Genomic DNA, 72,089 nt, shown 5'->3' with positions numbered 1-72,089 from the left:
AAGGCCCTTCCTCGGCTCGATGTGGGTTTTGCTCTCCTTTTGAGGGATCAGTTGTATAAAGTTTTCACTGGTTTTTTTTTTTTGTTAGCATATCCAATTTAACAAGGAGAGGGACTGGGTTGTCACACCCTACCCCTCTGTAAGGCATGACATGATCCCGTAGTATAATTAATGAATTATCAACTCCGTCTACTGATAACCCATTAAATACACTATAAGGGATTTTAAAAATTTTTCTTACTTCTTTCACAGTGGTGAGCACTATTTACAAGTGTTAAAAACTTTTGTGAACTGAAGTGATAGAACTAACACATTTGACTTATTTAGAATTTCTATAAAAATTTTGGCAGAGTGCCATCTGTATTTTGGATAAAACAGTTCTTCAGAAAACTTGTAAAAAGCACTTCAATATTTTTTCTAATCTCAACTCCAACAAAATTCAACACAATATTTTTCTCAACTCAATCCATAACAATTTTTCAGTAATTTCAAAGGATGAGATAAAAGAAATATAATACAAATTTTACAAGTCAAAATAAGTCATAATTCACTTTACAACTTCAATGTACAATTTTAATTTACAACTGCTCAAATAGTTTACATGCATATTATTACATGCATACATCAGACCTACGTACATGGGTATACCTATAATATACCTGGAGCTGGTCTGAAAGTGTCTTCAAAGAAACTTACTTACTGCTCTATGCTCTTCTTACCTGCGACAGCATACAAAGCTATCGCTGAGTAGGTATAAGTGTTAGCCTCCACCATCAACTACCCCTTATGGTTAGAAAGCTTAGACTCTGCCCTTTCCTTGTATATTTTCTCCTCAAGTCTCAAAGTTTATTAGTATTTATGGCCTTGCGTGTTTCTACTGTGTTGATAGAGTTGTTGTGCTTTAGATAAGGCTTCACCCCCCTAAGTTTGATCTTAGGTATGCTTTGTAACGCCCCCACTTTAGATAATTCATGCATTTTACTGTTTTAGCGACTAATATCTGTCTAGACAGCCAGAATGTCTGGAACTATATTTAGACTAGAGTGAAGAGTCATAAATAAACTAAATAATGATAAGAAAAATTAAGAAAAAATTTAAGTAATGAAATACACTAAGGTTAAATGAGTCGGTGCTCCGGCGAAGGGTAATCCTAACGGGAAGCGATTTTGAAGACAATTGTCGAACCTATACCCATGGGGAAACCTGTGAAATAATTTTTGGAACTCCAGTGAAGAGTTATTGAGACTTAGATGGCAATAGAATGGCAAAAAAATGCTAAAAAAAATTTTCTAATTTGGTACAGACGATTTTAGCTCGTTAAGTTAGACGAAGGACATTTTGGTTATTTCACATTCAGAGATGATTTTTGACCAACTTATCCATTTAAGTGAGTGAGGTTTATTTCCTAAAAATATGAACAAAATTTATAAAAATTTAATTAAAAATGAGTAAAAGAAAGATAAAATAAAATGAAATTTAATTTGAATTATTACCTAAGCCTTATGCAATAATGAGGTAATTAAAATTTCTGCCCAATCAAAAGTTGACAAACCCTTATAAAAGAAGTCAAAATTTAATTAAGAAAATAAAAACCCATCTTCTTCTTTCTTTAGCCATACCAGCCGAACCACATCCATTGAAATTTTCTTCCTTTTTCTCTTCATCTACCTCAATTCTTTCACTCTTCTCAGCATATTTCCCCTAAATTCTAATATTAAAAATTGCTCTAGACTCTAGCTAAGGTGTTTGGTTGCCAAGAAAAGCAAAGAAAGTGAAGGTTTAACAAAAATATAATTGGCTCAAGTTGAGGTTAGTGCCATTTCTCACTCATCTCCCTTTCTATTCATGATTAGGCATCTAATTGAGCTAGAAGTGGGTGAAATTGAAATAAAAATATATGTGTATGTGCACCCATGAATTTTGGCAGCCATGATAGAGGTTAAGGTTTGATGATTTTGATGGAAATTGAGTGGTTTATTAGCATTGATAAAGAGGGTATGTGATAGTTAAGTGATTTGGTGTGTGTTAATTGCAATTAAGGATTGTGAGGGTTAGGGTTTGTGATGAATTGGGAATTTTATGCTTTGATGCTTAATTGGAGTTATAATGGTCAATTAATGACCATTTGATATGGTATGAGCTTAAAATGAAGTTATTGTGGCATTGGATTGTGAATTAGTGTGCTGCCCCTCTTGTGCCAGAAATTTTGGACTTGAGTCCAACGTGTTTGAGCAGCTGTAACTTGACTTTGTAACTCCAATTGATGCAAGGCCAATTGAAGATGAAATTATGTATATAATATCACATTTTTTATGAAGAAACTCTACTCAGAAAACTAGCTTAGGTTGACCTAAAAATTGTCTAAATCCGGGTAACCAAAATTCTGGACTTGGAAAATGACTAAATGAACAGTGTTTGTTCAATTGGCCATAACTTTGTGTAGAAAGGTCCAAAAGACCTGATTTTTAAATCCATGAAAAACTTAGACAATATAGAACAACTTTCATGAAGAAGAGAAATCCAAAATTCTAACTATAACCAATTCAAATTGCTAGCCAAAATTATGACACCAAAACTGCTAAAACCAATTTTGTCCATAAATTCTAGGCAATGAGCCAATCCAGCTAGTTATGGTAAAAATATCATAACTTGAGTTACAAAACTCCAAATAGAGTTATTCAAAAAGGGAATTAAACTAGACACAATAAGGAACAACTTTGATGAAGGAAGTTTAGCCCAATTCCTACTATAGATTGGTCTAATAGAATAGAAAATATTGACCATGAAATCTGAAATTTTGAAATAACTTCCAATAAACTTTGAATTGAGATTGGCAATTAATGCCAACAAGTGTAAAATTTAAAATGTGAGATTTTGATGTAATTAGAACTAACATATCTATTATGTATGAAAAAGTCAATATTTATGCATGAATAGTAGAGTGAATAGTAACCATCAAAACTTAAATGCAAAGAATTAAACAATTAACCTTGTAACATGTCCTAGTATGCCTAGAATGATTGGTTTGGATAGGTTGGCATGCCAATAGGGTTCCGATAGCAGTACTGCATATGGCTTTATGCCATTTTATGATTTATTGCATTTTGTACCATTTTGTGATATTATGGCCTATGGCCATTTTGCTATGTTTGACACACTTGGCTTTATGCCCGTTGAGTAATATGGCTTATTAGCCATTCTATTGCACACCTGGTAGACACTTTGTGACTGATGGTGTGACGGTCCGAGGTACTTGGTACCCAATGCCAGTTTACCTATTTATCCAATCTAGTCACTAGTAGAGGTTACTTGGGTAACCAGAACAAGTCTTAATAAATTATAACCAAATAATGAATACATAAAGTATTAAAATTCATAATATTATGAATAATTACCATAAATTCATTCTGCATGAAATAACAACGAAATTTTTGTACATTTATTTATTTTAGTTTATTTTCATTTTATATTGGCACCACTAAGCTGTATTATTTAGCGCATCGTTTTTTTACCACGCGTAGATATCGGTGAGACAGATAGAGAGCCCAGCAAACCCCAAACTAGGTGAGCGTCCAGATTTGCATAGTGCACAGTGCCACCACATCTGTAATGTTTTGGGTAGGACTGCTAGCTTTCATGAGATATTTTGTATTTTGTACTTGGACTTTTATTTTGCCATGTAAATTGTAAACTCCTCTAATTAATTGTAAATTATGTAATTAATGAGATTTTCATATTTTATTTACAAAAATTAAGCATGAAATTATTTATATATGAAATTATGAGTTTGAGATGAAATATTGAGATTTGATGAGATTGTGTTGAGTTTTATTGGAGAAATGGATAATGCATATATTGTAAGTGTTTTTAACAGGTTCTGAAGAACTGTTTTCCCAATTTTTAGTCGGTACTCTGTCAGATTTTCTGTAAAATTTTCAGAATCCCAAATTAATTCAAAATTTCAATAAATGGCATAAACTTCACTTAGAGGCTTTTAATTAATAAATTAAGAACTAGAAATTGAAATAAGATAAAATAAGGTGCTCCAAGACACCTTTGGGTGACATGCCTTGCTCGGCTATACTATAGACGGGTGAGGAGTGTTACATTTAGTAGTATCAGAGCACGATTTAGGCGTTTCTGGGTCTAGATAGAGTCCATACCATGCATTGCATTTGTAAGAGTTGAGGTGAAACTAATGCAGATCTGTTTGTTTTTTATTATTTTGGTTAAGATATGGACCCGACTTTGCATAGAGCAGTAGAGGAAGAGGTGGAGAGTCATGCTCCACCCATGGTTGAAGCTGAAGGCAGGGGAGAACCTGCTCCACCAGTACCAGAGGCACCTGCATAGCCTCAATTTGCTTTATTTCAACAAATGACTGAATTCTACAGGCAGATAATGAAGGCAATCCCACCACCACAACCACAGCCACAACCTCTGCTGTCACCACTAAAGTCCCATTTGAAGAAGTTAAGAAAATATGGGGCTATGGATTTCCTGGGTAAGAATGAACATGATCCCATGGCAGCCGAAAATTGGTTAGATAAAATGGGAAGGGTGTTGAGACAACTTCACTGCACTCCAGAACAAAGCCTAGATGGTGCTGTGTCCTTACTTCAGGATGATGCATATCAGTGGTGGGACATAGTATCCAGGGAGGTACAGCCAGACTATATCACATGGGAGTTCTTTCTTACAGAGTTTAGAAAGAAGTATATCAGTAATGTGTACCTGGAAGAGAGGAAAAGAGAATTTATTAGTCTGAGACAAAGACAACTATCAGTGGCAAAGTATGAGAGAGAGTTTGTCAAACTGAGTCGGTATGGAAGGGAGATAGTCCCTACAGAGGCTGAGAGGTACAGAAGATTTGAAGAAGGGTTGAATGATAACATCAAGATTATGATAACAGCTTTAGGGATTGTCAGACTAAGCTGTATTGTTTAGCGTGTTATTTTTTTGCCACGCATAGGTACCGATGAGACAAATAAAGAGCCCAACAGACCCCAAACTGAGTGAGCGTCCAGATCTGCATAGTACACAATGTCACCACATCTGCAGTGTTTTTGGTAGGACTGCTAGGTTTCATGAGATATTTTGTATTTTGTACGTAGATTTTTATTTTGCCATGTAAATTGTAAACTCCTCTAATTAATTGTAAATTATGTAGTTAATGAGATTTTTATATTTTATTTACAAAAATTGAGCATGAAATTATTTATATATGAAATTATGAGTTTGAGATGAAATATTGAGATTTGATGAGATTGTGTTGAGTTTTATTGGAGGAATGGATAATGCATATATTAGGAGTATTTTTAACAGGTTCTAAATAACTTTTTTCTCAATTTTTAGTCGGCACTCTGCCGGATTTTCTGTAAAATTTTCAGAATCCTAAATTAATAGAAAATTTCAATAAATGGCATAAATGACTTAAACTTCACTTAGAGGCTTTTAATTAATAAATTAAGAACTATAAATTGAAATAAGATAAGATAAGGTGCTCCGGCACACTGTGTGACATGTCTTGCTCTGCTACACTGTAGACGGTTGAGGAGTGTCACATGCTTGATATCCCTCAATTGGAAGTCCTGGTATGGAATGCTTCTTATCCTTTTGGATACATGATTTTGGGCACAAATTCAGTTATGCTAGGGTTTATTTGAAGGGCTTAGGATGTTAAGTAGTTTAGTTCCTTTTTAGGTCATGGACCACTTTATAATATTTTCTATAGTTTGGCTTCAAGCCCCTATTTCTTAATGAATCAACCTGCTATTCGGCAAAAAAAAATAATAATAATAAAATTTCTTTTTCTCCTTTAATAATAAGAAAAAATTATTATTTAATACATATATTTTAATAAAACTAACTATTTGATCCTTATATTTTAAAAAATATATTATTTAATCTCTGTATTTTGCTTTTGTTAAATTATTTAGTCTCTTATAAAATTTTTCATTATTTATGCTATTCGAACTACTATTTAATCCCTCTATTTTTAGAAAACTAATTAGTTAATCCATATATTTTCAAAAACTCTACTACTTAATCTATTTATTTTAATGAATCTAATTAGTTAATCAATGTATTTTGAAAAATATATTATTAGATAAAAATAAAAATTTTACTATATAGAGACTAAATCTAAATTTATATATATTTTTTTAATTTTCAATTCCTTGGATATGATATTTATATGTTCACTACTGATAAATAATTTTCCTTTGTTACTTAAAAATTTAAGTAAACCGATTAATTTTTTTATATAGATAATTTACATTATTTTTAAAAATAGATGAAAACAAAGAGAGAATGAGGGGGAGAAGGATGCGAGCGTATAGGAGAAGCAATATGGAGGGATAGAAATGAGAAAAGATAAGAGAGAAATAAGAGGGAAATGATTAGAGTAATTTTGGTATAAAAAATAATTATAAGACTAAATAGCTAACGTAGTCAAATTACAAGGACTAACTAATGTGATTTTTCAAAATATAGGGACTAACTAATTAATTTCACTAAAATAAAGGGATTAAATAGTAATTTGATCAGTATTGACTAACGAAAAAATTGACAGATACACTAAATAATTTAACAGAGGTAAAATATAGAAATTAAATAATATATTTTTTAAAATATAGAGATTAAATAATTAATTTTATTAAAATATAAAAATTAAATAATAAATTTTCTTAATAATTCATAAAAAAAAAATTAATAAAAAAGTTTTTAGTGTTGGGGCAGGCCATATAGGAAAATGAAAAAGAAATCGAGTGTGTTGGACGTTGCAATCAGCTGCCTTTTACTGAGAGTTCGGCCCGGCCAAGTCTTGTCAGCTTTCCATGAAGCCTAACCTGATCCACCTTCTTTAATAGCCCAACTCTGAGGTCCTATTCCCAGCTGCCCAGCTTTGAATTTCTTAAAAAATACAAAATAAAAAGCTAATCAATAATTGATTGGTTGAGATCTTTTATTTTTTAGTTAAAATTGGATTCTTTATTTTTTAAGAGGAGATTTAAAAAAAAAATTACATAATTAAACTGCTTTTATTATAAGTTTATCCTTATATAATCAAATTTAACATTTAAGAATTTGTTTGGTTTAATTACACGATATAAAATTTTATGAAATTTAATTAAATTTTCTATTTTGCGTGTTTGATTTAAAAGAATTAATTTTAAAAATTAATTATAACTAAAACAAATTTTTATCAAAATTAATGAAATTTAAAATGAATTCTATAAAACTTATATAATAAAATTTTTTGAACTAAGATGCTTTTATCAGAAAACTTCTTCCCAATTAAACTCTGTTAGCTAAGAAAAATATATAAACAACAAACTAACTTTTTATCTAATTATTATTGAAATGTTTGGACAAGTATATAACCTGTTTTATATATTTTTTTTAATTTTTTAATATTTAAACTTATTATACACTGAGTGATAACACTATTTATATTATTATATAAATCTCGTATATTATAAGTTATTGAAATTTAGTTTATATTTATTACTACATCATTAATCATTTTATATATTTGTTAATTATTATAAATTTATTAGATATAAGACTTTTTTAATTTCGTATAAAATTTTATTTTTTAATTATATGAAGATAGCTTAGAAAATGAAGGCAAATGAATTTTAATTTTAAAATTATATTAAATATGAATTATATAGAATTCAATTGAATTTTACATTTTAAATTATTTAATGCAAAATGATAGAATTCATTTGAAATGGATTACAGTGAATTATATAGGTAAAGTTCATTTCAAATAAAATCTAAAACTTGTTGTAAACACAAATGGTTCAGCATGCATGAATGAAAGGTGTATTACATTTAAATTTAAAGAGTTAACATAACGGACATAATATTTAAATTTATGAGACTTTCAATATATTTCACTTATAATTTAATTTTTTAAAATTTATTTTATTATTTAAAAGGAGTTAAAAAAAATAAGTTATTAATTTTTATTTTAATTGAATAAAAAAACTTTTTAACATTTTTAAATATGAATTTATTAATTTTTTTTTTGTAAATAAATATCAATGTTTTAAATTTTGTTAAAAAATTATTATGAATAGAAATATCAAATATGAGAATCTATTAAAAGCATACTCTCAATTAAAATTTGAAATTTTAAAGGAACCGATGAACCTACCAATCTTTTAAAATGGGTGATTATATAAAACACTAAAGTTAATTAACATATAAATATAATAATATTTTTTTTTTCATTAAGTTGTAGTATTCTTATTTTCAATAATTATCAGCATATCACTTTAATTAATAAAGAAAAGAGGGGGTGGGGGATGGATGAAGATGATGTTTTACAGCCTTTGACTTCGTCGCTTAGAGTCTTAAATGACATTAAATGCCTCATCTAATACTTTTATAGTCCTCCATTAAATGATTACACCATCCTATGCCCAAATATATCGCCACTAGGCAAGTCTTATTATTATTATTTATAAAAACTTAATGTAAAATGCATAAATTTTAAAATTTAATGCCCTGCAATAATAATCAAGGAAACCACTTAATGTGAATAATAATCTCTAAAAATATCATTAATAAAAATATAATAAATGTGTTTATAGAGAGCTTAAATATGAAAATAAATTTATTAATCATTAAATTAAATTTTTATATTTAATTTTATATATCTCTTATATATATTTTAATTAATTATATATATATATATTTTAATATAAATATATAATTTAAACGACTGTTCGATTAATTTTCATATAAATTTGAGTTAAATAAACTTATATTAGATATATTATTTTTTTTATTACCTATATTAAAATATAAATATTCTAGGGTTTGTAAGCTCATGTGTTCGTCATCGACCCATCATCATAATCTTAATGGTTTCTCCCTATTTATTGTTGCATAAAAAACTTCGTGGTATCTCTTTAATGCCTGCTCGATCCTTTACCTAAAATCTTGATATTCAGCAGTATAAAGATAACAATAAAATAATATAAAATTATGTTTTCCTCCACCAATTTACATTTTTTTTTTTTACATTTTTTTTTTCTGTTCTCTGTTGTAAGCCTAAATAGGTTGATTTTATCTTTCTATGTAAAAATTTATAATTATTTTTCTGAAAGTGAAAAAAAAAAGTCAGTGCATTCTGATCTTTAACGGTACGTGGCGACCACTACCTATAGTGAATATTCATTCTGAGTGGACGTATGTAATCTATTGACATTATTGCTGCTTAAATTGCCTAAAAAATATAATTACTAATAATTAAACAATATTTAAAGATGCATGTATGTATTTATTACGTTTTTGACCTTAAATACAAAAAAAGAAAAAATAATTTTTATATTAAATATAAATATTTAACTTAATTACCATTAAACTTATTTCTATATAAAATTTAATTTATTTAGATGTAATTATTATAAATTTAATTTTATATAAAAATATTCTAATAATTTTTAACTCAAATATTTATATTAAAATTTATATACTATTATTTAAATTATATATATATATATATACTCTAACTAATTTTATTAAATTCATTTTTATAATTATTGAAGCATATATTCATAAAACTACTCTTAAATTTTTTGCATATAAATATAAGTTTTAAGATTGATTGGTTCTTAATATGAAACTTGCTTACCCTGCTTTAATATTGAATAATCTCTAAATATATTTACTTATAAACTTTATATGAAATTTCATATAAATTTAAGATAGAAATTACTTTTGGATAGAATTATACCCAATTCATTTTCTAAACAATATTAACTAATTTAATTAATTAAAGAGTAGCGTAAAGTTTATTAAAAATGAATGGGCAGTGACATGTAGGGGTGAGCAATCGGTTCAAACTGAATCAAACCGAATCGAATCGAATTAAATTATAAAAATTAAAACGTCAATTTTAGAAATCAAACCGAATTGAAATTGATGAAAAATCAAATCGAACCGAACCGAACCGTTTTATTTTAGTTCGATTCGGTTTAAATCGATTGGTTTGATTTTTAATTGATTTTTTAATTTAGACTTGATTTTCAAGTTACTTGGTCTAATTTTAACTTTGGTTTAAACCTAATAACCATTAATCAATGAAATTAAATAATTAATATATATAAAATTAAATATAATTCATAAATTTTCTATAAAAATAAATTAATTCAAAAATCGATTCGGTTCGATTTGATTATATAAATTACTATTTGGTTCAGTTCGGTTTAATCAATTTTTTTCTCTTCAAAATCGAACCGAACAGAAATAATCAAAATTTTTATAAATTAAAATTAAACTGAACCGATTAAATTTTAAAATCAAATTGATTAAACTAAATTAACTCGATTCAATTTAATTTTTTAATTTGAATTGAATTCTGCTCAGCCCTATTGACATGTTTAAATGTGGAAAATGAGCAGCCAAAAATGTCCACTGGCATTTGAAAGCATTAAATGCTGCCATTTACTTGGGTGCCTTCCTTGAATTCTCCTCCCCAACTTCATCCGCATACAATAAATGTCTTTAGTTAATGAAATCAATACCTACGTGAAATTTAAATTTTCTTTTTAACCACTAATAATTATTATTAATTACATACATGTAAATTTATTTGTTATTTCTGTAACGTACCATCGGCCTCTCTTCTATATATATAGATCACCATTTACTACAAATTCTATCTTGTTTTCTCTCTCGGAAGAATTAGGAAGATAATAAGCATCAAGACCTCTCCTCTGTTGTATATGGCGGCTGATGTGAGCTCTCTCTTGAGGGTTTTGACTGGATACAAGGATGATCGGACGGTTCCTAACGAGCTTGTTGCTGGAAAATCGACGGCTCTGATTACCAGGGATTTGCTTGGTGGTGGTGGTGGTGCTGCTGCTGTTTATGGTGATGCTTCCTCAAAGGATGAGTCCCAAGAATTGGACCTCGACTTGCAAGTGCCTACTGGCTGGGAAAAACGCCTAGACTTGAAGGTATTTTCTTGTTTCACCAGAAAATAAGAAGAAAGGAAGTTTTCGCAGATTTTTTTTAATTTGAATTTTTTTTCCTCTTCTTTGGAGATTTCTTTCTTTTATTGTTTTCTATTTAATTTTCTTAATAATTCGATTCTTTGCTGTGTTTAATCCTCTGTTTGGTTGCTGAAGAAACTGAAAGAAAGGAAATCAAAGAGTCAAATCGATTGATTTTCATCCTATTGGGGTTTGGGACAAATTTTGGTATTCAGGGAAAAAAGCCAAGTAGGCAGAGCTTTTCATAGGTTACTTCACATTTCTTTCAATTCATAAAAATTGAATTACTTTTCCAGCAGCCAAGCAGTTTCTAAATTTATTTGAAGGAGTTGATTATTTTTGTGGAGTGGGGGGGAGAGGATTGTGGAGAAGAAAACGAAGTTTAAAATAAGTACATTTACAGTATCAATAGTAATTAATGGCAGGAGGATTGGTTTTTCCCTTCATTTAATAGTGTTCCTCAATACTCTGAAGCTAGAAATTCCACCAACTCATTCATTACTATCATTAGTCATTACCTCTAAATTCCTTCAACCCTGTAGTTTCTGGTGATTTGAAACAATCCCTAACCTTCTTTATTTATAATGATGATTGCAGTCCGGGAAGGTTTATTTACAAAGATGCAGTTCTTCACCTTCATCATCATCAGATCACAGGCAACAAACCAATCAAACATTGGCAAAGCTTCAAGATTTAAATATCCCGCAATCACCTTCCAAGATCACACTGAATCTTTTGATGAAAGTAACTTGGAACTGAAGTTAGTCTCATCATCATAATAAACTAAATATAAAAGTGTGTGCACTCTAGATAAAGTGAAGTCTGCACTTGAAAGAGCAGAGAAAGAACCCATTAGAAAGCGATCATCGCTGTGGAAATCACAATTATCACCTTCCTATTCTTCATCATCATCTTCGATTAGAGAGATTCCAGAAGAAGAATATGAAGAGAAACCAGTATCCGCAATCGCATCAGTGGCAGCAGGCTGCCCAGTTTGCTTATCTTACGTTTTGATAATGAAAAGCAACCCAATGTGTCCCAGGTGCAATTCTGTTGTTCCAGTGCCAATGTTGAAAAAGCCTCGCATCGATCTCAACATTTCAATATGAGATAGATTAGAGAGATTTAATGTTTGTGATTTTGTATATGATAGGTGCAATTTAGGTGCTTATAGAATAGAAATTGTAAGCAAAGAAGAGATAAATTATTATTATTTTTAATGGCTTTTATCCCCATAGAAGATAGGTAATTTAAGCATCTTTATTTAGACCTTAATTGCTGCCATTTATCTTCATATTCCATCTACTCTGTGAATGATGATTTTTGCATTTAAAATTCATACTTGTATTAAGATCCTAGTTGATTAAGGGTTAGTGCCCCTCATAATTTGATGATTTTCATCGTAAATTAGATGAGCATTTAAAGAATTCAGGTCGTAATATTGGACAAAGGCCTTGAATATTCAGATGAAGGTGTTTAAATGAGGCATATTAAATAAGTAAATTGGAACAGCCTTTAAATACTTGACAGAATCTAGCAATTTTAAAAAGAGCAGAGAAAAGAGTAACAATATAGGGATTAAATTTACTCATATTTTTTGTGATCAATTATATGAAAAAATTTTAATTTTTTTTAAATTAATATTGATGAACTTCACTTTTGAAAAGAAAAAAAAAATAAAGAAGCATAGAGTTTGGATATGAGTGAAGGCCATTAAAGGAAAGGCATTTAATACAAGATTGTGACTTGTATCCAAGAACTTAAAGGGCTGAAAAATTTAGGCATCTTTACCAGGGCAGGCATGTCCTAGTTTAGTGTCCATCTCTCCACTGACAATTTGGTAGATCATAAAAGGATAGTGATGTACAAAAAATATGGTTGTGTCCTATAAATATTTGAAAACTGCATTCACCTATAGTTTTGTCAAATGATGAGCTTTATGGTTGCTGCATGAAGCTATTAAGGCCATTTACTATACCAATTCATTAATATACCTAACTCTTATTCAATGAGAATTTAATTATATCATCATCTTAATGTTGCCCACCTACCTTTCAATATAATTTTAATGCTTATTTCCTCATCTATTTTATATAAAGTATGCATTATTTCTCAAAGTATATTTTAAAATAGGCACATAAATTTAAAGTATAAAATTTATATGATTCAACTAAAAAACTTATACTTACAAACAATACAAGTTTACCTGTAATAAAAAATAGAAGTCATAATCTCTCTGCATCCTCCAACCCTAATTCAAATAAGCATACAAATAGTTTCTTATAATATGCTATAATGTTAAGATCCCACATTTGTTTGGGATATGGATAATATGTCTCTTATATGCTTTTAGGCATTTCTTCATCATGAGTTAGCTTTTAGTTTATGAGTTAGACCCGACCTATTTTCTTAAAATGATATTAGAGTTTTCTATACCAATCTTTTTTAAAATATAATAAATAAAATTTACAATATTTATTTGGTTTTTTTTTTTTTCAATCGAATTATAATTCAAATTGATAACATCATATCCAAATATGATACACATGACATCATAGCAGTATACATAACCCAATCAACTACTTGCGTAAAAATCTACATCACATTCTTTTTTTGATAGTAATACATCACATGTGTTAGTTATACATCACATTCCTTCATAGCTTCTTTATGTGGGAAACAATATTTGAGCTTCAATTCTTAAATGTGCTTGCATGATATTTTAGATTATTGATTAGTTACCATGGTCATTATTTAAATCTTAACATAGGCAATTATTGTTCTTCATGCAAGGTAGATTAATTGTGGAAGGAATCAAAATTTAAATTTAAGATTTCTTAATTTAAACAAAAAAATTCAGTTGTTATAACAGTTCCTTCCTTTAATGAATTGAGAAGAGCATTTACCTAAATTTTGCAAAACTTGTGTTTTCATCGTTTGTTTCGTGAAGCTATAAAGGCCTATTAAAGAGCAATTCATTTGCATACCAAACTTACATTAAATGCGAATTATCTTGTCTTTAAAGTTGCTTACCTACCATTTAACTTGAAATTGAAACTTGTAATGGTTTTTTTTTTTTTTTGAATACAATTAATTTTTATTAGAATTAAAATTTGAAATCTTATAATATTAGAGACTACTTCAATACTACTGAATTAAAATTCATTGATTTTTTTTTATTTTATTAATAATTAATCAATTAATTAATAATCTTATAAACAATAACTCCGTCTAAGTAGTTTATACTTAGTCGGTTCCAACTCCAGATAAAGGAGAAATGTTGCAATAGTTGATAACCAGCGTAAATATTTTACCATACCTCATAATATAAATTCTTACGATATAAACATTTTTTAATCTTATGAACAATCAATCCAATACTAGATGAAAGGCATTGGTGTGACATTACAACCAAAAATTAAAAATATAAATCCTACTAATTAAATGGATTCATTAATGCTCCAACCATATTCCCACCCGACCCTTTACATTTTCATTTAAATTATGATTTAACAAGATTGATATTTGTTTTATAATGACATTAAGATTGTGCATATTAATTTGAAAGCAACACTTTATTACAAACATAAAATAGGTTTAGCCTTTTTTTTAAAAAAAAAAAAATAATAATTAAAATTAAATTACATAACATATAAAAAGTGAACACAATATATAATAATGAATTTCTTTGGTAATAAAGCCTTGCGGTTAGAAACTTAAATGATTTTCACCAAACTAATTAAACCATTCAGTTGACTCGCTTAATGAACATGCGCTCTGCCTTTTTCATTTAAATGTGAATTACAAATTTGATCTTTAAGGACATGAGCTAAGGGAATTATTCTCTAATGTTACCTTAAAATACCATTAATAAAGGGATACCATATGGTTTTATTTTATTATAAATATTCATGAGATTATTGAAGAACAATCAGTTACTTTTCTCGTTAAGCATGCTAAAGAAAATAAATTTACAGTCCATATGTGATATCTAAGCAACAAAAAATGGTGGAAAACCCCACTTCACCAACAAATTAAATGGCGAGCCCATGAGGTTACTGGGTACCTTCATCGCACGTGTGATGTTTGGGAGTGGCCACATTCCTGCGACTCTTAGTACATCAATTTCACACGTAAACGTACCATAAAATAGTGAATTAAAACAAATTAAATGAAAAATTAAAAATTTAATTGAATACATTTATAAAAACAAATTGAATAATGAAATTAAAATATTTAATTGAAATTTTAATGTAAGAAAAAGGTGGTTAGGAATGGGGGATTGGTTGAAGCAAACATTTTTATGGTGCGCTTGAAATTAAAGTCACTAAAAAAAGCTAGTGAAAAAATTGGTGTAGAAGAGTAGGTGGCTGCTGGGTGTTGGGTAAATGGTCCAAAATGCCTTGGCTTCAATTTATGGAAGAAGCACGTGTGCATCAAACTTATATGCAGTAGGTCCCGTAGGAGTTGCAATTTGTCTGCCACATATTATTCTCACTACCATCTGAACCAAACGGTCCCACTTATAAATTAGTATCTAGGATATTATCCACGATTCAATTTTATTATATATTTTAATTTTAATCTTATTTTATTATTGGTTTTGATTTTAATTTAGTTTAATTTTAATTAAATTTAATGATTTATATAAAAAAAAAGTTGTTTATTTTTATTTTTAAGGAAATTTTTTTATGTTACCTTGTAAAACTGGGCTTTAGTAGTTAGAAAAATGGGCCTCCAAGAAAACCAAAATGAAAAGGAAATTGGGCTCTAGGCGAGGTAGGTCCATGTTACAACACCGAAGCGCGAGAACTCTCTCCCTCTCGGTTATAACCAACTTATAAAGCACTCCAAGAACCTAAGCCCCCGTTTCCGGCTAGACTGTTGCTTCTCCCAGTGTCTCCATCGGACGTCTTCTTATGTTTGTTTCGTACAAGCAGCAGTGCTGGCATTGTTTGATTGGAGTTTCTGTACAGTCTTGTTTTCTAAGATTAGTATCAAATTTAGTATTGCTCTGAATCCTATTTTAAAATTATGCTTTTATAAATCAAATCAAAAGGCTTTAAATGTATATGCCATTATAATTTACGAGTCTTATTTAGAAGGATGACTAAGTTTGTTTTACTTGCAATGTTCACTTAATATTTTTCTAGGTTGTGATATAGTCATAACAAGTCCAACAACTGTATTTACACTCTCCTCCCAATACTTCATGTTGCCCATAGTATTGCAATGTTTTCTTCACTTCTTGTTCTACTTCTTTCGAACCAAAAAAAAAACTTCTTATTCTACTTGACATGATAACTTGTGTGCTCTTTCCAAAAAGAATTCATAGACCTAAGCTTTAAAGAAATAGAATTACTGCTTCAGCAAAACCTGTGCCCTTCTTTCTCATGCAAAAGCCGGTAGGATGTCTCTTCCTTGTGATGAAAATTTAAGAGAGGACAATCCAGGAGAAATCTGACAATGGAATATGTATCTAATTGAGAAATCCTTTATTCACCATTCTTTCGGTTAGAAATTCATTTACAGAAGAATTGTTTACTTTCTCATCAATTTCACTTCCCTGTTTTATGTTATCATTCCAGTCCTCAATCAAATAATGATTTAGTTGCCAATGCACCTGTGGCCCAACCTCCGCTTGCTTCTTGTCTGAATGGATTGGGAAAGTTATCTCATCTAATATATCTAGATTACATTGGAGATCTTATGAATTATCTGAAAAAGCTTGCTGGTTGTTATAGCAACTCCAACAGGCCTCCAATGCTGCATCGTTGCCTTTAAAGTTATGAGGAGCGATCTAGATGCCCTTGATATTGTTGATTTACAGGGCTTCCTTGTTCTGCTGTACAATCTTATATTTGAGTACAGACCTGGAAGGTTTGCACCACCCATGCTTCTTATGGAACTGCGGATGTTCTTAATCTTGAATTTTTCATTTGAGTTAAAATGTGTTTTGGCAGAGATGAGGGTGAAGTATTGGCAGCAGCTTTTAAGATTATGTTATGTGAAGACGGACAGCATGACGTGCGAAAGGCTGCTGCATTTGTGAAACTCTTGGTCACATTCTCTGTGTTTCGGATCAGCCGACTCCACAGCTGGTGTGCTATACTTTCCACCGCCATCTGAGCTACCGCAGAATCATGTATTCTCAGTTTGTTTACCTTCATTGTTTGGATATCTTTTGCAGCTTTGGCAACGTTGAAGTATAGCTTACCATAAAATCATTTGTTCTCTATTTGTTTACCTTTATTGTTTGGATATCTTTTGCAGCTTTGGTAAGGTTGAAGTATTTCTTCAGAAGAGAAGAATGTCAAATGCTGGAATCTATTGGAAAATGATGCAGGAGGTGGCTCAGTTTCTGTTTCCACTGCGGTAAGCTATGCTTTTTTTTTCCATTTTAGAGCAAATACGCCTTTTTTTGGGTATTCTATGGACTTAATTTATTATGTGCAACGATGCTAGCACATGTTAAATCTCTCTTCGTAATTTTGATTTGCCATGCAGAAAAAGCAGCCGCATGCCTCAGACCGTAATTTAAGTGACCGTAATCTTCTCGCATTACCACCCAGCGGTTTCAACAATGGCTTCAAGCATTTCAAGCATAAGCACGCCTCATAACCAAGTTTATCTCTCCTCAGCAAGCTTTGTCACTTGGGAGAGTTACTCAATCCAAAATACGACAACAGAAAATCAAATCAAAAGAGAAAAAAAGGGTCTTCTAAAGTGGCTGGCATTGAGCGATCTCTATATACAAGTTCAGTTGATGAAGATGAGTTGAGAAAGAAACTTGGTTTGACCCAGTGGATTTGTACGTTTTGGCTGTTAGCTAGGCGTTAACCATACCTTGTCCAGAGCCTTGAATTCAGGCGACAATGAGCCTGAGCCTTTCATTTGGTCTTAATTAAAATCATATTCGTAATTTTATAATTTTGAAGATGATTTTAATATAAAATCACTGAACAATACAATGATTTAATAGACACTTGAAATTGGGTAATACACTGACCTATCATTTTCCAAGTTTTGCTTTCCTGCATAGGGGAAATTGACCGTGCAAGGGTGAATTGGAAACTAAAATTACTAAAAATGGGTGTGATGTGTAAAATTTACCAGATATGGGTGAGGAAAGGTCAGAGTGTAAAAATGCTATTATTAATAGCGTTTTAATGTCCAAAACGCTATTAAAAATAGCGTTCCAAAATAAAATAGTGTTTTAGTATAAAAACGCGACTAATAATAGTATTTTAGTATAAAAATACTACTAATAATAGCGTTTTGATTCAAAACACTAGTCACGCCAGCATTTCTACCAAAACGCCACTGACAATAGTGTTTTGACACAGTTTTCTACCAAAATGCTACTATGAGTAGCGATTTTCACAAAGCATTTTTGCCAAAAAAAAAACTTTTTTTTTTTAAATATAATAGTTTTATAAATTTAAAATATTAAAGTGTGAAAACGCTGCTATGAGTAGCGATTTTCACAAAGCATTTTTGTCAAAAAAAAATAACTTTTTTTTTAAATATAATAGTTTTATAAATTTAAAATATTAAATTGTAAAATTGTAATTGTATTAAATTAACAAAAAATATGTAGTATAATTTTTATTAAAGTGTAAATAATTATTTTTATATATTTAAGGAAATTAAATGTTAAATGTAAAAGGGTGTTGTGTAATTTCAAATTACTAGAAATTTTATGTGAAAAAATAAAAAAATATATACTATAATTTTTTAAAAAAATATGTGAGTTTTATAAAATAAAAATATTATTTGAACTAAATTTTTTGAATAAAAATTTAAATTGTAATTATTAAAAGAATAATTAATTTTATAGATTTAAATAAATTAAATGTTGTACAATTGAATGGAAAGTATTTAGCATCCTGAGGCCATACTCATATAAAAATTTGTAATAATTAATACAAGTTAAAAAAATTAAAATTGAAATTTATAAGAAATTAAGTAAAATTCGTTGCTTTAATATTAAATTTTATTCTTATTATAATTAGAATAATTTATTTTGTTAATAGCAATTAATAAATTTAAATTTTAAAAGAAATGAAATTATTATTTATTATGTGTTAGCATGTATAACAATATAAAATTTAAATACTGTAATTGATTTTCAGTTAGTGCCAAATTAAGTTATTAAAAATTTGTAGGAAATTTAATTGTTCAAAAAATATAAAAATTGTCACTAACATATTGTAGCAATTGACTTAAAGCGAGAAATAACTCGAGAGAAGTTTTCATAATTAATATATAAATGATAACAAATATTTAAATCAGTCATGTGCCACAACCAGGTCTTCGTATATGTCGTTTCGGTCGAAGAACTCAATGTTCTCCCCCTTCTTGATGTTCTGCTGGATGACCTTGTGCATCTTTGGGTTGGCTAGCTTGCCCTTGATGTTGTCCCGATGATTCCCCCCCTGCAGTATAATGCACAGCACTTTGTTCATGGTATCCAAATAGACCCGCAGCAGATGGAATATGGCCTAAGGCACCAGAATGATATGGTGCAAAATATTGTTCTGACCCATATCCACTAAATTGACCTGACATATACTGTGATGGCCCAATGCTTGATGGTCTGCCAAATGGAGAAAATAAGCCGCCGAATGGTGTTTGCGGCTGTTGACTCTCAGTAAAGTCGAATGTGCTTCTGTTTTGCATTTGAGTTTGATATGACATCCATGGTGCTGATGGGCCAGGCATTGATGGGATAGCCATCCAACCAGTGTAATGAGCAGGGTCAGATAGTGCAGGAGCCGAGGGAATAGGATCAGAATGATCAGGCGCTGATGTGATGCAGTAAGGGTGGAATGCGACAGGTGGGGGCAAAGCATCATCGGGAGGAGAGGCTGGACGCACTGGATGTTGATGACTTCGAACAGGACGTGATCGGCGCCGTGCTGCTCTATGTGAGGGCTCAGGCTGGTTGATGGGTTGGTCCTCTTCTAATTCATTATTAAAGGTTGTTGCTTGAGGTACGGATTGAGGAGGTGGCATTTGGCAAAGCCGACTTTCTTCCTCTAGAGCAATCATCATTTTTCTTAATTTACGTTTAACTTTAGCCACATTTTCTATTGATGGGTTCTGTAATTTTAGCAAACAATCCTCACTTGCATCCTCCTGTAAAAATATGAAGTCCATGTATTATGTTACAGTTTGTGTTAAACACTGTAATTAAAAATTATTATTACTAAGTATTTAATAATGAAAAAATATGTATTGTAAATGATTACCACACAACCAATGGCAGCTTCACTTATTGAGATCCAACGTCTTACAACTCGACGATACCACTCCATATATTCAGAATGATGGTGGAGTGGTTGTGCCATTTCTTGCCCTTGAACAATGTAATATTCTCGCCTATTCCAACGATTAATGTAGGTCGCATGGTGGTGCGCCCAATTACTCTCACTAAATCGTAGAGTAATCTCATGTAACTCATCTGTTTGCATCGGTCATCGTGGAATAGGTTGTGCCAAACCAAACTGCCTCATCACTCTATCAGGCTGGTGTCATTCAATAATATGGAAGCAAATTAATGGCACCACTGCCTTCCATATGGGACGACCCTATATGCATATGTCGGGCAGCTCATCCAACAATTCCTCATTATATGGTTCCTATGTAATCTGCAAGTGAAAATGAGCAAAACATGAAATATTAAATTTGCAAAACATAAAGTGATTAATATAGGAAAAAAAATATAACACTATTTTAAGTCAGATTTTGAGAATTTTGATTTAAATCTTCAGGTCGCATTCGATCAAGATTGTATCGAATTTGTTGTAGTACATGGGTTGTAACTTCAGTGATTTGTCGAGCTCTACTCCACCTGTTAGTTGATAAGAAAATTTAAAATATAATGCAATAAAAATCAATTTTTTGATTGTTTAATGGAAAAAAAATATAAATTTAGTTACATACCTAGCACCTAGGGGTGCATCATGAGGGGCTGATGGATCTCTTATTGATTCTCAAGCCCAGATTTGCAATATGAACAAGGGTCCTGAAATCTCCTTTGCTTCAGTAACTGCAACACGACAAAGCTCACGATAAAGGAAGGCTAAGCAAGCTCCACCCCAACTGTATGTCGCAGCTTGCCTCAAGTCTTCTAATAGGGGTAGGAACATCAAGTTCACACAAGAGTTTGTCTTGTCAGGAAATATCGAACCGATGAGTCGTAATATGAATGATCTTGCATGCCATAACACTATTAAATCATCAGCTTCATGTCGAATAGCTCCAAACTCATCAGTTAGCCATGATAATTTTAATGTATGTCCTCGAATCATTTCTGAAGGTGGTCTAGCTCCCAACAAGAGCTCACAAACTTCTGGCCATTCGGCTCATTACATTCCAGTTACTGCAGAACCATGTATTGGCAATCCGGTGATAATGCCAACATATTGAAGACTGATTGTGCACTCCCCAATTGGCATCATAAATGTATGAGTTTCCGGTCATCATCGCTCTACAAAGGCACTAATAAGGTGCCAGTCAAGGGGAAAAAATCCTAATCTAGAAATTCCAATAAATCCAGAATCGTGGAGATGAGGAACAATTCGGTCATCAATGTCAGCATGCAATATGTTCCCCTGCATTCTGCACGTAAGCACCTCATGCTCCATTGTACCAGTCCAAATCCCTTCAGAACGGTGTTGTGACTGGAGTCGTAGAAGCTCCAACAACTGTATTTCCACTCTCCTCCCAATACTTCATGTTGCCCATAGTATTGCAATGTTTTCTTCACTTCTTGTTCTACTTCTTTCGAACCAAAAAAAAAAACTTCTTATTCTACTTGACATGATAACTTGTGTGCTCTTTCCAAAAAGAATTCATAGACCTAAGCTTTAAAGAAATAGAATTACTGCTTCAGCAAAACCTGTGCCCTTCTTTCTCATGCAAAAGCCGGTAGGATGTCTCTTCCTTGTGATAAAAATTTAAGAGAGGACAATCCAGGAGAAATCTGACAATGGAATATGCATCTAATAGAGAAATCCTTTATTCACCATTCTTTCGGTTAGAAATTTATTTACAGAAGAATTGTTTACTTTCTCATCAATTTCACTTCCCTGTTTTATGTCATCATTCCAGTCCTCAATCAAATAATGATTTAGTTGCCAATGCACCTGTGGCCCAACCTCCGCTTGCTTCTTGTCTGAATGGATTGGGAAAGTTATCTCATCTAATATATCTAGATTACATTGGAGATCTTATGAATTATCTGAAAAAGCTTGCTGGTTGTTATAGCAACTCCAACAGGCCTCCAATGCTGCATCGTTGCCTTTAAAGTTATGAGGAGCGATCTAGATGCCCTTAATATTGTTGATTTACAGGGCTTCCTTGTTCTGCTGTACAATCTTATACTTGAGTACAGACCTGGAAGGTTTGCACTACCCATGCTTCTTATGGAACTGCGGATGTTCTTAATCTTGAATTTTTCATTTGAGTTAAAATGTGTTTTGGCAGAGATGAGGGTGAAGTATTGGCAGAAGCTTTTAAGATTATGTTATGTGAAGACGGACAGCATGACGTGCAAAAGGCTGCTGCATTTGTGAAACTCTTGGTCACATTCTCTGTGTTTCGGATCAGCCGAATCCATGGCTGGTGTGCTATACTTTCCACTGCCATCTGAGCTACCGCAGAATCATGTATTCTCAGTTTGTTTACCTTCATTGTTTGGATATCTTTTGCAGCTTTGGCAACGTTGAAGTATAGCTTACCATAAAATCATTTGTTCTCTGTTTGTTTACCTTTATTGTTTGGATATCTTTTGCAGCTTTGGTAAGGTTGAAGTATTTCTTCAGAAGAATGTCAAATGCTGGAATCTATTGGAAAATGATGCAGGAGGTGGCTCAGTTTCTGTTTCCACTGCGGTAAGCTATGCTTTTTTTTTTTTTTCATTTTAGAGCAAATACGCCTTTTTTTTGGGTATTCTGTGGACTTAATTTATTATGTGCAACGATGCTTGCACATGTTAAATCTCTCTTCGTAATTTTGATTTGCCATGCAGAAAAAGCAGCCGCATGCCTCAGACAGTAATTTAAGTGACCGTAATCTTCTCGCATTACCACCCAGCGGTTTCAACAATGGCTTCAAGCATTTCAAGCATAAGCACGTCTCATAACCAAGTTTATCTCTCCTCAGCAAGCTTTGTCACTTGGGAGAGTTACTCAATCCAAAATACGACAACAGAAAATCAAATCAAAAGATAAAAAAAGGGTCTTCTAAAGTGGCTGGCATTGAGCGATCTCTATATACAAGTTCAGCTGATGAAGATGAGTTGAGAAAGAAACTTGGTTTGACCCAGTGGATTTGTACGTTTTGGCTGTTAGCTAGGCGTTAACCATACCTTGTCCAGAGCCTTGAATTAAGGTGACAATGAGCCTGAGCCTTTCATTTGGTCTTTATTAAAATCATATTCGTAATTTTATAATTTTGAAGATGATTTTAATATAAAATCACTGAACAATACAATGATTTAATAGACACTTGAAATTGGGTAATACACTGACCTATCATTCTCCAAGTTTTGCTTTCCTGCATAGCATCCCAGATTTAGATTCCAACAATGAAAGAGAATTCGTTCATGTGAACTTAAATCAATATATATAATGATGAGGTAGCATGTGTTTGAAACAAAGGGAAGGAATGCTCAGTTACAGTTAGTAGCATATATATATATATATATAACGATTAACAGCCACATGATTATAATTTGGAATATTAGTTGACAGAAACAACATTCATTATTTGATGTAGAAGATCTCTCAATCCCATGTGACCCATGCATCCCATATACCACACTTTGGCTACGAATTAGAACTATCACCCTCTTTCTTGGATCTTCGATAATTAATAATATTAATTTCCTAACATTAAACGGAAAACCACAGCAAAAATTCCATGGTTTCTCCAAAATAAGCAGACAATTTATTTTTATATATTATTGATAATTAAAAAGGAATATGGTAACCCATACCATGTGCCTCCATCCGCAAGTTAAAGGCCTACATTTTCGTGATACTGTAGCAGGACGCGTACCCTAGGATTACCATTAAAATGTAATATATACCCTGAAATTTATTTATAAGATTTATATATTTATATTTTTAATTTATAATAAATTAAAATTAAGTAAATTTTTTGTAATATATAAAGTGTGACAACCTTCTAAGTTTTTAAATTAATATTTAATAGATATAAGTAATAAATTTTAATTAATAATATTTGAGTCATTTTTTAATTATAAAATTTTAATTTTAAATTTCAATCCAACTAAATGAATCTTAAAAAAAAAATTGTACATATTTTAATGATATAGGTACATTTGTGTGCGTATTTTGTAGGCTCTATTAATAATATACCTGCAACTACTCAACTGGTTGGCGAATCTTTCATAGGCTGTACACAGCTTATGTATATATTCCATCTCTCTGCGCCATGCATCCCTGCTACAAGAAGAAGATGATACGTACCCTTCATTCAATCATATATAATAATAATAATAATAATAATAATAATAATAATAATACCCAAACTCCCAAATTTAATGTTATAGTTGTGAGAGAGCATGGATCCCCAAAAATACTCTATGTTTGAAGACATAGGTAAATCACAATTAAAGAACTTAATTATTTTTTTAAGCAAGTAAAAACTAAATCAAAAGTTTGTAATTAAAGAAATGTTTGCTCTATTTTTAGCCTAAATCATTGCGTATATATTCAACATACATTAATTTATAAGAACACTTCCTTCTCGAAACACACAGGCTTCATCATTCGGTCTTTATTCTATATCTTCACATAAATATATAAAAAGATCCAAACTAATGTTGTGGGTAGCTGTTGCCTTCTCCTTTTCATGTACATTAACCACCAACCAAAATATTTCTCAATTTTCATCTTCATATGTATAATCAATTCGTGTACGTCACTAAAAGGTGGCTTAAGTTTAATTATACAGTCTAAATTTCAAGAAAACAAGGCTGATAAGTCAACTAATTAATTATTTTAATTAAGTCAATTAAGAACAGTTGGTCACACATTTCGCTGGAGTTTCAAATTTTTTTGATAAATAATCCTCACGATCAAGATCAACATACAAACAATTATTAAAACGCTTACTTTGCTATTTTAAAATTTAATTAGCTAATTCTTACAATTTTCTTGGTCACTATTTGAAGTCGAATTTCGTTTGAGGCGCAAAGCTTCTTCTCCATCATAGTTCATGCATGGACTCATCCTGTAATTAATTAATTAATTAATTCGGATAATAATCAGTTAATTGCGACTATTTTCATAATTAGTAATGTACATTTTGCTTGTGGGGGTCATTCAAGGCAATGGAAAACGACGATTCTCCAACCATCTATGTATTGTCCAACTATTTCTTGTTTGTGTGTTGTGTGACATTTAACCTACTCCACGTAATAATCATATATAAACCCATTTTCAGTGTAATTAAACTAAGCATATACACTAAGTAAAATTGATGATGGTACATTCTTTTTGACTAATCAAAACACATCAAACACCAACCAAACCGTCTTTGCAAGCTTAATGAATCCATTCCTTATCCTATATACATATAATCTTTGACGAGTAGTTTCAACTGCAGAGATCCATATTCATCAAGTGATTATCCGAAATAATTATACATATATAGTGACTATGATCTACAAACTGCAGCTTCTGTACTTCTAAAACTGCAATTTTACCTAATCAAGATTAGGTGGGAGATTCTTACTGTAGCAAACGAATCGAATCAAATATTACTGAAATAAAATTATGCTATTTTGGCAATTCTCATGCCCAGTTCCCTTATTTTTTTGGCATTTTCAATGCACAATTCCCTCATCAGAGAATATAAAACAGAGTTGGTGACGACTTAATGGTAATCAAACAAATAAATAACGAAAATTTTGTAACGCTTCTATCATACTAGCTGCTTTGCAGTTGTGAAAAGACGAGCATATCCTTTCAAAATGACGGAACTGCCCTTTCACGGTGTTTCATATTACGTCTCTACCTCACATTGCGATGCCCCCAACGCCGTCAACAACCACCGCCGACGACACAGGACAAATAGCCGAATTTCTCCCGCTCCCGGAGAAACTCGAAGATCCTATATTGTTCTTAATTTACAGTCGAAATTATTTTTGAATCTTTTAAAATTAAATTATTTTTCTCAATGGAATTTAATTAAGAGCGCATTCTCATTAATTAAACTATATTTAATTTCTGGTCTGTATATCCAACCATCCATTGTCGTGCATTTTCATAGAAGAAGCAAACCAGAGCAGAAAAAAACAGGCATTACGTAAATTTCCGTTGAAGCTTCAGTCCCTGATTTTTACAAAGGACATAGGAAAAAAACAACTCTTTTAAACTTCAGGTGACTCTGATCATTCATCATAACACAAAAAGCATATTTACAGCAGAAAAACAAAACTAAAAAGATCTCTTGATTTTCCTCTGTATATATAAATCAAGGATCTCCCCAAAAAAGAAAGAGAAATCAAGGACTAATTTTTACAAGTAGTCATCGGTGAATAATGAACCCAGGAGGTCTTCCAGGTCACGTGACTCAAGGCCGAGTCGAAGCGCTTCCATGATTTGCTCAAAAACCAGCACGTGACAAGGAATCCTCAACACTCCTTTTTGATCGTAGCCGTACTCCTGAGCAGACCTGTTAAGAAGCTCGATGAAGATCGGGTGGTTCAGCAGCTCTGCGCTCACCACAAACCGCTCCATCTCGTCTCCGACGTACACAGGCACATGACCCTCAGGCACGGACTTTCCTCCACCGGCACGCCGGGCCGGCTTCACCAAACACCGAAAGGACTCCGCTCTGCGCGCCGACCTCGAAGCGGAGCATCTGCGGGACTGTGAATCGGAACGCAGAAGGCTGTACTGGGAAGAGTCGGCGACTCGAGAGAGGCGGCGGATTAGCTGCTTCATGAATTGCTTTAGAGCCAGGAAATGAGCAATTTTGGGTTCACTGAGCGCTCCGCTCCAACTTGTATCAGACAGAAAGAGGGTGTGCAGGCTTTTTAGCAAAACAAAGAGTAAGAGACAGAGAGAGTGAAAAGATGGAGCGGAATACGCGGAAATGAACAGAGAGAATGGTTGGGAAAGAATGGGAATAGGATATGAAGGGTGGTGTGGAAATATATAAAGGAAGAAAGAGGTACACATCGAAAGGTGATGATAGAGGAGAGAGAGAGAGAGAGGTACAGGTATAGTACCTGCCTGGTACAATTGAAGTGAATAAACATTTTCTATTATTTATTTATTTTTCTACTTTTTTTTAGACACACAAAAATTAATACGATAGTTTTAAGCCGATTAGTGTTTCCTCTAGCTTATATCACAATTTTAGATTGAATATATTTTTAAAATTTATAAAAAAATTTAAAAAAATATATTTCGACACTTATAAATTAATTTAATTAAATATTTTACTATAATATCTTTATTTAATTTTATAATTTTATTTTTATCCTTGTTATATTCTTTTTCATAATTAAAAAAATTTATTTTTCTGTAATAATTTAAATAAATTATTTATATTAATTTTAATAAATTTAAAAATTATTTTTATTAATTTGAATAAAATATTTTTCTACAAAATACTTATTTATTAAATTTAAAATTAAATTATATTGTAATATGATTTATATATATTATGATAATATTATAATAAAATATTGAGTTAATATAATTTATTATTTGAAAAAATAAATTAAAATTATTTTTAATTATTTTAATAATAAATATACTTGTAAATTACTATTTTACATAATGTATAAATATTTTAATTAAATATGTAATAATTTAAAATTTTAAATACTTATAAATTTATATTAACTTATAAAGTTAATTTTTATAAATTAGGTCAAATATTTTTTTTATTCATATTTAATAAAAAATAATATAGTAAAAATAACTAAATTAATAATTTAATAATTGAAATTTTATTTATGGTGCTGAAACTTTCACATTATCCTTAGTACTTGAGATGGTAAAAATAATTAAAAAATTACAATGAAAAAATAAAGATGAAACAAATTAGAAATAACATATATGTATATATAAAATTGATCTCCATTGAGACTCAAAATAGAAACATCATAACTTCAGAGATAATTGAACAAGCTAAAGCTATTAGTAATTTTCTTACTTCAAAGATAATTAATATATAAGGAACATTAAATTTTAATATTTTTAAATATTTTATTATTTTTAAAAATACAAATTATTTTATATAATTTTAATTAAAAAATTAAAAAGGTTGAAACTTCAATTTTAATCTTTCATGTAAATGATTTATGTACTAAATCAAACCATATTATGCTATTTTATAATATTTTTGTTTTAAAGTAATTTATAATTTTTTGACAGATGGAGATTTTTTTCGGGAGAAGAAAAAAAAAAAAAAAAAAAGCAGGTTGTTTCCGTAGTCCGTTGCAGGACAGTTCCGTGACTCTGATTTTCTTCCTTTTGAAAACGCCTTTGTATTGTGGCTCTGCCTGCCTATGTGTCGATCTTAACCGCAAATTCTCCATTTTTCACGCCGTCTTGTTGTTCGTATAATTCACTACCCGATAAAACGCAAAATGCTAATGCGCATCAGCCTTACGCACAGCATCAGAGGTTTGGGGAGATATGCTAGAAACGATACTCTCATGATTCTTTCTTTTGGGCTTAAAGAGAAGGCAAGTTGTGCCGTCTTTTCAGATTATTGCTTTGTGGAAATGAAAAAGAAAAAGAAAGCGAAAGCAGGTTAATCTGTCTCTTGGAGCATTTAATCACATCTACAATTGTCCTGAAAACACAATGCTTCAGCTCAGCTCTGCACATAATGGCAAAAAAATGTGGACACGACAAAAACAAAAACCGAATCTCTCTTTACAAAAGTAAGTTTGTACAAATCCTATCTTATCGCCCCTTTAATTCTCTTTTCACTTTCATTTTCAAATAATTTGTTTTACACGTGAAATAGAATATTTTTTTGACATTAATATGACATAAATTTTTTGTGGTTTAATAGAATATTTTACAATAAATAGAATATTTTATTTTTAAATTTACCACTAATTTTTCAAGTTAAAATTATCAATAAGTTCTTATTTATTTTTAAATATTGTTATTTCATTTTTAGTCCGTTGCTATATTTTTGTATTAAATTTAAAGAGATGTATTAAGATTCACATCAACCGAATAAATGGGCAAAATACTTTTTATATAACTTGAGCAATTTTTCATTCTTAAAATGCTTTTTAATATGAAATTATCCATTCATATTAACTTCTCTAAATGAGAGAAATCGTAGAAACACTCTTAATTTCCATTATAATTGTTCTTGCATTTAATGATAAGCTACACAATTATAATGTTTAATAGCTCAAGTGTGTTTATATTTTGTAACTTTTTTTTTTTGAGATAACCATAAAAAACGAACTTTGTATTTTTCAAATTTTTTTAATTCTACCCTATATTATTAAATTACTAATTAAATCCTGAACTTTTTAACTCTTAACCATTATACTCTACCGTTAAGAAAATTATCATCTCACTAACAAAAAAATTACATAAAATGCCACTTAAGTATGGTTTCATTGCAGTTAATATATAAGAGAAAAACATACATTTAAAAGAAAAGAAAAAAAATATATATATTTTTTTGATTTAATGTAAGTACCTTATAATGATACATATTTGACAAGCTGCGCTTAAATAATTCTTTAATGTTGGTAGATAAAATAAATATATAGAATTATGATACATGAAGAGACTGAGAATATTTATTTTTTGGTAGGAACATGTATTTTTTATAAGAATATATTATTTCAATATGCTAATATGAAAAGTACTGTAAATTATTAAAGTTACATTTTTACTTAGCATTTGCATGGCATATCTTTTAGTGAAATAACAAATTTTTTAACAGTTGATAGAATTGATAAGGGTTAAAAAAATTTAAAGGTTAATTGATAATTTTCATGGTATGAAGTGGAATTATAAAAAAATTAAAAAGTACAAAGTTTTTTTGACAATTGTCTTTTTTCTTAAGCGAATGAGAAGTCGAAACGCGAATCTGTATTGTATTCTTTCAGCCACTTAACCATTTCAAATTAAGTTATATTTTTATAATATTATTTATTCAACATATATATATATATATATATATATATATATATATATTAATTTTAAAAGTCAGAATATGGAGTAATTTTTAATAAATTTTCAATATCAATAACCATTAAATAAAGGATTTCTGTTGACCAAATTAATATGGACAAATTTACATGCCCTTCTTTTAAAATCGATAATTTTACAGGCAAGTGCCTTGAAATATAATTATTGCTAAAGGAATAAACAGTTAGAATGGAATTTTAGCAAATCAATGATCAATTGTAGTGGGAAACAAATCTATATGACGTTTGATCTGAGTAACATCATTCATTATTACATTATTCATATTTGAACATCCAGTTAATTGTTAAACATATGTAATATTAAATTAAGAAAAATCATAAAATATTAAAAATAATTCTTAAAATCATCAAACTAAATGATTAAGAATTTTAAATTTGATTAATCATTTGGAAGATAGAAAAAAATATATTTTATAAGAAAATAATTGGGTGGCTTATGGTAAACCAACTGCACAACCTGTACTGAATATCCCCTGCTGAATTTGGGAATTCGTATATTTTAACATAAAAATCTTACTATTTTATAAATAAAAAAAATTAAAATTGTGTGTCAGAGTTTATCCCTCCAGGCTTCAATCGTTAGTGCAGTTTTGAGTTTTCACGCGTCTGAGAGAGACCGCGTACAAATAGCGGTGCTCCTCAACTACATATGATTGCTCCCACAGCTGTCAAACTCAAGGAAAAAAAAGTCAATACACGCTTGTTGATCTCCACCATCCATCATATTTACTTCCAATGAAATTGTAACACACAATAGCTCACGCTTGCAATCGGCGTTCTTCAAATCATACCACTCAATTAACAGTCAAATTATTCTAAGAAAAACTAGTCAAAAAGGAAAATCATGTTGGTTAATGAATCGGTGATTATTGTTTATTACTTAAATGGTTCCGTTTGTCCGAAGTTAGGTTTTATTCTATAATAGCATTGTATGTGTAATAAGTCTGTAAGAAGTTCAAAAGGTCATCATTTTGGAGGGGTTAGCTAAAAGCCTTTGATTCAGGAGAAAATCAAAGTGTTAGCTTTGGAATTTAGTGTCAATTTCAAGAGGAAATCAATTGTAATGATGAAAAAATTTGGAATGAAATGATACCCACCTCTTATTCATATTTATTATTTATATTTACTTGTTTTAAAAGAATCAAATATTGTTGGGTCGTGCATGAAAGTAACATGTAATTTTTCCTTGCAAGAAGCATCCTCCTCTCTTAAGTAACATGTAATTTTTCCTTGCAAGAAGCATCCTCCTCTCTTACACACACATTTGTGAATTATGATCCCATCTAGAATGTCCATTTTTAATTATTATTCATTTTTTAAAATTTTAATTAAAAATGTAAATTCAATATTTCACAAATTTTCTTTTATTGATGAATAAAATACACGCACATAAGATTAGTAACAGGAATAAACCCTTTCTAAAATTATGATCAATTTTAACAGAATTCTTGTTTCTATACAACCTCACATACACAATCTATATCTGATGTGGGATCCCAAAAGACCAATATCTCACAATTTTAAATCACACTAACATTGATAACTAAATCAATATAGTTTTTTATTCATTATGTTACGACCAAACCTATGGGCCGGACCGGTACTAGGACTTAGACCAGCCTAAAACCCCCGAGGCCCGTAGTAAGCCTGACTAATCCTTAACCCAATCCTAAGGCCCATTTAAGCCAAATTTCAAGAATTCAACTGGACAGAGTCCAGCCATAATATAGACCATACAACGAGGAGTTTTTGACTCGCTCAATCTGTAAACATAATATGTATAACAATTTGGGGAGCTCAACTCACCCTCTACATACTCATAATGGCATAAAATCAAATGGGAGCTCAGCTCCCTCATCCAATCCAATCATACGCACACATACATGTATTTAATGTTCTTACAAATTCAATATAATATTATATTACAGTTCTAAATTGATTAAAATATTCCTAACACATGCGGAGTCTATAATTTAGTAAAATTATACAAGCATAACAGATATTAATAGATTGCCTGCGAATGAGATGTAACATCCTCACTTTAGCGAGTCCGTACAGCCTACTGTTCCGGTGACCAATGTCGGTCCGGGCAGTTAGAATGTTTGAAATTATAAATAGACTAGAGTGAGGAGTTATTAAGAAACTAAATAATGCTCATAAAAATCAAGGAAAATTTTAGAAACCAAATACACTAAGGTTAAACGAGCCGAAACACCAGGGATGGGTAACCCGAAAGGGAAGTGACGGTGAAGGCCGTTAGCAACCCTAGACCAGGGAGAAAAATTTTAAAATAATTATTGGGACTCTAGAGAAGGGTCATTGAGGTTCTTATGGCATTAGAATGCCAAGAAAATACATAGAAAAATTTTTCTATCTGTATACACAATTTTTGCTCGGTAAGCCAAATGGAGGGCATTTTGGTCATTTCGTCTTCAGAGATGATTTTTGACCAACTTGTCCATTTATGCAAGTGAATTATATGACATAAAATATGAACAAATATTAATGAAAATTTATTTTAAAATGAATAGGCAATGAAAGAAAAGAAAATGAAAATAATGGGATTTATTACCTCATGCTTATGTAAGCATGAGGTAATTAAAAATGCTATGGCCAATCAAATTAAAGCAAGACAATTAAAATACAATAAAAATAGAGAAAGGAGGCAGAATTCTAGAAACCCAAACAGCAGCCCTCTCTTCTTCTTCAAGCCGCCCCATACACCTCTCCTTACTCCACCATTAACAAACCTTTCAACCTCCATTTCCCTAGCTTCCTTTCACTAAAAACCCTAATTGTTAACACAAAAATTTGTTCTATCATCTTGGTGATTCTTGTGGAAGCAAAAAGAAAAGGAAAACAAGAATTTGAGCAAGTGGGAAATTCACTCCATTAGAGGTTAGTGACTTAAATTAGATTTTCTCTTTAAATTCATGTTGAAGGAGCATGATTGAGTGTAGAAGTGCAAAGAAATTTAATAAATATCATGTGTATGCCCATCCTATAATTTTGGCAGTCATGGATGTGGTAAGGTTTTGATGATTTTCATGGAGCTAAAATGGTAATAGGGCTGCCTTAACAATAGTCTCTCAAGTAAAATGATGAAAGGCTAGTTAAATGCAAGATTGGAGATGATAGGGTTAGGGTTTGAGTATAAAATGAAGACTTTGAACATGTAATGGTGAAAGTGAATTTTAATGGTCAATTAGTGACCATTTAGTGATGTGTAAATAAGAAATGAAGTGGCTTGTGTAGTGGGAATTGAGATTAGTGTGGCTGCCCTTGGTGACCTGCAGAATTGGACATGAGTCCAGCAGGTTTGGGCAGCAATAACTTGAACTATAGAGGTCCAATTGGTGCAAAGCCAAATGGACATGAAACTAGACACATAATGACACAACTTTGGTGAAGAAACCATGCCCAGAAAACCAAACCAAGTTGACCAAAAGTTTGCCCTAATATGGGTGACCTGCAATCTGTCTGGGCAAAATGATCAAATGAATAGTGTTTAGTCATTTGGCCATAACTCAATGTAGAAAGGTCCAATTGACCCGAACTTTTACCAGCAACAAGCTGAGATATAGATCAACAACTTTCATGAAGAAACTTGACCCAAATTATGACCATAACCTAGTCAAATTGCCAACCAAACTTAGGTTACCAAATCTGGCAGAATCAGTTTTGCCTAGAATTTTGGAATCTGTCCAATCCGGCAAGTTATGGTGTTTAGGTCATAACTTGAGCTAAAAAACTCCAAATGGAGTGATTCAAAAAAAGAAATTCAACTAGATAAAATAAGGAACAACTTTCATGTTGATCATTTTTCCAAATTTCCACTGCAAGAGTGACTAATGGAATAGTAAACCCAAGGCTTGAAAACTGAAAATTATGTCCAATTCACATTAAGCTTAGAGATGGTATTGGCAACCAATACCAACAAGTTTAAAATGCAAAATGTAGTATGTTGATGATATTTAAACTAATTTACCTATTGCCAATGCAAAAGTCAACATTTTAGTTGACCAATGAAATGAATAGTAATCATAAAAATTTTATTTCAAAGAATTACATAAATGAAAAGTGTTAAATGCCCTAGTAGGCCTAATGTGATTGGTTTGGATAGGTTGGCATGCCAATAGGGTTCTGTTAGCAGTACTGCATATGGCTTCATGCCATTCTGTATTTCATGGCTTTCCATGTCATTCTGTGACATAATAGCCTTTGGCTATGATATTGAGTTGTTATACTCGGGTTTAATCCCCGATGATTATTACAGCTTATTAGCTGTTCTGTTGCACACCGGGAGACACAATGTGACCGATGGTGTGATGGTCCGAGGTACTTAGTACCCAAGCACTGGTTACCCATTTATCCAAATTCAACTAGTATAGGTTACTCGGGCAATATTAATAAATCTTACCGAACTTTAATCGAATAATATTGCAATAAATATTTGAAATTAAGTCTACCAAAAAATGTAAACATATATTCTGCATACATGTTTTTATTTTATTTTATTTTATTTTATATTGTCACCACTAAGCAGAATTGCTTAGAGCGTCACTTTTGCCACGCCAGTAATCGAGACATAGTGGGAGTCCAGCAGACCTCATACAGGGTGAGTTTTCAGATCTGCACTCAGAGTTCAAAGTCACCTCACAAATTGCAGTGCATTGGTAGGACATTAGGCTACCTAAATCTTTTGTATTTGTAAACTTTTGTTATGTTTATTATAAACTCATGTAATCATATTTTTGCTGTAATTACCTATGAGCTGTGTTCAGAAATAAATATGAGTATTTCTCATTGAATTGGGTGTGATATGAGATGAATGTGAATTTTGAGATACTTAATTGATTTGAGAAATTGTTGAAAAATATTGGTGGTTGACTGAGATTGAGATTATAATTATATTGAAAGTGTTTTTAAACAGGTTCAGAAGAACTATTTTCCAATTTATAGCCGGCACTCTGCCGGATTTTCTATAAAATTTGAGAAAAAATTTAGATTTATCAAAAATTATAAATAAATGAATAAAAAGGGATTAATTGAAATTGAAACATGAATTGGTGTTCCGACACACTGAGTGGCATAACTTACTCGGCTATACTGTAGACGGGTAAGGGGTGTCACAGGAGAGAGACAAATTAGAACTCAACAAAAAATATTTTGTATCCTGAAAAAATAAGGTAAACAGGAGTAAACGTTCAACTCAGAGAGTAAAATACCGATTTTAACCATAATTTCTATAGTTATCTAAAGTTAATGTATCCTAAAGTGAAGGAACAGAAGCGTGAAAAACACAAGTTTATACCATTGAATTAAAAAATTTTCACCTAGGGTCACATGCATCATGCAAGATTTATTTGATTTCAATGATAAACAACATATTAAAACTCTTTTAATATGTTTTTGGATCTGTATTTGCCATTTAAGATTTTAAAATTAATCAGATTAATTTTAGAACCCTATATTAGATCAAGAACAAACACACTAACCTCTTGATGCACTGCAGTGTATTCGTGCCTTTCAGATGTGTCTTCAGGATGCCAGATGTTGTCCCTCTAGCTTGTCCACACCAAGAACACCTATGGCAGCTCTTGAACAGCTTCTAAAGCTTTTTCTATTATTTAGAAGATCAAGTTCTGCCTTTTAAGAGATTAAAGATGTAAGCAGGACACTAAAAATAATTTCTAGTATTTTTAATTCAAGAGATTGTTTGCTAATCTCTTGGAATAGATGAGAGAAGAAGATGAAGAGAAGGGAAGCCTCTTGGGTGGTGGCACCAAGGTTATTTGCTGCTGGTGTGCTATTTTCTTTTTATAACAATACTTATATAGCTAGGTCAACACATTAAACCCTTGACACATGTCACCCTCTGATTAGTTCTAGGTTTAATTGACCCAATCACATTGTGCCAAGTGTCAAACCTATATTTAATCTTAATTTTAATCATCTTACATAATTAAAAGACATTTGGCAAGCTTATGTGTAGTGCCATGTGTCACCATCTCATGGTGCCACATGTCACCTTGTGAAATGACCAAAATGCCCCTGTATCTTAATTTTGAGTTTTTAACCTAAAATAATTATTTCTCTTCTTCTAATCAATTTATATCAAATATAAATCAATTAATTAGTCTTTATTAATTAATTTCTCATTAATTAAATTCATATTTAAACACTTTAAATATAAATTTAACTTATACTATACATCTAATAATCTAGATTTGGTTTCAAGTCATGCTAGGGACTTTGCAATCTAATTGCAAACCAAACCTATTTAATTAATCAATTAAACTCTTTAATTGATTAATTAATTAGATCATATTTAATTAGGTGATAACTTGTGTATGTGTGTGACTTACTAGGTTCTTCACTAATTGGCAATGAGACATGATATTAACTCTTAATATCATCAGAACTCTTTCTTATCATAAATGATTTCTCTAAATCATTTTATGCACCTCATAGACTATGGTTAACACCTAGCATAGCATGCCATGGCCACCTAATCAGTAATAAGGTTTACCTTAAATGAACCTATAATCATATGTTACCATGCACTAGAATCTCTCTGTTACAAAATTCCAACTCAAGCTGAAGTCATGGTTTATGTCAAACCCCATTTGCTATAAATATTATGTTCTCTTTTAATTTCAGTTCTTGATTAAAAGATTTTCTCATCAGAAACTATTTTCTGAATAAATCTATCTGTCCTGGCTAGGAACTTGAAACATCAAGAATAATTAAATGAACATAGGATTTTATCCCTATTTACTTAGAGGAACAGATTCCATCTTGATTAACACCTACCTCCATATATAACTAGTAGGAGCCAACACATGCCCATGTACCTATACATAGTACAAGTATGAAAGCAGTATCAAACTCAAACCACCTATATACAAGATAATTGTGCTATCTCAGGTCTAAAGATTATATACACTGATATGATTTATGACAATACATTGACAAGAGTAAACTTCATGTGCTTGTCATAAGTGTCACTGGTTCGGCCTACTTATCATTTATAAGTGCCTATCATGTTTGTTATATGGCATGAGTGTAACACCCTAGGCAAATCCCACATCGACAAAACACGGGAGAGATGCTGGGTTTATAAGTTGGTGGTTCGTAATCCCTAGTGACGCGTTTTAAAACCGTGAGGGCTTCGGCCCAGAGCGGACAATATCAGTAGTGGGCCGGGCCGTTATAATTGTAGTATCAGAGCCGCTCCGCGTGCAACCTTGAGCGATGGTGGGGCAAACCTCAGCGAAGACGCTGAGTCCCATAAGGGGGGTGGATTGTAACACCCTAGGCAAATCCCACATCGGCAAAACACGGGAGAGATGCTGGGTTTATAAGTTGTTGGTTCGTAACTCCTAGTGACGCGTTTTAAAACTGTGAGGGCTTCGGCCCAAAGCGGACAATATCACTAGTAGGCCGGGCAGTTACAATGAGACTCACCATTCCATCTTATTTATATCTCATATAAATAACTTGGGAACAAACATGAATACAATCTTTCTGGATAAGTCATGTCCTTATTATGAAGTATCATCGATTATGAACCTATTTATGATACTTTATACTAGAAATACTGTCACTCATATTCTTAACAACTTAAGAATAGAATTTCTAACAAAATATCAATGGACATTTTCTATTACACATAAATATATTATGTAAACGGAAAAGTGAAAATGCCTTTTATTAATAAAAATATGTACAAGATACATACTAAATGATATGCTCTAGGGCATACTACTAACTTGAAGAGTAGAATGCAACACCATCAAAATTTTCATATAAATCACATCATAACAGTAAAAAGGCAATTTGAAGCACTCACACACCCAATAATGTTTAAACAATACATATATGGGAGCTGATCCTCTATACAGCTCTCTTAATTCAATATCTGCCAGCAAGTGTCTCTCAAGCTGGACTTTCGCTTGATAAACCAAATGCAGGGACTAGCGAGATCATCTCGAGCCGTATCTACCCCGACTTATCCATAAAGGGATCGGTCCCAAAGAAGCAAGCTCTAGCAGCGTCTACCCATCCTGTCCATAACTAATACCACACACCACACGCACGCCAACACACGCACACTACTCCAAATTACCATAAAACAACATCCATAGCATATTATCAATTAAGAATGCAATATAAAATGTGCCTAATGTTTAACTACATAGATATATATTTATAAGTGATGCATGGACATGCCTAAACATATAATAATATTGAAATTATAATTAAAATTAATATTTTACTCACAGACTTGAACCGAGGTCATTGCGACGGCTGGATGGAGGGGGAAGGCTGTCTCGGCTCACCTGACAATTTCATTGTAATTATTTAATATATTTGACTCAATACAAGTTTAGAATGGATCAAAGACTGTAACGATCGGGAATCAGCCACTAGAGGAATTGTCCGCTTTAGCCATAAGCCTCACGATTTTGTCCCATAGGTGGAATGGAGAACTTCCCAGGAGGTCACCCATCCTAGGATTTCTCTCAAACGAGCACGTTTAACCCTGGAGTTCTTTCAACTCTCCAGGCCATTCCACCAAAAGGCGCCTCTTGTGATTAGTTCCCCCATCTTATATATCATTACTTTTGAGCCCAAGACCATCTCCGTGCTTTGCCGATGTGGGATTTGCCTAAGGGATCATCCTTGCGCAGGACCTTTTTCCCCCCCTTTCGGGACTCAGCGTCCTCGCTGAGGTTTGCCCCATCATCGCCCAAGAGGACACGCGAGCGGCTCTGATACCAATTGTAACGATCGGGAACCAGCCACTAGAGGAATTGTCCGTTTTGGCCATAAGCCTCACGGTTTTGTCCCATAGGTGGAATGGAGAACTTTCCAGGAGGTCACCCATCCTAGGATTTCTCTCAAACGAGCACGTTTAACCACGAGTTCTTCCAACTCTCGAGGCCATTCCACCAAAGGCGCCTCTAGTAATTAGTTCCCCATTTTATATATCATTACTTTTGAGCCCAAGACCATCTCAGTGCTTTGCCGATGTGGGATTTGCCTGAGGATCATCCTTGCGCGGGACCTTTTTCCCCCTTTGGGACTCGGCGTCCTCGTGAGGTTTGCCTGACATCGCCCAAGAGGACACGCGAGTGGCTCGATACCACTAAATGTGACACCCTTTGCACTACGATTGTAGCCAGCAAGTTATGCCACTCGGTGTATGAGCACTCTATTTTATATTTAGTCATTTTTATTCTTCCTTTTGAATATTAATTGTGAAATATATTTCATTTATTTAAATTGTAATTTATTTGAGGTTCCTAAAATTTATAGAAAATTCAGAGTATCGCTAAAAATAGAAAGCAGTTCTTGAACACTGTGAAAAACACTTCCTATGATCATATTCAATCAATCCCACTCCAATTATCAACAAAGTCTCGAATAATTTCATCAATTTCATTTATTTCTCAATCATTCATCTCATGGTACTCATATACAATTCACATTTTGTATCACATTAAGTTACAGCAATTTCTTAACGATTCCTCTTTTTATCATTTCACATCATCATTAGACTCAAATCATAAAAAAATTCTCACATGTGATTTATAATCACAAATTACAAGTACTTACAGTAATACAAAATTATATTACATTTGTTTCAAATACACATGATAAAATAAGAGTTTAATTACAAAATTTACAAAAATCTCAAAATACAAAATGGGACCTAGTGTCCTACCAATGCACTGTGGATGGTGAGGTGACACGGATACTATGCGTAGCGTGAGCGCTTACGAATCGTGGTCTCACTGGGCCCTCTGTCCAAATCTTGATACCTCTGGCGTTGCAAAAGTGACGCGCTAAGCATAAAGCTTAGTGGTGCCAATAATACAAGAAATTATAATATGCAAATAAAAATAATAATTTCCTTGCTATTGTGTTCATAAGAAATGAATAATTACTAACTTATTGTTTAGTCAAGGGCTAATAATGTTTTATGATATTAATTTCTTCATGCATTTCGTTAATTATTTTCTTCATGATCTTGAGCTTTTTTTTGTAATCATTCCTGATACTTAATTTTCGTATTTTCTTTAACAATCAGTTCAATTACAGTTATACTTTTCCATGCCCAAGTAACCTATCTTTGAGCATTCGATCGATAACGGGTCGTTGGCATTGGACACCGCGGTGTCTCGGGCCGTCATACCATGGGACGCAGAACGTCAACCACGTATGCAGTCAGTATGGCTAAAAAGCCATGATATCACATAATTGGCATAAAAGCCATGAATACGGGCATAAAGCCATGAATACAGGCATAAAAGCCATGAATACGGGCATAAAGCCATGAATACAGGCATAAAGCCTTTTCGCGATCGCTAAAACAATACCCTATTGGCATGCCAAACTATCCAATCCGACACACATGTCTAGGCAATACAAGGGCACATAATATCATTAAATGTTCATAAGTTTTATTATTTCATTTTATGTTCCAATTATCGTTCATAGTATTTTAATTTTATTTATAGTAGAAGCATAAATCTTCAAATCTCATTTTTATATAATTTATGCATTCATCATACCATTCACGTTAATTGCAATTTACATCAATCGATTTTCATGTACCATTTGTACATCGAAATATTTCCATTTCTCTCATGATGAGAGCAATTAACCCATTTACACATCCATGTGATTCATCTAATCGTTACAATATTTATATGAATTAGTATTCACATTATTACCTCTCATGTACCAATTTTTGTACAAGGTATTATAATCCTATTTGAAACAAAGACGTAAATCCTAATGATAACTTTATCTCATTTATACTCTAAATAATCCATTTGTGTTAATTACATTTTATATTTCAAGTTTGTTTCAAATAGGATTATAATACCTTGTACAAAAATTGGTACATGAGAGGTAATAATGTGAATACTAATTCATATAAATATTGTAACGATTAGATGAATCACATGGATGTGTAAATGGGTTAATTGCTCTCATCATGAGAGAAATGGAAATATTTCGATGTACAAATGGTACATGAAAATCGATTGATGTAAATTGCAATCAACGTGAATGGTATGATGAATGCATAAATTATATAAAAATGAGATTTGAAGATTTATGCTTCTACTATAAATAAAATTAAAATACTATGAATGATAATTGGAACATAAAATGAAATAATAAAACTTATGAACATTTAATGATATTATGTGCCCTTGTATTGCCTAGACATGTGTGTCGGATTGGATAGTTTGGCATGCCAATAGGGTATTGTTTTAGCAGTACTGCGAAAGGCTTTATGCCTGTATTCATGGCTTTATGCCCGTATTCATGGCTTTTATGCCTGTATTCATGGCTTTATGCCCGTATTCATGGCTTTTATGCCAATTATGTGATATCATGGCTTTTTAGCCATACCGATCGCAGACACGTGGTTGACGCTCAAGGCCCCATGGTATGACGCCCGAGACACCGCTGTCCAATGCCAACGACGTTATCCACCCAAATGCTCAAGATAGGTTACTTGGGCATGGAAAAGTATAACTGTAATTGAACTGATTGTTAAAGAAAATACGAAAATTAAGTATCAGGAATGATTACAAAAAAAAGCTCAAGATCATGAAGAAAATAATTAACGAAATGCATGAAGAAATTAATATCATAAAACATGATTAGCCCTCGACTAAACAATAAGTTAGTAATTATTCATTTCTTATGAACACAATAGCAAGGAAATTATTATTTTTATTTGCATATTATATTTTCTTGTATTATTGGCACCACTAAGCTTTATGCTTAGCGCATCGCTTTTGCAACGCGTAGGTAATCAAGATTTGGACAGAGGCCCAAGAGACCACGATTCTAAGGCGCTCACGCTGCATAGTATCCATGTCACCTCACCATCCACAGTGCATTGGTAGGACACTAGGTCCCATTTTGTATTTTGAGATTTTTGTAAATTTTGTAATTAAACTCTTATTTTATCATGTGTATTTGAAACAAATGTAATATAATTTTGTATTACTGTAAGTACTTGTAATTTGTGATTATAAATCACATGTGAGAATTTTTTTATGATTTGAGTCTAATGATGATGTGAAATGATAAAAAGAGGAATCATAAGAAATTGTCAGAATTTGATGTGATACAAAATGTGAATTGTATATGAGTACCATGAGATGAATGATTGAGAAATAAATGAAATTGATGAAATTATTCTGAGACTTTGTTGATAATTGGAGTGGGGATTGATTGAATATGATCATAGGAAGTGTTTTTCACAGGTTCCGAAGAACTGTTTTCTCTATTTTTAGCCGGTACTCCGCCGGATTTTCTATAAATTTTTGGAACCTCAAATAAATTACAATTTCAATAAATGAATTATATTTCACAAGTTATATTCAAAAGGAAGAATAAAAATGAGTTAAGATAAAATAGAGTGCTCGGCACACTGAGTGGCATAACTTGCTCGGCTACACTGTAGTCGGGTAAGGGGTGTCACATTTAGTGGTATCAGAGCCACTCGCGTGTCCTCTTGGGCAATGCTGGGGCAAACCTCAGCGAGGACCTTGAGTCCCGAAAGGGGGGGAAAAAGGTCCTGCGCAAGGATGATCCCTTAGGCAAATCCCACATCGGCAAAGCACGGAGATGGTCTTGGGCTCAAAAGTAATGATATATAAAATGGGGGAACTAATTACTAGAGGCGCCTTTTGGTGGAATGGCCTGGAGAGTTGGAAGAACTCCAGGGTTAAACGTGCTCGTTTGAGAGAAATCCTAGGATGGGTGACCTCCTGGAAAGTTCTCCATTCCACCTATGGGACAAAACCGTGAGGCTTATGGCCAAAACGGACAAGTCCTCTAGTGGCTGGTTCCCGATCGTTACAATTGGTATCGAGCCGCCGCGTGTCCTCTTGGGCGATGATGGGGCAAACTCGAGGACGCCGAGTCCCAAAGGGGGAAAAAGGTCCTGCGCAAGGATGATCCCTTAGGCAAATCCCACATCGGCAAAGCACGGAGATGGTCTTGGGCTCAAAAGTAATGATATATAAGATGGGGGAACTAATCACTAGAGGCGCCTTTTGGTGGAATGGCCTGGAGAGTTAGAAGAACTCCAGGGTTAAACGTGCTCGTTTGAGAGAAATCCTAGGATGGGTGACCTCCTGGGAAGTTCTCCATTCCACCTATGGGACAAAACTGTGAGGCTTATGGCCAAAGCGGACAATTCCTCTAGTGGCTGGTTCCCGATCGTTACAATTGGTATCAGAGCCACTCGCGTGTCCTCTTGGGCGATGCTGGGGCAAACCTCAGCGAGGACGCTGAGTCCCGAAAGGGGGGGAAAAAGGTCCTGCGCAAGGATGATCCCTTAGGCAAATCCCACATCGGCAAAGCACGGAGATGGTCTTGGGCTCAAAAGTAATGATATATAAAATGGGGGAACTAATTACTAGAGGCGCCTTTTGGTGGAATGGCCTGGAGAGTTGGAAGAACCTGTGGTTAAACGTGCTCGTTTGAGAGAAATCCTAGGATGGGTGACCTCCTGGGAAGTTCTCCATTCCACCTATGGGACAAAACCGTGAGGCTTATGGCCAAAGCGGACAATTCCTCTAGTGGCTGGTTCCCGATCGTTACAAAGACACCCTAAGTCGTGCTGATAATTCAGCAGAGTCTTCCCTATACCTAGAACCTACCCAACCTGCAAAAAGGTTCAAAAGACACTTTTATATTCCCAGGTCACACAATCACAACTCAATCACATCACATGACCCCTCATGGGCCCATCCAAACAGTCAACCACCATAATTTGAAAAATTACCATTTAGTCCATACAATTAATCCTTTTGCAAAAACTACCTAAACGAGCTCTAAAAATTCTAAAATTTTGTTCCGGGGTCCTTAGCAATATGATTAATCTAATTCAGAATGAATTATAATTTTCCAATCTACCACGAATATTTTATGGATTTTTAATCAAAACTAGGCACTAGATAATTAAGAAAAATGAGGTTTTGGGTTTACTTATGCCAATTCCAACCCTTGAGACACGTCCAGGACGCCTGAAAATGGTGGGGTAGCCTATAACCTCGACCCGATTCAAAAGCTTTCCTAGTAGCCTACCTGTCGGGTCCTTGCAGACCCGAGCAACTATTGAATTTCTGCGAAACGAGCATACCTACGCGAAGCCCACAACACGGGGGTTAGTACATAATTTTTAAGAAATTTGTTAAGCTCATTTAATGCTCGGAAAAATATTGCGAAGTTCCGTGAGACCCACCAGAAAACGGTGTAGAAAATTTTTGAAATAGGTATTGCCGCGAAGCTCTTGTTGAGGGGAGACTCCGGTACTCTCGGATTTTTCATGGGATTCATCATTTGCGATAAATTTAGCCCAAAAGTCGAAATGGGCTAAAATTTATCGAACAAAAATTGAACAAACCGCTCAATAGATTTTTGTGTTCTTGGTGTCTATTGAAAGCTCTCGAGGTATAGATGAGTTTTGGAATAAGATTCGGTCCAATCAGTGGCCGGATAAGCCGGAATCGACCCGTGAAGAGGAAGGGTCGCGCGCTCGCAAGGGAGTTTTGGGGCGATTTTCAGTCGGATTGGAGCGTCGGCCAGGGGCGGGGAGTGTCCCTGGAGGTGCGCTGGCAAGCTGGGGACGGAGGGACGGCTGTGAGGCGGCAAGGGGAGGAGAGAGGAGAGAGAAAATGGAGAGAAAAAAAAGGGAGTCGGGACGCGTGGGGAAGAAGAGAAGAAAAGGAAAAGGGCTGGTCTGATTCGATCGGCTCGACCGGATTCAGTTCGAATCCGCCGGTCCTATTCATGATACACGAAATTTAATTTTTACTTTGTTTTGAGACAAAAAATGATGCCCAAAAATTTCGAAAAAATTCTAAATAACTCAGAAAAATTTATAGAGTTTAAATATATTTTTAATTTTACCACGTGGTCTTTAAATTAATTTTTAAAAATTTTCAAAGTTTCACATTTTCGAAACATTAAACTCGATTCTAAAAATCAGAAAATTTCAAAAAAATTCTCAACTATTTAATACAATAAAATACTAATATTTACATATAAATTAATTTATTTAAAATTTAGGAGTGTTACTCATTATTCTAATGATTTTGGTTGCATTCATTAACATATCCAAATTTAATGGCAAAAAAAGAAATAATTAAGTATTTGAATAATAAATGAATTAGGACAAACCATATGAAGATGAGAATCCCATTACGAAAGGTAAAAGAATATGTTATAGGGTTGGAACGAGGCATAAAAAATTGTGACAACTTCAGTCACCTAATTGATAAATTCAAAGACGATAGAGCTTATATCTACAAAAAAAAAAAAAAAAAAAAATAAAGACGATAGAGCTTATCAATGTACAATTTAGCCATTAATATAATCACTTATCAGAGGTTATTCCTAGGTAGCAAAAAAGAGTTTTGCCTGTCATTAGGGATGAGGACAAGCTAATTATAAATGGTATATAAAATCAAATAAATTAAATTACCCTCCAGAGATAATTGATTCCCTTAGACAATATATATATATATATATATATATATATATTATTTAATTTTATTGTTGAATTGGGTTCATCTTCTTGGTTGGGTTTGGTTAGCTCCATCCAAACCAACAATGCAAACATCAAAGTATTAATGAGGCTGAAAAGAAAATCAATTTATTACTTTGCAAACATCCAAACCAAGGGTGTACGGGGCAATGTTCATTGGATAATTAGGTCTTAAGCTTGAAATTAAGGGTGTACGGTGCAAGAGTGTATGGTGCGGGGTGAGGTGGCATTTTTAAAGTACTACTAAGTAATTAGTGGGATGACAAAATTGCCATGGTGTGCGTCTTTCCTGTGTATAAATATTAAAAAAAAAAAAGAGTAATTAAATGGTATGGAGAGTGGAGCCCATCTGGGGTTGGAGTGGGGTCCAAGAAAAACCCATCATAGCCACGGAATTTATATGTCAGCAGTTTGGCTTTAACGATTTTTAAAAACAAAATGTCGTACAGTCAACCGTACAGAGAGACCAAACCCAAAAGCCAAGCGGCCAGCACCCAGTGGTCCCCACCACTTTCATTAATTGCCCGTACACAATCGCAAAAGCTAAAAAGGACAAACAATTAAAAAAATTAATAAAGAAAAAAAGATAGAGAAAATGACGTATGGAAAATGGTGTGAACGCGGACCGGAGATCGTGACATGGAAATCCACGAACTGCTGTCTTTGTGGGCTCTACTCTTTTTAAACTTTCAGTAGGAAGAGCCGCACATGTTACCCGTCGGTTACGCCTTCTCACTCTCACCGTCTCTTTTTATTTATTTACAAGCTTTTCTCTTATGAGAACAATCCCATGGAAGAAGCTGTGAGCTGCTTTCGTCTTTTTAAATTTTCCGAGATAAGGGCCAAATTGCCCTCCACTGTTCACTTCTTTCCTATTGTCCTTTGCCTTAAGCCAAGAGCCGTTGTTTACTGTAATATCTCATCTTAACATCATTTGTAGATTTTTAAAATAACTCTTGGGGTTAATTTTATAAATAATTTCATTAATTTATTTTTTAGTAGTATAAAATAGACTTATAAAGAGATTGAACCGAACCAAAATTATCTTAAAAAAATCAAAATTAGAAATATAAGACCCCATTTTGATTTTTAATATAATTCTGAATTCCATTTTATCAAATATAATGATTTTTTTAATTTAAAAAAAAATTTTTTTGATTTTTTCCCATAACCAAATGATCCGATTTCGGTAAAGTTCAAAAATGGTTTTGATTAGTTGGATTTTAATTACAAGTTGAATGGCTCTATTTCAATTTTGAAGTGGAGTGTAGTGTGAAAGAAATAATTTTATAAAATTATTTAATGTCAATACGATGATAAGTTGAAGAATAGATTTAATTACCATTTTTTAAGGAAATGAGTAGGAAAGATATCAGAGTCTTAGAATTGGCTAAAAGAAAGTATCTCAAGACAAAGCTACTTTGGTAAAAGATTTGGCATACATATAAATAAATTATCTTGAAATGACATTGGCATCATCTTTACATGGCAGGCCGCAAGTATCATCACCCTTTAACTCTCTGTGTATATATATATATATATATATATATATATATATATATATATATATTTATATATTTCGAGTCTTTTCCTATCAGAATTGAAAGTTGGTATTATCTTCTTCCTTTTTTTTTTTTTTTCTAGTTTGTGATGGATTTGGTCAAACAAATCACAGTTTTGGTCTAAGCTTTTGACTGTCAATGCATTTAAATGCCAGGAAATGAACATGATTAGGTCCACCCGGTTGGCTGATAGTCGGTTGAGTCATGAACAAGTGGGCTTTGCCCACCTCATCACACTGAGGTATGGTCTTGCCTTACTGTCACCTTGGTTTATTGTTTAAAACGACAACATATTGGGTCGTTTATGTGGAGTTATACTAAGTGAAAACATTTGATTCGAATTTGTAATATAATTGATTAGTACGAATCAACACGATGTTAAATAAGAGTAGAAATGGAGTTGTCAGATACAAGAAAAATGAAGGATTAATGATTTAGGATTGAATGGAAAATGAGTAAAAAGTAGGTGTGTGTGAAAATTGGTTCTTGAAGGATGAGGCCAAAAACTTTTCTTATTTGGAATTTACTAGCAAGTTGGTGGAAGAATTATTCAGCATCCATTTGATTGCGGATTTTGGAGCTTCTTATGCGAGCTATATATATATATATATATATATATATATATATAAATATCCTTTTTATTAATTGTTGATGTGGAAATTATTCCATATTCCGACATAAAACCCCAGTTTTAGCTCGCATCGCAATCAACATATATATATATATAGCTTAATTATTATCGCTAATTATGCTGATCCAAATTCGAATACTTCTTCTCTTTCATTTTGTAATAATAAAATAAATACTAACAATAAGCAAAGATAAATGGAGGAAAAAGAAAAAGTGTAGTGAGTTGTCTCGTCTTTTACGTGGGAAATTAAATTTGTGAAACCCAGCCTTGAAAAGCAAGGAATCAACTCACAAAGCCATGGGACATGGGATGGTTTCCTCTTTAATTAAAAACGTTTATTTGTTTACTCGATAAAACTCAAAAATTTATATTCTTTTATCCAGATTCTCTTTCCTTTCAGAGGATTTTTGTCAGATGTGTGTTGGGTTTAGACAGGGAAAGAACTTGAAAAACATTGGACTTAATGAAGCCCTTGTTCAAGCCCCATAACTGAAGGATACGGTTAATTAAGATGCATAGAGTTTTCTATGGGCCACCAGCCCACAGTTTCCCTAAGTAATCATAAAATTGAAAGATTGATTTTTTTTTTTTGGGTGAAAGGTCCATTTTTGCCCTTTAATTATTGTCTAATAGTTAAAAAAACCCCTAAACTTTTTTTAGGTCTAATTAAGCCCCTAGACTATTTAAAATAGACCATAAAACACTAAATTTAATAATTTTCAGTTCAAATTGAACCAAACATCTAGCACTAGTTAACGGAATAGTCGACAGTCGTTTAATTCCAATGAACTACCGTCATCTCTCCATTTAATGAATAAGAAAGATTGACACTATCAGGGATTCAATATTACCATTCTTCATTCGTGAGTCCTAGTGATTGAGGGAAAAAGAATAGATTCTTTTTCATTTACGGGGAGATCATTTGTTTCATCTAAGAGTTCACAAAGAAGGCTACCAATCGACAATGATGAGATTGTGGTGAGTTTCTACTGTCGAGTATAAGTAAAAATATGGACAATATGGAAGGAGACAAATACTAGCTGAAGGTTCTTCGAGTGTGCAAATTTTCGGGTGAGCTAGGGTTATTTTTGTAATTGATTTGTAATGTATGTGGTTGGATTGAAATTAGAGTGGATAATTTATGAATTTCATTTTTTCATGTTAGTACAAAATATGGAATGCAGAGGTTGTGGGTTTTTTCAATGGATTAAAAGCTCCAGTCTGGGCAACAAATTTGATTAATGAGTTGTTAAATGAGAAAAAGAAATTGCAGCTGAAATGATGGAGTTAAGGAAGTTGCATAGGGATGATTTGACAATGGATGAAATAGAAGCAGTTAGAGCATAGTTCAAACCATTAAAGGAAGGCAACAAAAATGAAGATAGTTAGGGAAACACAAAGAAGAACAAGAGTGCAAGGATTTACTTGCTAGCACTAATTATGTCATGGGTGATATTTGTATTCTTGTTATGTCTAAGGTAGTTTAGGATAGGATGCGAGTTTATTTGCTGATAATTGCAAAAGTTTTTTGTGGTTTGGGATTGCTTGTGGAAGTTGAGGATGCAGTAGTTAACTAACATGAACTTATTTGTTAGTATGTGTAATTTGTTAGAGCTATGAATTGCTGTAATGAGATTTTAGGGTGATATGTATGTAATGATATTAGTGCTTTGCAATTAAAATTATACTTTGCTTTCAATTAAAATTTCAATTCCTTGTGTTTTGTGGTTGAATTACTGCAACTACGCAAATGTGCAAGAAGGATACACATTTGTGTGATCTGTTAAAATTGATTGAAACTCAATTAGGCATGAGCAGTAGAAGGCATCATACAAAAATGACAAGAATGGTTGATAACACATTAAAGAGATGCAAAACTTGGAATGAAATTGGATTGCAAATTTAAAATAAAGCTTCATTATATGAATATGCCAAATGGAGTGCATTTGATCTAATTGAGCTAAAGTTGACATTAACGTGAGAACAAAATACCAAGCTAAATTAAAATAACATATACTAGCAACACAAAAGCATTTTGTTTAATGCTTGGCCAACACAGAAGTAAACACAAAATAACCAAACCAAAAAGATTTCAACATAAAATTCATATTGTTCAGTATTGTAGGACCCAAAAAATATCATTAATAAATTCATTTTGTGCAGAATATTAGCTTCCTAAACATAAATAAGTGATCTTCTTAATTGTTATTCTTCTTGGCCCTCTTAAATGATTTTCCAATTTTTTTTCTCTTTTTTCTCATTCAACTGTCTACTTGTGACACATGGACGCCTTGCCCATTTTAATCCAGCATCTTTAAATCCCAAATTGATTGGAGGTTGTCCAACAGATTCTTCATTGAATACTCCAATTTGCCTTACTCCACTAACAGACACTGTATTTGTGCTTGGAGTTTATTGATTGGTCCAAATTTGCATACCAGTGTTTTGACTGTTGCCCATTCCATCATGAATAACATTGGTAGAATTCATTGATTACTGTAACAATTAAGAAAGTATTGAATGTTAACAAAATAATTATAAACTTAATTACATAGAATTTCTGTGGTTGAAAATATCTTATAAATCAAACTCCTAGATGAATCATCATAATATAGACCCATTCCCATATCAGCACCTCTTAGCTTCCTATAGAATTTGGCACCAAAGCTCTTAGCATAATTCTCATTAATTTTCTGAAACCAAATGAGGACAGAATATACAAATTATTCAAGATGCAGACAGTACATATACAACACTAAAATGAAAAGTATGCATATTGTACCAATTTTCTACTTTGTGGTGGTTTAGCAGTAGACTTAAACCTGATTCTAGTAATAGCACTTTGTATTATGTCATCAACATTCTATAAAATTAGTCACATGAAGTCAAAAAGTTAGTAGTATACATTTAATCCATAACATGTATATACAGAAAAAGTAAGAAAGTTACCAAATTTTGATGCTTGTTGTGAAGAAGGAACATCAAATTGTGAATGGCCACTTGTTTGGGAAGTGAAAAGTGGATGTGAAATTGAGCCATACCGTTGTAAATTATCTCTACATGTGCTGCCTCAGTGTGTCCCTTTTCCTGAGAAAGCAATTAATATCTTTTAGAATTAAAACTTATAGTTTTTGCATTCATCATCACCTGCACACTAACTTGTATATAGTAACAAATGTAAAATGAAAAGTAAAATTAATGGTATAAAAAAATTTGAAAACACACCAAATTTAAAGTCTATCTTTTCGTAGGTAGTTTTTTTCCTCAGCTGTGGTGCATTTGTTAGAGCTAAAACTGGTGTTAATATGGATTGACTTGCTTCATTCGATACAAATTGGTGCACATAACAAGAAACATCAGTCCTTTATGTTGGTGTTGCATCTGGTTGAGCATTAGAAGCATGCACTCCTGTGACAATTGCTAATGCTTTAGTAACATGCTTTGTTGATTGCTTTGAAGGACATGTTGTCTTGTTATGAGTGCTCTGCTTACAAATACTACACTTCAACTTTATCCCTTTCTTTGAAATCTTGCCTTGTCTGGACAACTTCTTTGGTTCATCCTTGCTTTTCATTTTCTTCTTCTTTGGTCTCTCAGGTTGCACCTTGTAAGTAGGTGGCTCTATAGCCTCAAACTCATCAACTCTCCAAACTTGCTTTCCCCTCACATGTTGAATAGCAAACTTAAAGTTGTTCAAGTAAGTCTCTCTGTGATCCCACTGATCAATGAATTGCAGTGGTTACTTTTTTTCATGGTATAATGCACATATTGTATGTGGGTAGGGAATTCTAGTTAAATCCCAGACCCTGCATGGCTTTTTAAGAACATAGTGTGCTTATTCCCTCTATGTGTAATCTCAAATCCATCATCCACATTGAAGAAAACTGTACATTGGCTTGAAATTTTCAAGTTTTCTTGACACTTTCTCATATAGTCTGGACTCCACTCATTGATCCATTTATTCTATAACATCCCTAATTTTCAAATAATTATCATATATATATATATATATATATATATATTTATTTATTTATTTATTTATTTTATTCTAACCCTGGTATTGTGGACTTCGCGTATATACTTTCATTTCGTGGAAATTCGATTGTTGCCCGAATCTGTAATTTCGGGCTGAGCAGATAAGCTGCTGGAACCATTTCAGAACCGGGTCAAGATTATAGGCTACCTCACCGTTTTCACACGTTCTGGACGTGTTCCAGTTGTCATATTTGGCATAGGTAAACTCGAACTCTACATTACTCAATTTTTGCCTTGTACTGGGTTAGAATAAAATTTATAAAATATTCGTGGAAGATAAGAAAATTAAGATTCCTATTGCAATAGCCTTATAATATTGTTAAGGACCGCAGGGCAGGATTATAGAATTTTTAAAGTTAGTTTGGATAGTTTTTGAAAAATATTAGTTTTGAAGTCTTATAATTGAGTTGTCTGATGTTGTGATTATTGCTTAGTTTTGAGGGCTCAGGAGGGGCAATATAATGATGATGAGATATGGGTTAAGTTTAGAAGTGTTATTTGAACCATTTTGCAGGTTGGGTAGGTCATAGGTATAGGGGAGACTCTGCCGGATTTTCGGCACGACTTAGGACATCTTTGGTCTTTTCTTAGTTTGTATTGAGTCAAATGTATTAAATAATTGTAATAAAATTGTCAGGTGAGCCGTGACAGCTTTCCTCTTCGCCCAACCGCCATAGTGACTTCGATTAACTCTGTGAGTAAAATATTAATTTTAATTGTAATTTCGATATTATTATATGTTCAAGCATGCCTATGCATCACTTATAAATATGTATCTATGTAGTTAAACACTAGGCACGTTTTATATTGCATTCATAATTGTTGAAGTGTCATGGATGTTGTTTGTGGTAATTTGGAGCAGTGTGTGTGCGTGGCGTGCGTGTGGTATGGTATTGGATATGGACAGGACGAGTAGACACGGCTTGAGAGACACTCGCTGGGACTCGGTCCTTCGGGGTAGACACGGCTTGAGAGACACTCGCTGGGACCCTGCATTTGGTTTATTAAGCGAAAGTCTAGCTTGAGAGACACTCGCTGACAGAGGTTAGATTAAGAGGGCTGTATAGGGGATCAACTCCCATATATGTATTGCTTGACAGTGTTGGGTGTGTGAGTGCTCCAAATTGCCTTTTTGCTGTTATGATATGAAAATTATGATGATATTGCACTTCACTCCACAGGGTGCATTAGCTTTAGATAGCTATAGAGATTATAGTTAAAATTGATATTTTACTCTCTGAGTCGAACGCTCACTCCTATTCACCATATTTTTTCAGGCTACAGGAGGAGACCTTTTCCAGAATAACCTGTTCTTTTCCTTGCAGGTTATGAAAAAATTACTTAACTGTATTATTATTATCTAAATTTATAATTTAGAACTCTGCATGTACTAATAGTAGCATTAATCCTGTCAGGGACTGCATGAATTTAAGTTTTTATATTAACAAATGAAAAATTTTTATGAGTTTTAAATAGTTTGTAAATGATGTAATAGGGTTGAGCTGGACTCTCCTAATTTTAGTTTCTGATAATTACTGGGTGAAGTTGGTCCGAAATAAAATTATAACAGTTTAATTAAAATTATTTTATATGCATATTGGGCCTAAATTGTTGGTCTGGTCATGGGTTTGAGAACAGTAAGGCTTACTACGACTCTCAAAGGCTTTATGCCGGCCCAGATCCTAGTGCCAGACTTCCTATTCTCTACAATTCTATTCATGACTTGAATCCTAATCTGTTCAAATATGGAAATAATTGGCTTATCCTTTACTTCTTTGATCCATGATTTAAATGTCTTTGAGACATTATTATTAACCATGTCAAATTTCCACCTACTGCTACAATATGCTCTAACCCAACACTGAGGAGAATAATGAAAGTTTTCATCCTATTCAGATCAATTTTACAATATCTCCCTTTTATTTCCTCTCTCTTCTCAAGCAAAGAAAATTTACTCCCATTATTTTCAGCAGTTATTATCTTTTTTCCTCTCTCTTCATATATATCCCTTTTTATATTCATAAAAAATTCATAATTTATATTTGAAAGAAGGCGCAAATTACTTAAATGTAATGTATGATTTCTCATAGGCTATCCTCAGCTTGACAGGGCATGTAGCGGTGGGGATATAGGAGAGGAGCCGACAAGATTTTGTGATTGTACACTTTTATTTAATTAATTATTAATCGCTGTTTGATTATCTTTGTAGAAACATAAGCTCTGCCCCTAATCACTCCTTCCCATTTCGTCACATGTTGAGTTTTCCAAACATCATTCGTGACGCTTTGAAACATGCCGATTCATTTTAAAATTGTCATTTTTTTTCCCTTTTCTAAAGAGAGTTATTAACCTTAATTTTTAACTTATCCCAATTAAATATTAACGTTAATAAATTTATTTTCTACAAAAATTAAATAAAATTTAATTAATATATTTAATAATATGAATTCAGAATTTATTTGTTATAATAATGGATTTATTTATCTGAAATAATCATATTCTTCCAACTTGCTCTATTGGTTGTTGTGGACCTATTATGCAAGTGACTTTTGTTAATAATATGAATTCACAATTTATTTATTATAATAATGGATTTATTTATCTGAAATAATCATATTCTTCCAACTTGCTCTATTGGTTGTTGTGGACCCATTATGCAAGTGACTTTTGTTAATTATTTTATAATTTTTTCTAAGGAATAATTGGAATTTCTTTAGTGGGTTCTCAATTGCATTACCTTTTTGTTTTTCTTTTTATGAAACGAACAAAAGATACCAATTATAATAAATTTTAATGTTTTCTTTTACTTTTTTTTTTTAAAAAATTTATATTAATGAGAATCAAATTATAGGGAATGATTATATTATATTACAATATTAAAATATTGATTAATGAGATTATTATACTAAAAGAAAATAAATAAAGTAAAAAAGATGGACGTTTGAAAGTCCTATAGCTGACTATAGCTTGCGTTAAATGTTCATAAGGGAAAAGCAAGCACAAATGCATTGACCTTGAGCAATTCATATCTGGCCAATCAACCGAAATCGGATCGATAATTTTAATTTCAGAAGTAAGAAATAGTTTTTTTTTTATTTTTTTTTATTTTAATTTAATTCAATTTAATTTTAATTAATTTAAATTTTGAAATAGGCTATATATGGTCACCTCTACCTTCATTGCGTCTGACACGTACGGTCTATAATGGCGTGCGAGTTGATGAATTGCGGTCATGCCAGCGCTAAGCGTCCATTTGCTTTCCTAAATGATATATATGTTTGTCTATATTTTTTATATATTAAAAAATTCAAACTTTGCTATCAACCTTTTATCAATATATATATATATATATATATACACAAAATCTATGAATTTGGTCTACCTATCTGCAAAATCTACTCTCTCTCTCTCTCTCTCTCTCTAAATTTTCATTTCATTTGGGTAGATCAATCAATTAATCATCGCAGGAAAAGATCGAATCCATGATGATATCCTCATCTTCAACACCAGTCATAGTCTTTGCTTTATATGCTCTCTGCATAATTGTGATGGTTGATTTAGTTCGTGCACAGAATCAAACTCAAGCTACTACAGATCCTAATGAAGGTAACTGCTCTCTCTCTCTTTTTCATCCAAATTAATGCTTCTTCTTCTTCTTCTCGCATGCTGTTTCTGACGAAGATGTCTTCTTCTTATTCTTCTTAGTAGAATAGCTATAGCAAACAAGCCCCAAATAGGCAGCCATGTTATAAGCAATGCAAACAAATATACGTGATGCAGTTTTACCTTTTGCTCTCTCAAAATTTATATTCATTTTTTCGTTCAATTCTATTTGATGATTCTTCTGTGAAAGGTGTTCTAGTAAAAAAAAAAAAAAATCTTAAAACTTAAAAAGATTATGCTTTTTACAACATATAAAATAGAAAAGAAATTAATTAGGTATTCGCACATTGATCCAGACTTTATGTTTAGTAGAATTAAATAGAGAAAATTAATTTATCTAATTGACTTTAATTAAATTGAAATTAAGATTTATTTATTATTATTATTATAATGAGAGATTCATCATGAAAGTAATAATTAAGTATATAGAAGGTATATAGTGTAGTATTTATAGGTTGGAAATAGGGGTAAGCATTTAGTTCAAATCGAACCCAATTGAATCGAATCAAATTATGAAAATTAAATTATATATTTTAAAAATCGAATTGAACTGAAATGGTTGAAAAATCAAATCGAACTTAACCGTTCTATTTCAGTTCGATTCGATTCAAGCCGATTGAATTTGATTTTTTATTATTTTTTAATTTAGACTTGATTTTCAAGTTATTTGGTATGATTTTGATCTTGCTTTGAACATAATAACTATTAATCAATAAAATTAAACAATTTATATATATATAAAATTACATATCCTTCATAAATTCTCCATAAAAATAAATCAATTCAAAAATCCATAAAACTATTTGATTCGATTCGGTTTAATCAATTTTTTTCTCTTCAAAATTGAACCGAATTGAAATAACTAAAATTTTTTTAATATAAAACTGAATCGAACTGAATTATCTTAAAAATTAAATTTAATTATTAATTTAAAGCGATTTAATTCAATTTATTCGATTTGAATAAAAAAACTCACCCCTAATTAGGAATATATTTAACAAGTTTTATAATAGCAGTTGTAATAATAATAATAATAATAATTAAAATTTTGCTTACCAATCAAATAAATAATGCGGCAGTAGTTGACAATTTTGATTTCTTTTAATATGCAATTTGATCCAATTGCGTTTTTGACTTTTAAAGAAAGTGAAAGAAAAAGTCAAGCTTCTCAGGCTGTCGTCGGCAAAATTGCGATTAGAAAGAAATAGCGGCGCTGTAGCAAGCGGCAGCTCAAGCTTCTTACCATGTGAGGTTGTGTTTGGAGAGCAATTATTATTAATCTTAAAATTGCTATTAAAGAAATTAATTTTTTTAAATATATGTATATATATAGTATAATTAAATTTCATATATTTTTATTTATAAAAATTTTAAAATAATAAACATTCTTTTTCTAATAAATTTTTGAAAAATATCTAAAATTATATTTATTAAAAAATTTATTAATTTTAAATTTTAATGTTTAAACGGAATATGAAAATTCGATTATTTAATATTCTCAGTTGGACCGAAATAATCAGGCATCTGGTTTTTGCGTCTTCTCTTTTGATTCCATCTTGCATGTTTGATTTCTGAATATACTTTTCTCATATGGAGGAACAAAACTCACCTTGATACATCCATAACTCGGCAAAAATGATGTTGCAGCGAGAGCATTGAACTCTATTTTTCAAAAATGGGAGATATCTGCTAACCAAGATCAATGGAACATAAGCGGAGAACTGTGCAGTGGAGCAGCCCTCGGTTCCTCTCCTACTATCGACGACCAGACTTACAACCCCTTTATCAAATGTGATTGCTCTGACAATAATGGCACCACTTGTCATATCACTGCACTGTACGTTTTCTTGTTATTCATTTTTTTCTTTTTTTTTTTAAATTTTCTGGTTGCACTCTGTCAGGATGCTCCCCATGTGTTTGATTTTATGTGTCAGTATTCATTATGGTTGCTTATTCTTGATACGGTTTGCAGGAAAGTTTATGCAATCGATGTTGTGGGTGTAATTCCAGATGAGCTATGGACTTTGACTTCACTTACCAATTTGTATGTTTTCATATTACTGTGCAAAACCATTTTAGTTTTACTCAATCACTTGCTGTTCTCTTTTAGCATCCTTCGGGTCCGTTATATCAACCAACAAAAACACATACAATGCTGCTTTTCCACCTGGTCCAGTAGCATTGCATGGCGTTCCTGTTAAATGTGATCAACTTGTTTTCTTTTCTAACAGGAATTTGGGTCAGAATTACTTGACCGGTAACTTGTCTCCATCCATTGGCAATTTAACTCGCATGCAATACCTGTAAGCTGATTTAAAATTCTCTAATTTTACTTCCTATGTGAATATATGTTTTTTCTTGTTTGTTAACTAATATTATGAATTATATTTTCATTAGGAGTATTGGCATTAATTCACTATCGGGGGAACTTCCTAAGGAACTCGGGTTGCTCACTGATCTAAGATCCATGTAAGTTAATTTAAATGGTAGCTTGAATTTTTGTTATTCAACAGGTGGGAATTTGGTTAGTTTCTAAGGATATATTTAATTAGTAGTACTAGGGCATCTGGTGTTTTCTTTTTGTATGTTTATGTACTTGAAGCTTGATTATCTGATATGAGACTCTTCACTTGTTGATTTACTTTCTAAATATTCCAGTGGTTTTGGATCAAACAACTTCTCTGGTCCTCTGCCATCTGAGCTTGGGAATTGTACGAAGCTACAACAAATGTAATTTTTTTTACTTTGTTGGTTATTCTATTCTGTTTTTGTAGACTTTCTTGTTAATTTGGATTTAATAGAAGGATATTTTGGAAATCTGAATCACTTTTACATGGAATCAAAATAACTAGCAACAATTCAGTAGTCATAAACAAGATGATACTTTCTGGCAACAAATCCTTGGTTACTTGGATTTGAAGTTTTAGTTGATGCAAAACTAAATGTCATGTATGAACTATGCACATATTATGATGAATGTAATTATTGTCTTATCCATGTTGAAGTGGACAGTTAGCAAGACAAGAAATAGGTATTCAGATGGTAATAGGAACACAACTGATGAAAATTCTTTACTTTAACAGTTATTTTGATAGCTCTGGAGTCAGTGGTGACATTCCTTCAACATATGCTAACCTAAAGAGCATGGTTACTGTGTAAGATTGGTTTGACAACTTTTAATCTGATAAAATATTTTCTGAAAGATATTGACAACATATGTTTTTTTTATTCTTTTTTCTTACTCCTATTGGTTTCAGGTGGGCATCAGACAATGAACTTACTGGCGGGATACCTGACTTCATAGGGAATTGGTCAAAGCTTAACTCCTTGTATGACAGTTTGTTAAATATTATCTACAAAATTTTATCACAACAAACTTAATTTACTACAGGCTTGAGTGCACATTTCATTTTAGACTCAAAGCTGAAACTTCTACTTTGGAAATTGAATATTGGAGAATCAATAGTAAATCGTATGTTACTGCTTTAAATGCCAAATCTGCATTGTTTGTGTAAGCTACTCATAATTGTTGCTGCAGAAGGTTTGAAGGGAACTCCTTTGAAGGTCCAATACCACCAACATTGTCCAACCTAACTTCTTTGACAGAGCTGTGAGTCTCTACATGTTTCATTGGTTTGGTTTATATGTTACAGACCTATTCTGCTAACAGCCAAATTTAAATTACAAATGTAGGAGAATAAGCGATTTATCAAATGGAAGCTCTTCGTTGGCGTTTATTAAGGACTTGAAGTCTCTAACTATCTTGTAAGGCAACTTCATTCTATCTTTTGGTTCATATGTCTCAGTATTAGATATGTATCATTGTTTTCTCTCTCTAGTGATCTTTTGAAATGTAATATGACAACTCAGATCTTGTCCTGCAGGGTGCTAAGGAATGACAACATTTCAGATGCAATTCCATCCAATATTGGAGAATACCAGAATTTGACACAGTTGTAAGTTTTTTTGCCATCAATGGGTTGACTTAGATGTACATTTAGCTGGAAATATCTTAGGCTGAACTTGGGTTGGCTTGAATATCTTGTAACACATCAGATGATCATTTATATGGCTGCATCACTTTTTGTAGTAGGGGCCTTATGAAAAATTCTGTAAAATTGTTAAAATGAAGCAATCAAGTTTAGCACTTTTCTTCAATTTGGACATTGATCAATTTAAAGTAATCACAAAGACAAAATATTACCCTCTTTGGCATGGGGTAATTGGTTTGGGTTAAATTTTGCACCTCCATTTGAATGGGGATCATTGGATTTTTTTTTTCTTTTTATTACCATGCATAATTTGTTCAGCAGCATTACTCATCTTTTAACCTTTTTGCCCCAGGGATTTGAGCTTCAACAACATAACTGGACAGATACCAGACACACTTTTCAATTTGAGCCAGCTTAATTTCTTGTAATATATCAGCTCTGCTTCATTTTGTTGTACATCTTAACATATATTTCATCTTGAACCAAGTATTGTTGCCTTGATGCTTAGGTTTCTTGGAAATAACAAGTTAGATGGTCCTCTTCCTGCACAAAAGAGTACATCACTTCTAAATATGTAAGCATATCTGACATATTATTTCAACATCATGTATTATAGGTTTATTGATTGGTTGAATTATGTGCTTAATGTTTTCCTACATCTCTCAAGTTCAGATAGTAATTAATATTGACATGACTGATCCCTGACCATGTATTTCATGAATTGGCTGGATTATTATCTGTTTTTTCTTTGTCAATTTATGATTACAGAGATGTTTCATACAATAATTTAGCTGGCAGCTTACCTTCCTGGGTCAATGATCAAAATTTACAAGTGTAAGTTCTTTTTTTTTTTTTTTTTTGGTTCTTTACTCTTTTGAATGATATTTCTCAACAATCAGTCATTCTCTATGGACTTACTGATGAAATAACTCGCATTGAGATCTTTAATTCTTCATGGTATCTGTGCAGTAATTTGGTTGCCAACAACTTCACAATAGACCTTTCAAATAGCAGGTAATTCTTTTGATTCTATAATTACCTTCTTAAACATTTTAGTGATGAGGCAAATGCTGAATGACATTCTTCCTAATTTCCAACCATCAACCCCTTTATTAATAAGCTGTCACAAGGGTAATATGTTTTCTGATGTAGATTGAAAACAATATTTCATATGGAATACTAACTGCGCCACTGCAGTATTTTTACTATGCATGAAAATTATAGTGTTCTATTCGCAACTAAGAAGAAAATTAATTCAATTACTTTGGCTAGTTTTATGAATGGTATCCTTGCCCATATTTAGTTTCTTCTTTAAACAATTTCCTGATTGTCTTACCCACTGTAGTTGTATACATTTATACAAGTGTTTCCTTAATAATTTTTTTAATGCCAATGTTGTCAATCCTCATTAGTCATTTTTCTTTATGGACTGGATTGGCAAATGGAGTATATGCTATATGAATTTGAATAAAGGGATTGCTTGAGGACATTCCCAAAAATAAATGACTTAAAGAGTTAAACAATGCAGGGGTTTTGCTAAATGCTTTTTCTCTTAAAATCTTTTATCGCACCTTCCTTTTTCTATTTAAATATAATGTGATAAAACTTAGTCTTTTTTTTTTATAACAACTTAGTCCTATTTGTTATGTGGAACTGTTATATCTGCTTCTTCATGGGTGTCTGAATTCTGTTATGAAATAGTTGAAATGATAATCATACTCAGGTGGTGGGAGGAGAGCTCTAAATAAAAATAACAATTGATCACTCATCTTTGTCCTTCTTTCACCTAACTTCAGAAACTGCAATTCCTAAGAAATGCTTGGTTGTCTTTGATTATATGGTTATTCTTCATTCAAGGAGAACCAAGTTAATCCCATAATAATATGTAATATCAATCACAACTACTCTCTGCTTAAATAACCAGTACTTAGGGTATGGCATAATTTCTTTGTCAGTCATCTAATTATTTTCCTCTTTGGATTTCAGTGGTTTGCCATCAGGCCTGAACTGTCTTCAACGTAACTTTCCTTGTAATCGAGGCTTTCCTGTCTGTAAGTACAATTAAAATGCCCCCTTTCTTCATACTGTTTTTGAGCGGATGTTAAATTTGGTTGCAAATTCTGAAGAAGATAGGTTTATTTAAGAACAATTAGCCCACAAACATTTTAATATGCCGGTTGTTGCTAGTAAGCCATGAAATGTGGATCTATTCAGAAGGCTAGATTCAGCATTTATGTCTACAATTTCTATCAATGATCAGTGATTGATTAAGACTTAAAATCTTATACTATACACTTTAGAAAATACTCAACTTTTGAAGGCAAGGAATATTGCTTAAATAGATGTGTCAAATCAAACTCCTTTTTTCATGTCTATAATTAACTGTCATTTAATGCATAAATAGTCAAAAAAATACTCAATTTCTGAAGGAAAGGATTAAAGAAAGTGTCATTTAATGCTTAAACACACCCGTGAAAATTGGTTGATGTTAAATTTTGCAATCCAAATAGTTTCTGAACTTTCCCTGACAAATTCCTAATTTGTTTGGGTGCGCAGATTCCGAATTTGCAGTAAAGTGTGGTGGTCCACAGATTACATCATCCAATGGGATTGTATATGAGAGGGAAAATGAGACTCTTGGTCCGGCAACATATTATGTTACTGGCACAAGCAGATGGGGTGTCAGTAATGTTGGATATTTTACTGGAACCAGCAATCCTCAGTATATACTTTTCTCATCATCTCAATTCACAAATACTTTAGATTCTGAGTTATTCCAGACAGCAAGGGTCTCTGCTTCATCCCTAAGATACTATGGTTTGGGGCTTGAGAATGGCAATTACACTGTCAAGCTTCAGTTTGCAGAAACTGCAATTGAGGATGGTAACACGTGGAGGAGTCTTGGGAGGCGTGTTTTTGATGTTTATGTCCAGGTTTGTCTTATAATATGAATTGTTTTGCGGAATGTTTCATGTTGTCCTCCAAACTGTATATATTATTGCCAACAAAGTGGTTTTCCTTAGTTTTAGGTTTTGCTTGATCGTCACATATGTTAGGATGTGGCTTGTATTTGGAAATTTTTTTATTGGTCCAAATTATGATTAGACTCGAAAAGTTTACAGTGATTCAGTCCTTCTGCTGTCACTACAAATCTGACTAGGGATATAGACCAATATAAATATTGTAAATTTTGATAGTGTAAATTTTTTGGAAAAATCTATGGGGGTTAGGTTGGAGAGTATAGAGAGATTTTACTTTTTTTTTTGAAAATTTTTGCTCACGTCTTGTCTCATAAACGTAGATTTCATAGTTGAATCACATAAATATTATGTGTTCATTTTTTCTTTTTTTTTTTTCCTTCTGTACTGTGATGTGTGTCCCTTATATTTGTGCACTTTTCATAAAATATTTAGGAGTTGGGAATTGGGATTATGATGAAGAAGTTCTCTAGGTTGGTTTGAAGTTTTCATATGAACAGGGTATTTCATCAGTAGTTTAAAATGAACTCTGTTTTCAATTGCTCTAGGGCTTCTAAGTAGCGTGCATGTGTAGAATAACAACCAAATGTTCTCTTGGTTGGGATTATGATGCACTTGTCCTTTATAATAAATTTCTTCACAAATATCTTCTAATTTGCTTCTTAAACCTAATTACAAGTGCCTTCTTGGAAACTACAGTGTAATTTGCCAATGAAATTTGTTTATAATAAATAAATTCTGGGTATTAAATCCTATCAAGTATCAAGCCTCTTATTGAAATCTATGGTGAAATTTAGCTCTATTTTTTCTTCTTCTGTTTTATTTAATGGAGAAGTTATTATATTTGTCTTTTTTATTCTGTTGAAGACCTGAAGTCATTGTTTCAGGGGAATCGTGTTTTAAAGGATTTTGACATAAGAAAGGAGGCAGGTGGAGTCTCTAAACGAGCTGTTGAAAAGGACTTCACGGCCCAGGTATCTGAAAATTACCTTGAAATACATTTGTTTTGGGCTGGAAAGGGAACTTGCTGCATTCCTTTACAAGGTACATATGGACCTTCTATTTCAGCAATCAGCGCTAAGCCAGGTATTGCGATTGATGAATTTTATTGCTTTTCACTCACACGGATACTAGGTTATTGAGTTCTGATCATTTATGCAGATTTCATACCAACTGTCAGTAACAACCCTCCAACCAGTAAAAAGAATAGGACCAGTCTAATTGTGGGGATTGTTGTTGGGGTTGGAGCAGCAAGCTTTCTTCTTGTTTTGGTGGTTTTCTTTGTCATTCAAAGAAGAAAAAGTACAAGCACCTATAATGATGAAGGTAAACTAAAAAATTATGTCCCATATATGCAGTAGCTATCTGAATAACTTTTTTGTGTTAATATGTATGTTGTAAATACTGCTGTTAGCCAATATGATTTAATTAACTTTGATGTTTAGCATTTAAGAAATGTGTCATATCAAATTCAAAAGGGGATGAATAGGAATATAAGCTTCTTCTAATTTTCCTTGTGCCACTGTGACTTTTATTGGAGCCTTTGCAACTTAAAATATAATTCAATGGATAGTCAAATAGTTTTCTTGAATAAATCGCGTTTGTGTTGAGATTGCAGAGCTCCTAGGCATAGATGCTAGACCATACACTTTTAGTTATGCTGAACTGAAGACTGCTACAGAGGACTTTAGTCATGCAAATAAGCTTGGAGAGGGAGGATTTGGACCAGTTTATAAGGTATGTAATTTTTTAACTCAAGGATAAACAAATCGTTGAGCACACATTGTATATTGTTATTCTTTTATCTCCATCTAATGTTTCTCCTACAAGAGAATGTTGAATAAATTGAGATCTGTTATTAACTAGACATGCTACCTTCAATCAGCTGTAAACATGATGTTGATTGCAGTCCTCCATATCCAGTATATTTTCTAGAATCATTTATTTTTTACATAACATATATAGTTGATTTGTCTGGGGTGAGCCTTGGTGTGGCGGCAAGGATGCTCTATCATGACCTGGAGCTAGAGGTCACATGTTGAAACTACATAAACAGCCTCCCCGCAATGCATGGAGAAGCCTGCATGCCTTGGAGCTCACAATATGTGAAGCCTTGTGCACTAGGATGTTCTTTTTATGTGGCTAAGTTTTCTAACTTATAGGAAGTGTAAAATATATGGATCTATTTTAGCTAAACTCACTGTACACTGAACTTTTATCTTCAATTCACAGTATTAGGAGAATGGGATAATGAATGAGGTTTTATTTAATTTTCATTCATGGTGGATCCTTGTTTTCTCATCAAACTTGTCTAAAATTTGTCTTCAATAGGGAAAACTTGGTGATGAGAGGGTGATTGCTGTTAAGCAACTTTCTATGGCATCCCACCAAGGAAAGAGTCAATTTGTAACAGAGATTGCTACCATATCTGCTGTGCAACATCGCAACCTTGTGAAATTGTATGGATGCTGCATTGAGGGCAATAATCGGCTCCTTGTTTATGAGTATCTTGAGAATAAGAGCCTGGACCAAGCACTATTTGGTACGATAATGTCGTATGTGTATATAGGCACATGTTTACGCACACACAAACAGATATTCCTTTTGTAGAGAACTTGGTGGAAATAAATTAATGGATTTCCTGATACAGAAAAAACAAATTTGAATCTCGACTGGCCAACACGTTATGAGATATGCTTAGGAGTAGCCAGAGGTCTTGCTTATCTTCACGAGGAGTCAAGGCTTCGAATTGTACATAGAGATGTGAAGGCTAGCAATATTCTGCTTGATTCTGATCTCATCCCCAAAATTTCAGATTTTGGTTTGGCAAAACTTTATGATGATAAAAAGACCCATATAAGCACTCGTGTTGCAGGGACAATGTAAGTTCTTGTTGATTAAAGATTCTGTATTTCTTTCTTACTTCATTTCATGAATAAAAGCAATAAATATAGCGACTTATTTTGTGACTTGATTACTAATGCAGTGGGTATCTTGCCCCGGAGTATGCTATGCGTGGACACCTTACAGAAAAGGCTGATGTCTTTGCCTTTGGAGTTGTGGCTCTGGAAGTCATAAGCGGAAGGCCAAATTCAGACTCAAGTCTGGAAGAAGAAAAGATGTACCTTCTTGAATGGGTATGATATAAGGCTTGTGTAGTGCTTTGTCAAATTCATTCCCTCTTTTTCTTTGAATGGACTTCTCTTTACTCCTGCAAGTAGAGGCAGACAAAGAACTGACGATTGAAAACTAGGAATACTTTGCTAGTTTTTCAACAACTTTGAATATGTTATGCATTTATAATTTTTTACTTCAACTGTTGTTCATTAAAGGATCTTGTTACTTTATTGCTTTTTAGGCTTGGCACCTGCATGAAAACAACTGCGAAGTAGAACTAGTAGACTCCAAATTACCAGAATTCAGCGAGGAGGAAGTAAAACGATTGATAGGAGTTGCTCTTTTGTGCACCCAAACGTCACCTAATCTTCGCCCATCAATGTCACGTGTAGTGGCAATGTTATCTGGTGATATTGAAGTGAGCCGTGTAACTTCAAGACCAGGATACTTGACTGACTGGAAATTTGACGATATAAGCAGAAGTTTTATGGATGATGATGCACCCAAAGGAACTGATAATAGCTATTACAGTTCATCTACGAGTACAAGCTTGGTCGTCGACGCAGGGCATCAACAACCAAGTGGTAGCACAGCCTTGCTTCATGAGATCATTGGTGAGGGCAGATGAGAAATATTCATTTGTTGTGCATTTTTTTCTTGTCAATTTTCTTTTTTTTTTTTTTATTTGGTTGAGTGATCTTGTATATAATTATAGAAGATAGAGTGGTTGCTAGCTATAGGGCATGGATAGATTCAAAATTTCTTGTATGTGAAATGGCATCATTAGAAGTGTTATAGATGAATAAAGAGTTAGCCGTTGGTCTTTTGGAACACTCGAGAAGAGGATCGATTGAAATAGGCACGACGGATTTAGAATGCTTATTTTCTGTTTAATGCAAAGTATTGTGGCTTGCTCTGACTGGTCAATCATCTGGTTCATCTCCTTTCTTTCAAGTTATAGCTGATATTCTTCACCGAGCCTCATCACTGTCTGCTCGTTTCTATCTCTTTAGTTAGACGTACTGAAAATGAGGTGGCTCATGCTCTATCGAGATTGGCCTTGTCTCTGTCATTGGATAAATTTCAACAACTATTTCTGAACTTATATAGTTGTAACACTATAATCCTTTAACTTTAAATGTAACATAAAACTTTCTAAACTTTTAAATTTTACACAATAAAATTCCTTTGACTTTTAATTACTGATTTTTCAGTTAGAAACTGATGTGAATAGCTCCCGTATAATTCTTAGTCAACATTTCTCTCTCCTCTCTTATGCAAAGTGTAAAATTATTCTCTTTATGCATGAAAAATTATTCTATCTATATAAAGAAAAATGATTCGATTTACACATGGCTTGAGAGAGAAAAAAGAAATACTGATTAAGCTTCATGCTGAAACTATCCATATCAGCGTTTAACTAAAAAACTGGTAATTGGAGGTTAGAGGGATTTTACTGTGCAAAATTTGAAAGTTGATGGGATTTTATGTTACATTTTAAAGTTGAGGGACTGTAATGTTACAACTAGATAAGTTCAGGGACAGTTATTAAAATTTATCCCTTTGTCATTAGATGTGATGTACTGGATCTGAATTTTTATTTATGAAATTGGCTTTTATTAAAAAAAAAAATCTGAAAAGCAATGTAAATTTGTTGAATTTATTTACTTATTTGATAATTTCTTTATTTGCCCAATAATCCAATCCAAAACCCAAAAGAAACTAAGATAACAGTATTATGTTGCATTCAGTTGGTGTTATTTAATTAACAAACAAAATTTCAACAAATATTTGTGCCATATGAAAATTTCGTATGATAAAATATAAGATGTATAATGTATTTTATATGTAAAATAAATAAAATTTAAATATTTATATTTTAAATTTACAATAAACTGAATTTATTTAAAAAAAAAATCTTTTCTGAATCACATATGAAATTCAAACTTCCACACATTGGAAATTTTTTTTTTAAATATATGTATTTAAATTACATTACCTTTATTTTAGAGGGCATTTGAGTGTGAACCTTGGCCCCTCAATTTTTTAAAAAAATTAGACATATTATTGATGTAACACATTGAGTTTATAATAATAATAATAATTAAATATTTTAAAGTGTGAATATTTATTTAGAATACTCTAAAAATAAAAAATAATAAAAATAAAACTATAAAAAGAAAAGAAGAAATCGACAAGAAGAAAATACTAGGAGAAAATAAAGCTAAAATGGTACATGATTTAAAATTTATGCAGATCTTGTAGTCTTCTATTCTCACATTTAATTTTGACGTGACTACATAATTGAATTGTTTACTTATTAAGAACATGTCTTTTTTTACTTGATTTGTTTGCCTCAATTCTCAAATCTCGTTTTTTTATAATTTTTAGCTTCGGTTTATAGATTGAATTTTCAATTTTAGAAAATACTTAATTCAATTAAATTTTTATCTTAAAAATTTGGGTGATTAATTAATTTAGCAAAGTATAATTAGTTTAGCATTTGAACAATTATATTGTAAAATTTTAAGCGTTGGGTGTATGGGATAACTTTGCTGATCTAGATATAGTAGGGATATTATTTACTATATTTTTTCTGGCCATTTAAAATTAATAAAATGTATAATTTTAAAAAATAAATATTGAATATTATTTAATAAAGTATAACTTATAAATTTTTAATATTTCATTTTGGGTTGGCCTCCATTTTCATTGGATTTTTTTTTTCACCAGAATGAATATTTCGTTGATGAAATAAAGTTTATAAGGTCAAGCCCACCAAAAGAACTAGTACCACATAGATTTTAACCCAAGCCCAGAGGTCCAAATCCAAACCCAAAGGAATACGAATCCCGATACTAACTGGGTTTACCCGACCATTTTCATCAGTAATCTTCTTCCTTCATTAATTATAGCCGCCGACTCTTTACCAGCAACATTTTATAAGCATTGGAAGGAGAAACAGTGAGGCAACTTGGAAATCTCACATGCAGGGAGATACACATCAACATTATATGGAGTGCATGAGCACCCACTTGACCCAAAGGCCTTTTATGCTCACTCTTTCAAACCTAGATAGAGAACAGGAAAATGCAGCAACAATTACAAAAAGGATGGGCACTTAGACCATATCCAGAAGAATTGGGAAAGAGATAGGCACAGGTGATCCATATGGTGTCTACTTTCGAATTTGCCATAGAAACCTAATTAAAAACCCCATCTAAAAGAGAGTTACCAAGACTCTATAATGGGTTGATTAACAAATACCAAGTATAACCAAACATTGGTGGTAGTGAAATTACGTGTTTTTAATTTCATTACTCAACCATAAAAATCTCAAGTCCTTATCTCTATGTTTGGATATCTATATAAATTAATGCCTAATTAATTAAGTGAGCTTTCTAACTAATCTCAAAGAGAAGCCTATCGGTTGTGAGTATTGTTGAATTTCACACAATTCGACAATCAAGCGTTTTAATGGTTTTAAATTTAAGTACAATTATTATGAGCTCAATCTTATATAAAAATAATTTATTAATATATATATACATATATATTATATTTATTAATTATTTTAATTATATTCATGCTATAATCGATCATCGTTACATGAATATTAATGTAAGCATTTAAGGTTTTTCAATTAAATTATCTAAATTATAATAAAATTCTTCATTACTATATTTTATCATTTATTTTACCCAATTAAGAAAGAGGGGGGTTGGGGTGGCCGCGGTTCAGGAACCGCCGGTTACGGTTCTTCAACTGCCGGTTGAGGTTCAAAGAAATATTGAACCTGAACCGAACCGTTAAGAGTTGCTTTGAAGGGCGGTTCGTGAACCGCCGGTTTCGGTTCGAGCCCCGGTTTAATAGCCAATTTAGAGTTGGGCAGTTTGGAGAGGTTCAGGAGGCTGTTTAGGGCGGTTCGTGGGATGTTTTAGGACGGTTTGATAAAAAAATGGGAGAAAAAAATTTGATAAAATAAATATTTCAAAAAAAAAAGAGGAAAATGATATTATTTGTATTTGTAATAAAAATTAATAAGAAATGTGTAGAGTTAATTTAAAAAAATTATAGAAATGAAAAGAGATTAAATTAATTTTAGTTAAAAAAAAGAAAGGAAGAAGGGCTTGAACTTAATTTTGTAGAAATTAAGTTGCCTATGTATTCTCTTGGGGTTTAGAGGAGGGCTTGAACTTAATTTTGTAGAAATTAAGTTGCCTATGTATTCTCTTGGGGTTTAGAGGAATCAAAGCCCATGTAGTTCTCTTACCTTCTATTTAGAGTTAGATAACCCCCTTACCCTAATCACTTCCACATCCACTCGATTTCGTTGTTGTTCCATCGGTTCCTATGTCATATAAATCTTTATTTCCTTCAGGTGTGATCTCTTGTTGCCTTAAGGCTGCCTTAATCCAATCATCTAAGCATGTTTGAGCTTATAATGATTCAGGAACCATATTAGATCGTGTCTCATCTAATATACTATCTCCTGCACTGAAAGCTTGTTCAACTGCAACTGTGGAGACTGGTGCTGCTAAATTTGTTTAGCAATTAGTGCAAGGGTGGAAAAGTATTTGTATGTCGACGCCACTAATCAAGTACTGGAAATTCTTTACCTGCACTACTATCACCAAACTCAAAAATAGTGGTTAAATAAATATCAAATTTAGAATTATTACCAAGGGATCCTCTAGGCCTTTTTTGCCTTTGTAATAAGGCACGATCACCCATACTTATTCTGGAGGTTGGCTCATTCTGAACTTGACTAATTCTGAACTTGACTAGAAGGCTGAGATTGAGAAACTAATTATTGACTAGAAGAACAAAATTCACTATATAAATCAAAAATTAATTTTCTAATTTCAACAATTATTGCATGAATATCAAAATCAATCTCATCATCAAGATTTAAACATGAATAATAAAGAGACAAATAATCATTTAAACTATCTAATTTACATATAGGATCAAAAACACAAACAACAAGATAAAGTAGAGGAATATTTTTGAAATAATTCAACCTTTTTTTTTTCATGTTAGAAATGCAATCTTTTAAATTAACATCATTTTCATGGTCTTGCAATGCACTAATAATATTAAGACATTCAATCATAAATAAACGAGATGTATGATAATAAACACCTCTCAATATATATGTAGCATCATTAAAAACTTTTAAAATATCCAAAAGTTTTGTACAAATGTCCCAATTTTGTGGATATAGTTGAACTTGTGGCACATTATTGCTAATAAATGTGCACAATAAATCTCTATATCCAAATGACTCGTTTAGTAATTCATATGTTGAATTCCAACGAGTGGGAACATCTCTTGAAAATTTTTTTTGTCTCTTATTATTTATTTTACAAAATTTAGCCCATTCTTTCATAATTTGGGGATGTCCCCATAAAAATAAAATTGTTTTTATGATGAGAGAAATAAATTCATCTAGGTTCTTAAACCATCTTGCATATACAAATTTAATACATGACATGCACACTTAATATGAAAAAATTTTCCCTCAAAATTGGGTTGGCAAATTTTTTTAAGGTCATTAATTGATGCAGAATTTGCAACAGCATTATCAAAACCAATTGAAAAAATTTTATAAACTAATATATATTCTTCTAAAATATTTTTAATCATCCTATAAATATTATTAGCAGTATGTCTCTCATAAAAAACACAAAATGCAATTATTCTTTTTTGCATGATCCAATCATCACTAATCCAATGACATGTTATGCCCATATATGAATGCATTTGCCAATGATCACTCCAAATATTACTACAAATAGAAACTTGTGCACTCATATTTAAAAAAATTTATTGTAATTCTTTTTTTCCTTTTTTAAATAAAGAAAAAACATTTCGTTTCAAAGTATTTATAGGAATACGTTTTGCATTAGGATTTAAAACATTTTGACAATAATTAATAAAACTAAGTTTTTCACCCAAATTAAATGATAAATGCTCAACACAAATCATTTTTGCTAATTCCTCTTTATTTTTTTTATCAGAATATTGAAATAAAGATTGAGATTTAGAATTTGTGTACCGGGATATTTGAATTTGAGATTTATCATACCCAATTTTGATCGGATGCTTTTGCTCCAAATGCCTCTTTAATGTGCCATATCCACCTTCCATTTTGAACTTGTAGACTTGGCCACAGTAATTGCAAATTACATCAAATGTATTTTCAGATCTTCATTTTTTTGTAAAGTGAACTTTGAAAATATCGGACGTGAGTGC

General features: G+C 32.2%; 2 protein-coding genes, 1 non-coding gene and 2 pseudogenes across 4 annotated transcripts; 4 read left to right on the top strand and 1 right to left on the bottom strand.

Annotated features, from left to right (window-relative positions):
• The first annotated feature begins 10,646 nt into the window (after positions 1-10,646).
• LOC110643144 (uncharacterized) lies at positions 10,647-12,290 on the top strand. Its single transcript, XR_009142694.1, has 2 exons — positions 10,647-10,979; positions 11,613-12,290. It is a non-coding gene; the product is annotated as an uncharacterized LOC110643144 (transcript).
• A 4,198-nt stretch (positions 12,291-16,488) lies between these two features.
• LOC131172239 (nucleolar complex-associated protein 3-like) lies at positions 16,489-17,796 on the top strand (annotated as a pseudogene).
• Positions 17,797-21,589: 3,793 nt separating this feature from the next.
• LOC131172238 (nucleolar complex-associated protein 3-like) lies at positions 21,590-23,254 on the top strand (annotated as a pseudogene).
• A 3,166-nt stretch (positions 23,255-26,420) lies between these two features.
• Positions 26,421-27,200, bottom strand: LOC131171988 (auxin-responsive protein SAUR72-like). The gene has a single exon (XM_058132881.1). It carries the CDS (start codon positions 26,999-27,001, stop codon positions 26,573-26,575), a length of 429 nt encoding a protein of 142 aa, XP_057988864.1. The 5' UTR covers positions 27,002-27,200; the 3' UTR covers positions 26,421-26,572.
• Positions 27,201-55,466: 28,266 nt separating this feature from the next.
• LOC110643156 (probable LRR receptor-like serine/threonine-protein kinase At1g56140) lies at positions 55,467-66,761 on the top strand. 2 transcript variants are annotated; one of them, XM_058132879.1, is made up of 24 exons: positions 55,467-55,687; positions 57,392-57,581; positions 57,717-57,788; positions 57,976-58,047; positions 58,142-58,213; positions 58,403-58,474; positions 58,828-58,899; positions 59,002-59,073; positions 59,283-59,354; positions 59,438-59,509; positions 59,629-59,700; positions 60,089-60,160; positions 60,245-60,310; positions 60,505-60,570; positions 60,706-60,750; positions 61,723-61,787; positions 62,293-62,669; positions 63,602-63,800; positions 63,876-64,040; positions 64,333-64,451; positions 65,046-65,256; positions 65,365-65,596; positions 65,701-65,851; positions 66,073-66,761. In XM_058132879.1, the coding sequence occupies exons 1-24, from the start codon at positions 55,564-55,566 to the stop codon at positions 66,457-66,459; spliced, it is 3,117 nt and encodes a 1,038-aa protein (XP_057988862.1). In that variant the 5' UTR covers positions 55,467-55,563; the 3' UTR covers positions 66,460-66,761. The 2 variants fall into 2 exon arrangements, with proteins under 2 accessions (XP_057988862.1, XP_057988863.1); XM_058132880.1 differs by lacking the exon at positions 58,828-58,899.
• The last annotated feature ends 5,328 nt before the right edge of the window (positions 66,762-72,089 follow it).

This window comes from Hevea brasiliensis, chromosome 13, assembly GCF_030052815.1.
Source record: "Hevea brasiliensis isolate MT/VB/25A 57/8 chromosome 13, ASM3005281v1, whole genome shotgun sequence".
Classification (NCBI taxonomy): Eukaryota; Viridiplantae; Streptophyta; class Magnoliopsida; order Malpighiales; family Euphorbiaceae; genus Hevea; species Hevea brasiliensis.
Note: the sequence above shows the minus strand (reverse complement) of the source record. Positions and strands in the feature narration are given on the sequence as shown.

Excerpts from the sequence above, each read along its gene's own strand:
- LOC131171988 (XM_058132881.1), bottom strand. The coding sequence starts at position 27,001 with ATGAAGCAGCTAATCCGCCGCCTCTCTCGAGTCGCCGACTCTTCCCAG.
- LOC110643156 (XM_058132879.1), top strand. The coding sequence starts at position 55,564 with ATGATGATATCCTCATCTTCAACACCAGTCATAGTCTTTGCTTTATAT. Across the intron at positions 58,048-58,141 it reads TTAACTCGCATGCAATACCT|GAGTATTGGCATTAATTCAC; the intron begins GTAAGCTGATTT and ends TATTTTCATTAG. Across the intron at positions 60,571-60,705 it reads AATGATCAAAATTTACAAGT|TAATTTGGTTGCCAACAACT; the intron begins GTAAGTTCTTTT and ends GTATCTGTGCAG.